The sequence below is a fragment of the Scylla paramamosain genome, chromosome 35 (genome assembly GCF_035594125.1).
Source record: "Scylla paramamosain isolate STU-SP2022 chromosome 35, ASM3559412v1, whole genome shotgun sequence".
NCBI lineage: Eukaryota > Metazoa > Arthropoda > Malacostraca > Decapoda > Portunidae > Scylla > Scylla paramamosain.
This window is the reverse complement of record NC_087185.1, coordinates 798,426-870,280: the sequence shown is the minus strand read 5'-3', so window position 1 is coordinate 870,280 and position 71,855 is coordinate 798,426. Positions and strand designations below refer to the sequence as shown.

General features: G+C 43.7%; 1 protein-coding gene across 2 annotated transcripts; it reads right to left on the bottom strand.

The window, feature by feature from the left end:
* Window positions 1-22,655: 22,655 nt before the first annotated feature.
* LOC135090485 (zwei Ig domain protein zig-8-like) lies at window positions 22,656-50,674 on the bottom strand. 2 transcript variants are annotated; one of them, XM_063987253.1, is made up of 6 exons: window positions 49,798-50,674; window positions 34,013-34,287; window positions 32,227-32,431; window positions 28,611-28,738; window positions 27,249-27,417; window positions 22,656-26,318 (listed from the first exon to the last, which is right to left on the bottom strand). In XM_063987253.1, the coding sequence occupies exons 1-6, from the start codon at window positions 49,820-49,822 to the stop codon at window positions 26,209-26,211; spliced, it is 912 nt and encodes a 303-aa protein (XP_063843323.1). In that variant the 5' UTR covers window positions 49,823-50,674; the 3' UTR covers window positions 22,656-26,208. The 2 variants fall into 2 exon arrangements, with proteins under 2 accessions (XP_063843323.1, XP_063843322.1); XM_063987252.1 differs by lacking the exon at window positions 49,798-50,674 and having other exon boundaries at window positions 34,013-34,663.
* Window positions 50,675-71,855: the final 21,181 nt, after the last annotated feature.

Sequence of the window (71,855 nt, the reverse complement as noted above, 5' to 3'; positions counted from 1 at the left end):
AGATCACTGCCACTAAAGCCACTAAAGGATCTTACAGTGAAATCGTACCTCATGATCTCAAGACTGACAAGACGTGTGGGATTTCTGCACACCATGTCTTTATAAATCTAGAGGTTATTATCAAGTGTTCTAAAAGGTCACTGGAAATCCTTTTGAACTGTACGGACAAGTGAACATCCTGGATTTAGCTTAGTAAGAGATGAGTAGCTCGTGGAAGGTTTAGCGTGGTTAAAAACGGCTTTGAAGATGACAAGAGACTAGCTGAAGCACAATTGTGAAAAAAACCTTTGGCCTCGTAGTTATCCTTCTATCATTGTAAGAGAGGTAATGGAAGTTCATCACAAAGACGCCTTTTAAGCCACAATTTCCATGAAGTAAACAGTGAAACAATATTTTCCTTTTCTTCATCCCGACATTCCTTTACCTTCCTCCTTCTCTTCCTCCTTTCCTTTCCCTCTCAGAACACATGGGTAGGAAAAGCCCTGTTCATTTGGGCGCATTCTGTTTCCTTCCTCTTACCTCTACCTTGATCACCTTTTCGACGGGTAATTAGAGGGTATAGATGGCTCTAATTATCAGCCCCGAGCAGGTGTGGCACGGATGTATTGGAGACCCGAGGGGTGAATGATGCGGGAGGCGGGGGGAGGAAGCAGCTGGTGGTAATGGGAGAGTAGAAGGGAGGGATGGAGGGGGTCATTAGAGAGAGAGAGAGAGAGAGAGAGAGAGAGAGAGAGAGAGAGAGAGAGAGAGAGAGAGAGAGAGAGAGAGAGAGAGAGAGAGAGAGAGAGAGAGAGTCATCAAAGAAGAGAAAGAGAGGGCGGCTTTCCTCTTTAAACTCAACGCCCTCTAATCTTAGTCTCAGGATTCTGCTTTGGCCACACTCAAATCCTCCCTCAGGATTTGGCTGCTGCTCTTGGAAGCCATTAAGGCGAGGTAATGGGCTAGTTAATGCCTCCTGTTTGCCTAATTACTCAAGTTTTACCAACCTATTACTCCCCGTGGAAGTGTAGCCTGACTTCCTCTCCTCGGCGTATGAGGAGAGGAGGGAGATTCACGTGTTTACAAGAGGGTTCCTTCGTTTGTCTTATATTTACTTATATTTAGTAACGCTGTTAACTACAGATAGTGTTTATTATAAGGATATCTTTGTAAATTACTCTCATTACTCATAACTTTTCGTTGCGCTGTTTTTTTTTTCATAACTTAGTCTCATATATTACTGCCTGCGCTCCATTTTTATATGATTTCGTCGCATTTATTCAAAATTATACTCGTTGCCGGCAAACTGAACCCGTAGTATATTTCTTAATTCGTAGGTCCGACGCTCGGAAAATATTACTTTTCATGGAGACTTCCTCGTCGTTAACAAATAATAAAATGTCATAGGAGAAAATGTAGGAAAAATGTTATTTACTCGTTCTGGTGAAGTATGTTAAAAGTTTGGAATTAGTGACTTAAATGAAGTGTGGGAGACGCCAAGAACTTGTGCAGGGAGATGTGTGTCAGAGATGTGTTGGGGAGATGAGGTAGAGGAGGAGACGGAAGGGAGGAGCGCATAAGGAAGAAGAGTGTGGGAGGGGGACTAATGCGTTAGTGAAGGATGGGAAGTGGAAGAGGTGAACAGATGATGTGAAGTGCTCTTGAAGTGGATCGTGATAAGATGCTGGAAAAGATTACTAATGAGACTGAGTGAGGAGGAGAGGAGAAAGAAGAACAGACAAGGGAGACAGAGATGGGAGGAGAGGAGCCAGGATGAGATGAGAGGAAAGGAAAGGAAATGAAAGGAGGAAAAATCTAAAAGCGAGGAAATGAGAAACAAGGTCGGAATGGCGTGGAAGAGAAGGAGAAAGAAGAAGAGGATAAGAAGGAGGAGGAAGAAAAAAATCTATCTAGAGAAAGGAGGAGAAAAAGGAAACGGATGCGATTAGTAGCCAAAGAAAAAAAGTTGCTTTCATAATAATTTTCCTAAGTGGGAATTATTTTTAATGAGAATTTGATGGCAGCGGTGGTAGTTAATCATTTTTTACGTGTTGCTTCTAGAGAGAGAGAGAGAGAGAGAGAGAGAGAGAGAGAGAGAGAGAGAGAGAGAGAGAGAGAGAGAGAGAGAGAGAGAAAAGCTTGTCATCAACTACCCATTACACGGAATCCATTACTTAATAAATGTATCACTCACCGCTGCGTCCATCATCACCACACCACCACCACCACCTCTACCACCACCACCACCACCACCACCACCACCACCACCACTACCATCACTGAAGGAGAAGGGAAAGGCACGAGATTAAAAATTCTTCACGCTGACAAGAAACTAAAAGTCTCCATATCGAAATTGAAATTGCCTTTACAGAATGCTTCGGCGATATCCAGAGTCACGGTAGCATCCACGGGACTTGTCGGGAAGGAAAATCTCTCGTGGAGGAAAACTTTGTCCTGAAAGCTTATCCATCTGGGAAATCATGCTTCCTTCGATAATATGAAATAATGAACTGTAAGATAAATTTCGTATATTTAAGCTTATGTTTGTACGTGGACAGACAGCCATTCCTGGATGATTGCTCGTCAGGCTTATATAGTTAGGGGAAAAAAGAGAAGAACTGGAAAGATATGTGTCCAATGTGTGTAGAAAGAGAGAGAGAGAAAAAAAAAATCTAATTCAGCAGATCGTCGTACGAATTTTTGTTATTTTCTAAAAGGAATGATACTCGGTCCATCTTGTTTCTGATACGCCATCTGGATTGGAGCCGAGGACGGGAAGGAAGAAAGGTCTGAGGCAAGATTGAGGGTTGATGAGAAGCGTCTGAATAGGAACAGTGAGTGTGGATTTGGAGGAAAAAGTTGGAGTGGATCTTAAGTTTTAGTCGAAGGGTTGATTAAGACTGTGTTTGAAAGAGATACTTATTTTGGAAACTAAATGAGAGAGAGAGAGAGAGAGAGAGAGAGAGAGAGAGAGAGAGAGAGAGAGAGAGAGAGAGAGAGAGAGAGAGAGAGAGAGAGAGAGAGAGAGAGAGAGAGAGAGAGAGAGAAGAAATTAAAAGATCATGTTACAGTGAAAGCAGGAATAAATCGCGATCCAAAATGAAAACAGTTCAGAAAAATTGTAAGATAAGTATACTGACAGGAAATTGTTGCCTGACGATGAGGGGAAATTCTCTCTCTCTCTCTCTCTCTCTCTCTCTCTCTCTCTCTCTCTCTCTCTCTCTCTCTCTCTCTCTCTCTCTCTCTCTCTCTCTCTCTCTCTCTCTCTCTCTCTCTCTCTCTCTCTCTCGATTACTCCTAAACGAGACTTGTTTCAAACGCTTTATTAAATTTACCTTATTGGGTGAGCCACTGACTTCCCTTATTCCCCTTTCCTCTTCCCTTTCCCATTCCTTTTTCCCTTTCCCCTCTGGCTCTCTCTCTCTCTCTCCCTCGGTGACCTCCCCTCCAGCCAAACGGTCCCCTTAATTCACTTCCCTGACCCAACCTTTCGTTCTGACTCTTCCCTTAACCTACCGTGTTCCCTTCACCATTTCCCTTTCACTATTTCCTCTCTAAAACTCCTCACCCTCCTTTGCAGTATTCCTTCCTTATCCTTCTTCCCTCCTTCCTTCTTTCTCCCCTTCCACCTCCTCCCTCTCTTCCTTCCTTCCTCTCCATTGCTTGCTCACTTTCCTCCCGACACATTCCTCTAAATCCACCTGACTTTCCCCCTTTCCCTTCGTCCTCTTCTCTTCTCTCTCTTCACCAGCATCTACTCCTCGTGCCATCTTCCTCTTCCTCCCTTGACCTCCCACTCCTCCTCCTATTACTTTCGCTACTATCTTTTTTTTTTTGTCTCTCTCTCTCTCTCTCTCTCTCTCTCTCTCTCTCTCTCTCTCTCTCTCTCTCTCTCTCTCTCTCTCTCTCTCTCTCTCTCTCTCTCTCTCTCTCATTCCCACGCTCTCTATCTTTTTTCAGTCTCTCCTGCTTTCGTCTTCCCCCGTTCCACGTTCCCCTTGCCCTCCATTCCCGACACCTTCCCCAGGGGCACCTTCCTCTCCCTGGGGCTGTTCTCCCTTCACCCTGCCGCCGTTCCCCACAAAATACCTTTAGAATAGCGGACTGTACTGTGTATCCCCGCAAAATGTGGCGCAGCATAGCACTGTCGCGCTAGGGGCAAAGGCACGGCAGGATTTTTTTGTTCTTTCTTTTACTGTATATTTTCATTCAGGTCATGCGTATTTTTCCATGTCTTATTTAAACATTTAGTTAGAATCTTCATAATGTAAGTGCAGTTTATGTTTCTGAAATGTTTCCCTGCGTGTCATTTTTTTTTCACTGTGAAAAAAAATTAATTTACATCACGCTGGCATAATTTTGAAAAAAGTATTACCTTTTGCAATTAATATTTTCTTATTTTAGGATTGTTAGCGTTAAAAGAATATGAAATAAAGACACTCGCTGTCTTTATAAGTTGTGCAGTGCTGAGAAAGGCCAGGAAAGGTTGCTTAAGGTAAAATAAAGATTTCATTCTTCATAGTCTGCTTTATTTTAGTGCATCGAGGCCGTCAGGGAGGGAGAGATGGCAGGGAGAGAGGGGGAGAGGGATGATATCGCTGGAGGCTGGAGAGGGCGAGGGAAGAAAAGAGAAAGGGGGATTTGGGAAGAGAAGAAAGGAGGATGACTGGAGAGCGGATCGCTGTGAAGAAAGGGGAAATGTCACCAAGGGGAGGGGAGTAAAGGGGAAGGAGGAAGGGAAGGGAGCAGAAGAGATGTCAGAGAAATGCTGCAGGGAGGGAGGGAGGGACTTCACGGGAAAGCGGAGGAACGGGGAGAGGAATAGAAGCTAATAGGAGAGACGTCAGGGAAGGGAAGGGATTGAAGCAGAGAGGAAGGGGAGAGGGGAATGACCTGGCTGGAAGAGTGCAGGTGAAAAAAACATGAAGGAATGTCACAAACATATTGGAGGAAAAAAGTTTGAATGTGAGTCATGAGAAAATAGGAAAATGTTACTTTGAAAGGACAAAATGGTCATAACGGCCCTACGTATTGACAAACCGCCATTAGTGGAGTGCCTCACAGGGGAAGACTGAGAGTGCGGGGATGGTGAGGCAGGAAACAAAACCTCTCTCATCATGCAGGGCTGGGTGGAGTGCGAGAGGGCCTCTCCGGGCGGAGCAGAACTAGGTGCCGCGGGGGCGAGAGACGAGGGTGCAAAAAATTTCGTCCGACAAGAGACAAATGGTTGCTTTCATCCATGCAGTGTGTGCTTGACAGCCGCCTATTTTTCATATCTTCAAGACTACTGGTCCTAGTATCTCTCTCTCTCTCTCTCTCTCTCTCTCTCTCTCTCTCTCTCTCTCTCTCTCTCTCTCTCTCTCTCTCTCTCTCTCTCTCTCTCTCTCTCTCTCTCTCTCTCTCTCTCTCTCTCTCTCTCTCTCTCTCTCTCTCTCTCTCTCTCTCTCTCTCTCTAAACATGTACGTACACAGAAACGAGTATGTTTTTTAGATCAACCGCGAAAGAGAGAGAGAGAGAGAGAGAGAGAGAGAGAGAGAGAGAGAGAGAGAGAGAGAGAGAGAGAGAGAGAGAGAGAGAGAGAGAGAGGTAGCGTGAGAGGGATAAGAGATAACCGGTGGAAGGAAAATAGAGTTCTTTAAGAGTAAGCCTGCTCTTACAGTGGAAAGTAAGAAAGAAAAGAAAAACAATATTGGAAATTAGAAGTGAAGGAAAGAGGGAACTTTTTGATGACTGTGGAGGAAGGACGCTGGAGATGAAAGGGTGAGGAACATAATGAAGATATAATTAAAGAGGAGGAAGAGGACGAGGGGAAGAAGAAGAATTGTAGGAAAAAAGAAGATAGAGCACGAGAGGAACTGGAGGCGGGTGGAGGAAAAAAGTGAGAGAGAGAGAGAGAGAGAGAGAGAGAGAGAGAGAGAGAGAGAGAGAGAGAGAGAGAGAGAGAGAGAGAGAGAGAGAGAGAGAGAGTTAACGGATGGAAGTGTCTCTGAGTAATTCACAACAGGTAAAGAGACACTACCTTTCTGACACCATGTCTTTCCTTCATCTCGTTTCCTTCCTTCCTTCTCTTCCTGTCTCTTTCTCTACCACCACCACCACCACCACCACCACCACCACCACCACCACTAATCCCTCATGCTGAACACACTCTCCTTTATATACTCGTATTTCTGTACATATTCGAGCTCAGGAGAAAGTGGCACGAATAGATTTTAAGAGCCGCTTTCATTTCTATTCTCTTCGTACCTTGCCATTTTTTTTTTCCAGCCATGCTTTGTTATAGAACCGCCTGAGGGCAAGGCAAATAGTTTTACTCGTCAAGGTTTAGGGCCCGAGGAAGGGAGGGGGTTTGGGTGAGGAGAGACAGGGAGGGAGGCGAGGGAGAATAAAAAGGGTATCAGTTTGCCTTTCTGTACATTCGTTTTTGATCGCCTGCCACTTCACTCAGACTGCTGAATTAAGCTTTCCATCCCAAGCTTACTGATACCCATTTTCTCTCTCTCTCTCTCTCTCTCTCTCTCTCTCTCTCTCTCTCTCTCTCTCTCTCTCTCTCTCTCTCTCTCTCTCTCTCTCTCTCTCTCTCTCTCTCTCTCTCTCTCTCTCTCTCTCTCTCTCACACACACACACACACACACACACACACACACACACACACACACACACACACACACACACACACACACACACACACACACACACACACACACACACACAGGTGTTCTAACTCAGGTGAGGATAAACTGGAAGGCAATACAGGTGTTCTTTATGGCCTGCGTGTTAGGTGCCGCGGCCGGAGTGTCGCTCTGTTGTCCCCTTGCTTCGTTGTACCTTGTGTTGATGTAACCTGTGGGAATCTTGCACCTGTCCTTCGTTTCCCATTACACGTATCCAGTGTGTCAATATTAGTCTTGACATCTTTCGTCCTCCTTTATGTTTATAGCTTCTTCTTACTGTGAAAATATCCTCCACTCATCCATCAATAATGTTTCTACTCCCTTCTCTACCTGTCACAAACATCTGGAATCACTAATACTTTCCTTCTCAGCCGTAAACTCCTTGCCGTCAATTTACAACTTTTTCTTACCACATCTATCATTAACCTTCTTACCGGACTTCAAGAATTCTTCATGTTAAGGGAATGCAGGAAAAAAAGTAAGCAACTGCAGCGTAATTTGAAAGAAAAACATGGTATTCCGAGTTATGTAATTTGTTCTTAAGTCCCTGAAGCCTTGCGCTTAGAGTAATCATGTGCTCCCGTGCTGGTGTGTTTGCCCTCAATTATACCTGAAAGTTCTTGTAGATAGTCTGAAAACACTTGAGTTTTCAATCTGCCGGTGGGTTGGCCAGAGAAGGACAGGACCAGGCTGTATTTAAAGATCGTGCATTATTTAAAAAGAAAGAAAAAATACAGTATTTAGTTTGTGTTCCTGGGTTTAGCACTATATAGTTGCTAGGGAGTTTCTGGGCTAGGTGTTTAAAATAAAAGGCGACTAGTCTGTCAAGCAAATTTCGGCTGCAAGCAAGTTTCGTTGATGAATCAAATTTGAGGTTAGGGAAGGGACATATAAAGTAAGAGAATACTGTTGCAGATGTAGGTTATCTTCCCTCCCTTTACATTTTACTCGGCATGGTATGTTTTCACCTAAAATGTGAAGCATACCACCTGAATATTGCTGTAACAGCTGCATTTCTTAAGAAATAAGAGAAACACGTAACATCTTTTGGCTGAGAAACGACGCCTCGTGCATTATATTTGTTTCAGCACTTCGGAGGCGGTTGTTGAGTCAGTTTGAGGCTTCCAGTCGTTTGGGAGAGTTGCTTGGGAGGGAGCGCTCCATTCGGGCTAATGGAACGTTGGCGAGGGTCACATTAACAAGCCGTCTGGTGCGCTGTATTTTTAGGCGAAAGTTGACGACCTCAGTATGGAGGTGTCTTGACAGAGGGCCGCAGGCAAGTGTGTGCATGTGTGTGTGTGTATGTGTGTGTGTGTGTGTGTGTGTGTGTGTGTGTGTGTGTGTGTGTGTGTGTGTGTGTGTGTGTGTGTGTGTGTGTGTGTGTGTGTGAGAGAGAGAGAGAGAGAGAGAGAGAGAGAGAGAGAGAGAGAGAGAGAGAGAGAGAGAGAGAGAGAGAGAGAGAGAGAGAGAGAGAGAGAGAGAGAGAGTATGAATAAAGAAAGGCATAGAAAGTTAAACGCGAGAACTAAACTTTAAGAGAACAGAAAAGTGGCCAGACGGAGGGAATGCAGACACACAAAACCAGACACAGGAAGACAACACTGTAACCGCAGAGGAAACACTGGGAACGAAAAAATTATTTGTATTTGTGTATAAAAGGAGAAAAAATTGAAGTCTCTCGTTTCCTTTTTGCATTCGTTTTTGTCGTGTCTTACTCCACTTTTTACTCTCTTTTCCTTTGCGTTCATCTAAATTGTTCTCTCTCTCTCTCTCTCTCTCTCTCTCTCTCTCTCTCTCTCTCTCTCTCTCTCTCTCTCTCTCTCTCTCTCTCTCTCTCTCTCTCTCTCTCTCTCTCTCTCTCTCTCTCTCTCTCTCTCTCACCCCTTTCATCGGTCTTCCCTGTACGGACATCACTCAAACTGCTGAAGCATGTTACACATTTTGGAAATAAAATCTGGAAGCTCAAAACAACGCAGGAAAGTGCAGTTCGTTAAAGGTTGGTGACCCGTTCTGTCTCGGATAATGGCGGGGTCGTGTCCTCCGCTAAAACAGGTGCCTAAGTCGTCGTTTTCTTGCTGAGGACCTCGTAAGGACGGTTGGTGCTCCCTGAAACTAGGCTGCCGCTTGTCCCTCTTTCTCTTTGCCTTATTCCCAAGCTGAGTGTGGTTGAAGAAGTTCCTTAGCGTTGTGTCCCGCCGCGAGGACCCCTCTGAAACACTTCCAATCACCATTTTGCAATACTGAAATGACACTGTGGGGTAATTATTTTGCTTTCTTGCTAATTCCCCCTTCCTCCTGTTTCCCAACCACGCTCCAGATATCCCGTTCATCCCCCACGCTCCCCCTGTCATTCTTCTCCCCTTTGCGCTGTGTCAGGTTAATTTTGTGATTTCGAGAGATATTTAAGTTGGTTGGTAGTGGTTTTCTTTCTGTCTGTTTATCCATAGCACTGATAAGAGCTTCAGCGGAAGACGAGAGAAGACCAGGAGGAAAAGGCATGACGGTAGATGGAGGGAGACGTCCTTTGAAACATTAATGCTATAAAAATGTATGGATGAAAGATTAATATGAGAGGGAGGAATGTAGGGAAGGTTACTGAGAGAGAGAGAGAGAGAGAGAGAGAGAGAGAGAGAGAGAGAGAGAGAGAGAGAGAGAGAGAGAGAGAGAGAGAGAGAGAGAGAGAGAGAGAGAGAGAGAGAGAACACTGGAAGTTTTCTCTTTTGGATTCACTGATGGAAGAGGAAAATTGTCTGAATTTGCTCATGTTGCCTCATCGCGCAAGCATGATGCAAATGTTTCCTTGTTTGCAGAATCCCCAATGCTCACACGCCCCAAGCTCTCCCCGCTCTGTCACATCAACGCCACACTTGTATCCTCACCTGCATCCCGCATTCTCAAATCCTTCCCACCCTTCATCTCTCCGTCCACTCCTCACAGTAAGTTTGGACATCCCATTTCTCACATTATTAATGCCCTTCACGCTCCTCCCCTTCTGGCTAATCCTTGCTTTGTATTAGTATTTAAATCATCTGCTTTTCCCTAAACTTTCGGAATTAATTTTTGTACAATTTGCGTTGCTTTTTACTTTATTTGTGGTTTTCTCTTGCCGATAACCTGATGTCGCTGGTTTTCCTCTGTTGTATATTCCATGTACATTTTAACATTCTTTTCGAAATACAGACACTTGTCTATACCAACAAAATAAAGTATTTTCGCACCTGTTGACACTGTCAATATTTACACAGCTGAATACTTGCTCGTAACACTTATTCTTTTATAGCTATCAGGTTTTCTGACGTCGACATCGTCTTTTTCTGCCTTGAAATAAACATGGAAACCCACATTTCTCTCAGGCACATCTGGAACTAACAGCTAATCTTCACACCTACAGGTCAGCAGTCGTAAACACACCTACCTCACCTTTGCTCTTTCCTCCCGGACAGGCCGTCGCAGGCTTGCCCGACCCGTGTAGATCATGCATTTTTGACGTGCTTCCATTTTTATGGCCTTATTTTATGCAGGTCGGTGGGTAATTTATGACCCTGCATAGAATTACTCGAAACCCAAGCCGAGAGGGTGACGGCGCCCCGAGAAGGCAGACTTTATCCTGATGAATAGTTCCTGACCTACAAAAGGCTTTTGAGCGACCCTTTCCCCTTCTCTCTCTCTCTCTCTCTCTCTCTCTCTCTCTCTCTCTCTCTCTCTCTCTCTCTCTCTCTCTCTCTCTCTCTCTCTCTCTCTCTCTCTCTCTCTCTCTCTCTTCTGTGACGTAACAGCATAAAAAATATAATGACGGGGATACTCAGGATAAAGATTTAGACTTTACCGGGAAGTGTCTATGGGAGCGGCAGGACTACTGGCTAATGACTGCCAGCGTGATCGAACAGACCAACTCTCTACTTATGGCTTGTACTAATGGCTCTAATACTTATGGCTAGTACTAATGATTCTAATACTGATTGACGTCAAACTTCCTGCTCCTCTTGCTCATTATCTCAACCTTTTTTCCCTCTCCTCTCCCTCTCCTCTCCCTCTTCGTTTAAAAATTGTACCATCATTAATTTCAGAAACTGTAATAGAATCCAGTCGATACTCGTTTTTCCCTAGCCTCGCCAACAAGCTAATGCCAGAGGCGGATTTATAATAAAGCTTCCACGAGCGAAGGTCTGAGCGCCGAGTAGTTTTAAGTTTTATCAGGCGAGTTGCAGCGTGTTGATTAGTTCTTTCGGGGATTGGAGCAAGTCTTGAAATATTAGTGTACACTTGGTTCCCGCTCGAGAGATTTTGTGTTTCCAGTGAATTTTATCAAGGAGTTTTAGTTGTACTTTTGTTGGTGCTGATAGTAGTTATGATGCTGCTGCTGGCAACATGGAATAGGATAAAATAATGAAAGCATGAATCCGTGAACTTTGTAGATGAAACTGCAACTATTACTTTTACAGGGAAGAAAAGGCATGGATGGTAATTACATTCAGGGGTTTACGGTCTATGCTTACTGAGTTGCTTGTGTTTGCATGCTTGATTACTAAGGATGAAGCCCGTTTTTAGCCCAGTTTCATCATGTACCGTACATTGTATATATCATTATTCGCCTACCGTCATCGCAACAATTTTGAAGCTTCTTTTTAACCCAGTTACATTATATTTCCTGCATTGCATATATCCGTCCACTTCTTTCATCTAAGTCGTATTAACCCATTTACTCACTCATATAAAATAAATCAACCTTCTTATCCCAAAGTGAAAGAGGACAGGATTCATCACCGCAATTTATCACAGTGTCTTACAGCCACGGCCACACAGCCTTGACGCACCTGCCATCCGCTCTCACTCTCCCTTCCATCGTCCGCCGCGGGAAAGAACCCACCTCATCGCAATACAAGATGCGCCGTCTTGTGGGAAAATGTTGTATTTAGGAGGGCGCGGCGGCCCGGCACACCTGTGAGGTAATAGGAAAAGGTAATTAAGTAGTGGACAGGTGGCAAGAGCGGCGTGAATATAGTGTCCGTGAAAATTGAGAGAGAGAGAGAGAGAGAGAGAGAGAGAGAGAGAGAGAGAGAGAGAGAGAGAGAGAGAGAGAGAGAGAGAGAGAGAGAGAGAGAGAGAGTAAATTTACAAGTTATGACTGCTGCAATATTGAAGCAACATCTTCGCAATATTCCGCAAGCTCCTATACCTCCATAATGGCCGTAACGATCGTGGCGGTGATGGTGGTGGTGGTGGTGGTGGTGGTGGTAGTAGTAGTAGTGGTGCTGATGATGACAGTGGCGGCGTGTAGGCGGCGGTAGTGGTGAGAAAATTGTCGTTTCGCTGCGCACAAGGCAAAGAAAACATTAATAAAAGGACAAAAAAGTTTCATCAGTGTCCTCCTCTCCCTCCTCCTCTTCCTCTTCCTCTTCCTCCAACCCCTCTTTTTTTTTTTATCATTTCTTTTTTTGTCAACTCTTGCTCGACCATCATATGTCGCCTCTCCCTCATTTCCTCCCGCCGTACCCTCCCTCTCTGGAGTTGAATGACGGCAAAACAAACTTTGGTATTCAGTAAAAAAGGCTCACGAGGAAACTGATAATGGGATGAACAGTGGGGTCCTTCTGCACCTCTGCCATCTTAGACCCCCCTGACACCGGTCCTCGTGGGGGTTTGAAGGGGTGAGGAGGGAGAGAGCGAAGGACGGCTGCAGGCCACGGGAAGGTAATGGAGGGAGAGGATCGTACGAGGAAGAAATATTGCTGGGCTTCGGGGCACTGTGGGGGAGGGAAGGTGGCAGAGAAGGAAGAAAGAAAGGAAGGAAGGAAGGAAAGAAGGAAGGAAAGAAAGAACGAAGAAAAAAGGAGTGATTTGTGTGTGTGTGTGTGTGTGTGTGTGTGTGTGTGTGTGTGTGTGTGTGTGTGTGTGTGTGTGTGTGTGTGTGTGTGTGTGTTTAATTTGTCACTATATCTACGCTTCATCTCTTCCCTGTTCTATTCCCTCATTCTCCTTGTCATCTTCTCTTCCTTCACTACCTCCCCCTTCCCCTCTTCCTCCTCCTTGGCAATATTTACGAAAACTGGGATGGACAAATACCTACCGACGTAATATGGCTCAGTTTCCAGAAAGCCTTCGACAACATCCCTCGCGAAAGTCTCCTAATCGAGCTGCGTTGAGCTGGAATAGGACATAATTGTGAGTGGATCAGGGACTGGCTTATCGGGGCAAGACACAAGGCTGTACTGAGTGGCCAGATGTCAGCGTGGGGCTGGCGAGTGGCGACCTCTCAGTAGTGGACGTCGCGCACTTGTGTAACGATTCTTACCTTCATTTTGGTATAGACATTGCGATCTGGAGATTAAAGTTCAGAGAGAGAGAGAGAGAGAGAGAGAGAGAGAGAGAGAGAGAGAGAGAGAGAGAGAGAGAGAGAGAGAGAGAGAGAGAGAGAGAGCAAGCATCCAGTGACAAGCCAACCTCTTTCTTTCTGTCTGTCTCGTACGCTCCTTAACTGGTCCTGTCTCTCCTTCCGTCTATATTAGTATGCAGCCCAGGGTGACCCGCAGACCGGGAAAATGGTCTGCTTGCCTCACGAGAAGTCTTTCAGGCAACGTTAAGTCCAGCAGGAAGGAGGGGTGGGGGTGGGCTGGGGGTGGATGGGGCAAGCTTCCCAACCTCGACAAGTAAACAGTGCCGAGGTGAAGCTTGGACTGTTTATTTTACGAACTCTCCTTTCCTCTCCCTCTCCCTCTCCCCCTCTCCCTTCTCCCTCAACACTCATTCCCTTTTGTTTCTTTTATTTCTCTCTCTCTCTCTCTCTCTCTCTCTCTCTCTCTCTCTCTCTCTCTCTCTCTCTCTCTCTCTCTCTCTCTCTCTCTCTCTCTCTCTCTCTCTCTCTCTCTCTCTCTTATCTTTCTTCGTTTTGTTGTACTCGTTTTTCTTTGGTAACTCGCGCTTATGTTCTCTTCCCTTAACTTTTTACTGGTGTTCGTCCTCTTTCTTGTTGTCTTGTGACCTTCATTGCCTTCCTCCTCCTCCTCCTGCTCCTCCTCTTCCCACTTTTTTGTATTTTTTTCCAAGTATTCGTCTTCGACTTCATTCCTTTTCTACTTTTTTTTTTAGATATCTTATCTCATTCAAGTTCCATTTTCACCTACACGTCCTGTTCACCCTTTCTTCATGGTCCTCTACCTCTGTCCTTTCATTATCTTGCAGTCTCACCGGTGTATTTCTTCCTTTCGTCTTTGATATTTCGCTTTCTTCTCGGGCCTTCCTGCTCCCTCTTTCCATCGGATATTGTCCATACCGTGAAATCCTCTTTACAACTCGAACCAATTTCCTTCTCTTTGTCTTCCCTACTTTCCCCTTTCCGCTCTCTCCTTCTCCTTGCCCTCCACACTCCCTCTGCGTCCAATACAGGCTGCTGGAGGAGGAAAAATTCTGTCGCGCCATATTACTGTCTTCAGTCAAAACACATCACCTTCAGCCCTTCACGGTATCTTTTGTGAACTCTGCGACCTCCCTTTATCCCCAAAGTCCTCCCTCATGCTGTTTATGACCGACGCGACCATCTTGCCGACGTCTCTGGTATTTTTTTATTTTTATTTTTTTATTTGTGATGAGAGCCACCTTCCAGTGTCTCTGTATCCTCTTTAAGCCTTCAGGAATTTTGATCTTCAACACCGATCCCTCGTAGAGTTCATCGCGAGACAATTTTGTGTGCTTCCTCCTCCTCCATAACGCCATGAAGTGTTTAGAACCTCATTATTCATGCTTAATTTGATGAAGAGTATGAGCGTCAGTATTTCTTCTGCTGCGCCACTGGCAGATAGAGGCAGCTAGTAAGATCCTCACGATATCCCCAGGTCATTAATCAGTCTTGAGTTATTATTTTCCCGTGAAGATGAGCGACGGTAGTTATGAGAGTGATGATGGCAGGGGTGTTATCTGTGTGACAAGCTCTTGCTGAGATAAGGTAGCTTTTATATATATATATATATATATATATATATATATATATATATATATATATATATATATATATATATATATATATATATATATATATATATATATAAAGTGCCTTAGTTGCCAGAAGAAGAGTCACATGATGAAGCCCATGTGCCGGCCGGCGGGCCTTTGTCCTGGCGCCCCGAATCTCAAGCGTGCCTTTGTCAGTGGCGCTCCGAATATCAAGCAAAGGAAAAGGTACACAGAGAGCCAGCTGTGTGTGAGGATGTATTTGGGGAACAAGTCGCTTAAGAAGTGGGGGAATATTAGCCACATACCTCGCAGTGCACATTTTTGCTGTGGCCCATACGGGTAGCTGATCTTGGCTGCTGTAGGGATCTTGAAAGGGCGAAATCTGTCCTTGGCCCCATTCATTGTATTGTTCGTGTGTTGGTGTCTTCCCAGGAGGTGGCGGGTGACCTCTCCCTGTGTCTGAATGTCTTGGTTGTCTAAATTTGACTGGTCCCTTGTTATGTTTTACTGCTTTTTACTGAGCGGGCGAAATCGGGGGATATTAGAGGGCTGTGTATATTAATTTTAGTGGGAAATTCTCAGGTGGTAGGCCCCATCATACCACTCATATTAAGCCCACAGGAGGTTGTCTGTGATTGCCGCTCAATCAGTTGGAGCTAGATCGGCACGAGAAAGAGACTTACTAAAGAGAATGGGCGAAATCGGGGGGATATTAGAAAGCCATCTATATTAATTTCAGTGGGATATTCTCTGGTAGTAAGCCCCCACCATAGTAATTAGGTTAAGCCCATGGGAGCCTGTCTGTGGTTGCCACTTTTAGTATATAATGCAGTAATCTGCCTCGGTCGCTCCGCTCGGTGCATCTTGTGTTTGTCCTGACGTATCGCGTATTGTGTCCGCATACGACCTGTGAGTCGGCCTTGGTTCAGGTGATAATTAGCCTTGCACTAGGCTACTGGATAATAGCCTAAGGAAGCTGACCCGGGGGAGTGGCAGCTGTGAGAGTGGCTGGATTTGGTGGTAAAAAAAAAAAAAAAAATATATATATATATATATATATATATATATATATATATATATATATATATATATATATATATATATATATATATATATATATATATATATATATAGTTAGGTTAGTGTGTCAGGCAGTGATATGAAATTCTGGTACTTTGTCTTTTACTTGGCCTTATTCCTTTTCGATCTTCTGCTGTTCTTTTATAGGCTATTTTTAAGAGCGCGTACATCTTGTCTGTCCCTTCGTACGTGAAGCGTTCTTTTGGTTAGTCTCTCAGTAACCCAATCGGTGAGCTTTCCTGCTTGTTGCTCTTTTTCTGCTTGTTCATAAGTGCCTCCACGATCTCTCTCTCTCTCTGTCTCTCTCTCTCTCTCTCTCTCTCTCTCTCTCTCTCTCTCTCTCTCTCTCTCTCTCTCTCTCTCTCTCTCTCTCTCTCTCTCTCTCTCTCTCTCTCTCTCTCTCTCTCTCTCTCTCTCTCTCTCTCTCTCTCTCTCTCTCTCTCTCTCTCTCTCTCTCTCTCTCTCTCTCTCCTTGATCCTTTGCCTTGATCTGGTCCGCCTTTCATCCTAAGCTCAAGTTTTCTAATGAGTGCTTTCCAATTGTGGGGAGGCGGGATTTCCCTCGATCATTTTCTCTCTGCATTTTCAGTGTGGGAATATTGAAGATGGCATCGGCTGGTGAACGCTTTCAGTCCCTTGTTTCGCGATGTTTTGCAAACGCTCAGAGAACAGGAAAGAAGTTCGTGTATAATTCATTCTGTGCAGTGATTCAAAACTACTCTTAATCAAAAATGTGGATATAAGAGTATAATGATTGCTTCCACACAATCATTATATAATTTTCTTCCAAAAGATTTTGGCAAAGTGGGAAGGCGTTTTGTCGTTAGCGTTTTAATTGTGATTTTTATTGGTGAAGGTTAAACGCAGCTCTTTTCTGTCCTTCGGCGAATTTCCTCGCATTGGGCAAGCGTTAAGTGTCCTTACCTCCTTCCGTCGCGAAAATGTTAAAATGTTTGCATCCATTTAGCGAAGAAGTTGTTTTCTTTAAGGAAAGTCGTTTTGATGCAGAGGTGTAACCTTTGTACCTATATTGCATGCTAAGGATAATAGGAAAAGTATCCTAGATGATACGGGTATCCTCAGGATGATGCATTGGTCTGACGGCTGACTCCCCACTATAAGCATATACAAGGTGTTCTGGCTGAGACTATCGGCAGCATTCACGCAGCGATGACAATTTGTGGTTGAGCGATGGCTTTACTTTCCTCAAAGACGGCGACATGCACATGAGGACAATGTCGATGTTTTGTTTGTGTGTGTGTGCTTTGCAGCCATAACCATTCACTGTAATATTAGGCCCAGGCGGATCATCGACATCCACGAAGTTCAAATGCAGCGCAGCTTTATTGTTAGATATTCGCCTTCTTCCTACTCAGTGTGCGCTTCCTCTGACAGCCAAGGAATGATGAGGGCGTGGATTAATGTTTTCCGCACTCTTCAGATTTGTCTCGGCTCTTCCTCTCCTATGCCCCTGCCTGCTGTACTGTCCCACAGCACTCAGAATCAGGAGCTTCATACGAGACATGGTAAGTGAAGGACAGATAATGGGAAATAGGTTGGAGAGTAACACTGCTTGGAGTTAAGTGCAAGGTTTGGCTGCTGCGTTGTCTTTCATGGCAGCAAAAGTATCTACAGTGCTAGAATGCGACAGTATATGTGGCAATGACCAAGCATGTGTACGGGAGGTGAGGGAGGACGGTGAAATGCTGGAGCTGCCATAGTTGTTTATTTGGTGAGGTGAGGCAGTGTCTTTCAATAAACCAGCTACCTATGCATCGCTATCTCCGTGTACGTATTAGTGTTTATTTTCAAGAATATAAGGCAAAGTAACAAAGACTTTACCCTGTCATTGCACGCTTGTCTCATGCCCAGATTAAAAAAAGTAGGGAAAGAATGGGGCCTGTAATTTGGGCTTACATACTGGCACCTGGGCCGCGTTCAGCCAGACACGAGCACCCACATAAATATTAGCCAGACCACTGCCGCCTCCGCAAAACAACCCTCGCATCCCCAACGGCCTTCAGTGGCAGATATGAAATTCTGCGTTTAGGCGTCGTCACCTCGGGGTGGCACGTGCCATTCTCGCTCTTATGGCGCTGCTCGGGTGTGGCTGGCGAGAGGCGTTAAGCACAAATGACTGAAAATAGGTGTTTAAGAGACATTCTAGCAGCAGAGCAGGTCATGAGCCCGCCATCCTACCTTCTTATAATGTTATTGTTATGTCTACAGAGCTGCGTTACGGGGAAGAGGAGGGAGAAGAGCTTTAGTACAATGGCCTGCTGAGGGTCGAGCTTCTGTGTTTTTAGTTTAATTTGCATATCTGCTTCTGCTGCAGCAATACTGGCTTTGTTCACGACCACAGTGACCCGTGACAGTCAGCTGTGCGGCTGTTACTGCCGTGTTACGACCAGATGCCGCCTGCGAGCCTGCTGAAGGTGCTGTTCTGTGTGTGCAGTACTGCTAAGGCAGACTGCTCTTCTTGTACTTACTGGGAGTTTACATTTTTGAGCTTGTTTCATTTTGCACGGATTATGTATCATCGTGTTTAGGTCCTCAATCTGTTTCACCTCTATTCAGTCCCTATCTCAAGCTCTACGTGTCTTCCTCTCTCTCTCTCTCTCTCTCTCTCTCTCTCTCTCTCTCTCTCTCTCTCTCTCTCTCTCTCTCTCTCTCTCTCTCTCTCTCTCTCTCTCTCTCTCTCTCTCTCTCTCTCTCTCTCTCTCTCTCATTCAATTCCTAGATCTTCCAACTTTCCTCCACCACAAATCTTCCCGAACCATTGTGAATTTCTTTTTCATTCCATTTTTCAGTCTGTATTGGTTCCCGTCATGTTCTTTTTCTATTTTTTCCTTCTTCCTCGTCACTCTCCGTCACTGTCTCTGGTTTTCCTTCTTCACCACCCGTCTTCTTCCTCCGCTTCTCCTTAACATTTCTTCCCAGAACTCTTATTCTTCGGTGGAAAGAAAGATTACTAAATGAAGGCAATCTTCATTACTGTGTGAAAGACTTACCTGGCATGTTAATGCTTAAACATACATAGATAAAATGCTATAAAAACATATATTCAAGACAGACAGAGAGAGAGAGAGAGAGAGAGAGAGAGAGAGAGAGAGAGAGAGAGAGAGAGAGAGAGAGAGAGAGAGAGAGAGAGAGAGAGAGAGAGAGAGAGAGGAACATGAACCATAACATCAAAGCTCCTTGCAGTAAAATCGTACCGCAAAACCACAAAATCGCATGAACGTGTAGCATTCTGCCCACCAGATTTCGCTATTAAGGTTAAGGTCCCTATAAATCTAGAGGTAATTATCAAGAAGAGAAGTATTCGAGGGGCTCAGCATTCTCCCCTTGATAAATAGTGACTCTTCCTTCCTGAATTCTCTGTTCCCCTACAGTCACAGACATAGCCATCTCCTCTAACTCTTCTTCTTCCTTTCCCTCCTATTCCTCTTCCTTTTCCTCTGTCATATCAGAAATTTCCTTACATAGACACACAAGTAAAATAGTCTGCTTACACTCATATCCGCAAGTTTCTTAACATTTATGCACTATGTTTTTAAATACATATTAGTATAGGAATAGTTACAGGCAAGGTTGCACGATATTCAACCGTGAATGTAATGCAGAAAGTCAGTTCGTATCCTTTGAAAGTTTCCTGATATATTCTCTCCCACTGATGCGGCGTTGGTCTCAATTTTTCTCGCCGGTGTTGCACGTGAGAGAAGATGAGAATCCGTTTCACTTTTATGTTCTGTTCTTCAGCGGTTTCTAACGATCAGCTGAACGAAACAGTAATCTCATTATAGGCCGGCAGGGTTTCTTTCATCAGCCATTTCTGTGTGCTTCCTCCTCCACTACTTTTTCCTCTCCCACTCTGACGTGTGGGTGGACCTCAGCTGGTGTTCTGGTGAGGTAGATGTGGTGCAGTGGGTGGAGATGTGTTACGTTTTAGTAAAATCTTCAGATACTTTGATCTTTTATTGGGAAGCTGAATGTGCAACGTCGAAAGCTCTTTGTTGTGTTGCCTTTTATTTTATTTTATTTTTAACTCACTCACTTTTTCCATTTCTTCCTCTTTTATTCTTTCAACTGTTCTGAGTTCATGTCATAAATGTTCCATCCCTCATCTGTTAGTGAGTCGATAATGAGAAGAGGAGGTCGCCGACACACTTAAAAATGAGAATGCTAATGTCACTATCGAGTTATTCTGCTGGCATTTCGTCATCTCTGTGTGTGTGTGTGTGTGTGTGTGTGTGTGTGTGTGTGTGTGTGTGTGTGTGTGTGTGTGTGTGTGTGTGTGTGTGTGTGTGTGTGTGTTTATTCATTCATATGTTCATGCATAAAGGGACTGACATAATAGGAGAGGACAGAAAAATGCATATGTTGGGAAAAATGGGTCACATGCTCTGCCATAAAGAATATGAAAAGCTGCGTCAAAATCATTAGCCTATTTGCTCGTAGGTGTGTGTGTGTGTGTGTGTGTGTGTGTGTGTGTGTGTGTGTGTGTGTGTGTGTGTGTGTGTGTGTGTGTGTGTGTGTGTGTGTGTGTGTGTGTGTGTGTGTGTGTGTGTGTGTGTGTGTGTGTGTGTGTGTGTGTGTGTGTGTGTGTGTGTGTGTGTGTGTGTGTGTGTCAGGGTAGGTAGGATATTCAGCCTTTTGTTTTATGGACATGAAAAATGCATAGATTTTATTTTTTCCCTGCCGGAGATCTGTGACAGTATGGAAAGGTGGTGTTGCATCCATTTCTTCCCCCTCCACCCTCGTGTTATTCCTCTTTCTTCCTCTATTCTGCCTTTCTCCTTCCCCCTTCTTCTTTTATAACAAAAAAAAAAAAAAGAAAGAAAATCTGAGTGTGAAGTGATCCACCCTCAAACCAGGCAGCACTTTGTGGGGGATGGTTGGAGAGAGAAGGGGAGGGAGGAAGAGAGGGAGGAAGAAAGCGCCTCCCCTAGTGAGTGAGAACACCTGTCTCACTCCCTCCACGGACCCTGGCAATTTTTTTTTTTTTTGAGCGCTGAAAACCTTTCTTTTATGATAAACTGTTATTTTTGTTTTAACCAGACTTAGTTTAGCTCATGGAAACAAACCGGTGGGCCGTATATTTTTTTCTTCATTAACCCTGCAGGAAGTTCCTCGTCAGCGCTCCAGCGGAAGGAGTTCAGGCAGGTGGTATCCACTCGCTGGCTTGTGTAAGATAGAGTCCATAAGCCCATGTCCCCTTCAGGGTATGGCGCAGCGCCTCGCGAGGGTTAGGGTTCCCTTAGAGAGCCATGGAGAGACTGGAAGTGGTTTTGGTGTGGTGGTGGCATTGAGTGCGTGTTGTGGAGGAGTGGTATGGTGTGGTGTGCCTGGCGTGCTGTGGGTGTGGTGCAGCAGCTCACGAGGGTTTGGGTTCTTTTAGGGAGCCGTAGAAAGATGGGTGGTGGTATGGTGTGTCAGATAGAGATGCAGGGACGTGAAACAATGAACAGAGAATATTCACGTTCCTTTCCCCCTTTATTCTTTGTTTCACTGTTTTATTCAATATTTTTCCTTTTTACAGCTCCTGTTCCCAAGTCTCTCTCTCTCTCTCTCTCTCTCTCTCTCTCTCTCTCTCTCTCTCTCTCTCTCTCTCTCTCTCTCTCTCTCTCTCTCTCTCTCTCTCTCTCTCTCTCTCTCTCTCTCTCTCTCTCTCTCTCTCTCTCTCTCTGAGTTCTTCCGATTTTTTTTTTCTCCCTTACCTCTGTCATGCACACTTCCGCCTCCTAATCCTGTGTTCCTGTGTCACGCCGTAAAGTTTCTGTCCTCACTTCATCATTAATTCCTCACTTTTCCTTTCCATTCTTTCTTCCATCCCTCCAAGCACCTTCCCTCTCCCTCCATTACCTTGGTACCCTCTTTCCTTTTCCTCTTCCTCATCCTCCTTTTGTTCCATGTTTTCACCGCCGTTTTCCGGCAGTCTCACCTGTTTTAAGCACATTTTCCTGCCAGAGCTCAATATAATATGTTAGTTTTTAAAATAGAAGATTTACATTTATTTCTTTCTCTTTTGAGATTAATTAATTATGAATCCTGCTTTCAGGGAGAATTTCATGAGTATGTACAAGGTAACGAGCTCACAGTATTATAATACATGTATAGTATATTGAAAATGAAAAATGGTATAATTATAACAGTGTATAGAAGTGCTGTGTGGAGAACGTTAGGGTGAGAAGAGGGTGATGGAAAGCTGATTGGGGAACGATCAAGATTGGACAGTAAGTATGAGTGGGAAGGGAGAGGATTTCCGAAGAAAAGGAGCTTGGGAAAAGTTAAGGCACTGAGGGGGAGACATGGAACAAGAGGCGTTAGGGGTGGGCTGTGTGGGGGACAAGCAAAGTGAAGAAAGGGTCGTGGAGGAGAGTAGAGAAGAAACCTTAGGATAAAGAGTAAGGCAGGGGAAAATGAAGATAAACTGAGATGTGAGGAGTAAGGAGGTTAGGAGGAAAAGCTTCCGAGTGAGCGAGCGTGAAGGAGAAAAAGTAAGAGTGTTAACAATAGTGAAGAATAAGATGGAGGCTAAGAGAGGCTGCGCAGCGTCGGGTGGAGGGTCATACAGCATACATGGATTTATGGCCCCGGGGCTGGCTGGTGCAGGCAACTTTTGGCCGGCGGGGAACACCACACACACACACACACACACACATTCCTTACCTGTGGAATCATTAGGGGCAACAATTGAAGTATGTGTCAATATTCCTTTTATTTTATTTCATATACAAATATATATTACATATTTACATATTTTACAAAGACACTCAAACCAACGTATACACAAATATTTACACGCATCAGTACACACACATGGATATCTTCAGGAGGAAACCAAGACAACTTCACTCCCTCGCACCGCACACACCTGAACACATTGTTTTGCACATGCGTACCAACCAGTATGTACAATGTATGCATATGATTACTCAGGAATGAATGAATGGTAATAATACCGTTGTACACACACACACACACACACACACACACACACACACACACACACACACACACACACACACACACACACACACACACACACACACACACACACACACACACACACACACACACACACACACACACACTCGGAAACATATATAAACACATGGGCATACAAGTTTACGAAAAAAAGTCCTCTCCAGAGAAAGCGAATTATATAAAAACTTTACGAATGCTCATATCATTGTCTATGGCTCAACACATAATCTCAACGATTCTGATTTACGTACATAGATAAACGCGTACACACACACACACACACACACACACACACACACACACACACACACACACACACACACACACACACACACACACACACACACACACACACACACACACACACACACACACACACTCATACATTTTTGGCCGCTGCTCTTGTCGCTGTTGGTATTGCAACTGCCAATGCTGCTGCTACTGCTGCTACTACTACTACTACTACTACTACTACTACTACTACTACTACTACTACTACTACTACTACTACTACTACTACTACTACTACTACTACTACTACTACTACTACTATTATTATTATTACTACTACTACTACTGCTACTGCTACTACTACTACTACTACTACTACTACTACTATCAACATATAACACCAGCACACCTAAGCACGGTGGCAGGTATATGGCCATTGTGTCAGACTTGCCAAATTGATACATAAAAAAAAAAAAATGAGGGTGAGATGAATGTGCTGCATTTAACAGCGATGACCATGAAATGAGAGGGTGAGTGAGTCCCATGGTAGGGAGATAAAGGGATAAATGGCACCTGAATGGGAGAATGTGAACGTAAAAGTACTGTGATGACAACATGAATATGCGATGATGTAAAAAATATATCAGAAGTGAGACATAAATGCTGATGATGCAAAGATGCACTGATGACAAAACAAATTACACCAGGATAAAAGAATTTATACATAAAAGTTACAGGTTCAGCAAACATAACGCATTCATATTCGCTCGAATAATGCGCATTAACTTGATTAATTTGCTGAAAAACACAAATTCATTTTTTTATTTTATGAAAAGAGAGCAAGCTAAATATATCCTGTAGTACAAAATGGCTGTGCATGATATTCCGCCGCGATGTGTATATAGAACGAAAAAATATAATCCGGTAATACCCTCCAACCGAGGAATTTCAAAAAGCAAAACGGAAACCCGGTCCAGAACTGCCAATAAAATTTATTCCCAAAAGAAGCATCCCTGGTTGATGTTTCCCAATCGTAATGGATGAAAGAACAAAGGCATAACCACTTCAAAAATGTCCGTGTGCGGCATTATACTGATTAACCCCGACCCGTGCATAGGCAGCAGGCAGTGATGTGGTTGTATTGTGCAGGGGGACGGCAGTGCGGCGTTAGCGAGGCTCTGTGACGTGGTGGCTGTGGTGGCTGTCAGTTTTGTGCGTGTGCTGGAGTGCAGTGACAATAGATAGTGTCCCGGGTGGTGTGGTGTGGTGTTTTGCGTTGGTTAGTTGGGTTAGTGGTGGTGCAGTTGCTAGTACTTTTTAGTGTCGTGTGGAGGTTGTTGTATCATGGTCACTGGTGATATACATCGTGTTTAAACCTGTGGTACTTGTATTTTGGGGAAGGTTACTGAGGTGTTTTCGAATTGCAAATATAATAGCGGATAGCAGGTAGCAGCGCAGGACAGGACAGGCCGGGGAATTGGTTGGCAGGAACTGAAATAAAGGATGGTACTGATTCTATGGGTGAATATGAGGAAAGAATGGTGCAAGTGTGACGTGTTGATGACCCATTGGGGTTCGCATTAGGGTGAACAAATGATTATGGGAAAACAGTTTTGGTTTCTCGTTGCGTGTGAAAGAAAAAAAGTAAATAAATGAACATGACAGAGCAGCGGCCGTGTGTTCTCTCTCTCTAGAAAAAAATAAAGAAAATTAAAATCTCACAAATCTCAACCAATGTGCCGATGACCTTAAAACATGATGAGCAATCCTGCGATAACCTTTCATGTTATTTTTCTCACTGTTGAACTCTGAATACTCTTTTTTTCAGTTTTTGTCGAAGAATAACTTTTGCGTGGGCTTGCAATTTCAAAAGGAAATGACAGTGGTTGAAGTTCGTGTGTGTGGAGGTGGAATAAGTCTCCACATGTCCTTGGAGGCGAGACAGGAGGTGGAGGACCTTAAATCTTTATTATTCATCTTGACATTAAGAGAGAGAGAGAGAGAGAGAGAGAGAGAGAGAGAGAGAGAGAGAGAGAGAGAGAGAGAGAGAGAGAGAGAGAGAGAGAGAGAGAGAGAGAGAGAGAGAGAGAGAGAGAGAGAATCGATAAACCACATGATAAGTTGATTTGCAGATAGACACGAGGAAATTCACAAAACACAAGACTGGAGGACACGGAAACACGCCATACACTTTGGTAGTCTTTGGGGGAGGGTGAAGGGGAGGGCCTAGGGGTCAGTGCCTCCCTCCCTCCCTCCCTCCCTTCGTTCTTTCGTCCCTTGTGGCCACTCCCCTCAAAGTAAATGTTACGTTTTCTCTCTGAAGTATTTTTGTATTGGTTCTGTGGGAAGCTTTGGTCTGGATTAATAATTTTTTTCCGTCCCTGTTCCAATCCACGTGTGATGTGTGACGTCAGGTCGGACCTTTGAATACCGTTCCCTGGTGGTGACTTGCTGATGTGATCTCTGCTTACATGTTCCTGTTATTGTCAGTCCAATTATCTCATTCATATGCATGTAGTTTTCCACAACTGATAATACGGGCTGATTTTCCATTATGTAAAAATCCCACCTCTGACTTTTCATCACTGACTGGTATTAATCTATTAGTGAGCGGAAATATAAAAAAAAAAATAGAACTAGGATTTTAGTGACCATTATGTTCATAATGTTTTTTTAAGGGGACAATCATAGAAAATAGGAACCAAATTATGAGAATGTATAAAATGAACAACCTACTTTGCATTTTACATTTTTTCCCATAATATTATTAGTCATTGAAAGCAAAAATGTTGTCCGGAAAAATAGTGCCTGATCGACCCCGCGGCCCGGCGGTTGAACGAGCTCATAATCTGCTCTTTTATAATTAACTGAGCATATGAACAGGTGACTCAATTTTTCCGCCTCCCCTACAAAAATAAGTAAAAATAATTAACTGTCCAGTAACTTCTTGCATTTGAGGGAATTTTACGCTGATGGGAAAACTTTTCAGCCTCTGCAGCACTTAGCATGTATTCAAGAATTACATAATGCACCGTTGCGATTGACCTTTCCCTTTTGTGCCTGTACGCAGAGAGGGTCAGGATGAGCCGTCCATTGCGTCCTTTATTGTAAAATGTCTCGTGGCGGCGGCGCCACATTTGGCTTCAGAAACAGCGGCGAGAAAGTCTTTGTGGCCATGAAACTTGTGACTCACGAACCACTTCCTTGTCCGGGCGCCTGGATGGCCTGCAGGAGGAAGCAGGGGCGCCAGGAGGGTGCCCTTGTGGTGCCTCCTGGATGCCTTTGCCCTTCCTTGTCCTCCCTGGGGCTTCACAACACCACACAACAGGTGACGATGAAGGCGGCCACCACGATGATAGTGGACAGCCGCGGCACGCACACGCAGCTGGAGTTGTGCTGCATGGCCGCCCGATGCTCCCCTGTCACATACACACACACACACACACACACACACACACACACACACACACACACACACACACACACACACACACACACACACACACACACACACACACACACACACACACACACACACACACACACACACACACACACACACACACACAGAGTCACGCACACACGCACACAAATAGACATTTGTTAGTTTGTTCTTTACAGCCAGCAGCGTGCATGCTATTTACACTTTTTCACAATACCTATTTTACGTGGTCGCATGCCGTTGTGACCTTTAATTACTGAATTGAAAGTTTTTATTTCCTTACTTATATTTTCACCTTTTTGTTTCTGTTGTGCCGCTCAGTGCTGCTTCTCGTAATTTTCGTATATTACATCGTAATGTAACATCCCACTCGTGGTTGTTTTTAATCACCCTCTGACACCATATTGCCTCTATATTTCCTTTATGACCTCGGCTCCCTTGGTAACGGCGCTGGCATCCTAATTACATCCCTTCCTCCTTTCCTTCCATCCTTTCCTTTTACTCCCTAATGTAAAATCATTAACTGAAGCCTTTTCTCATAATTCTCCAAAATTTCCTGCCCTAAGTTCTACCTTCTCCATCCCTTTCATCTACTCGACACAACCCTCAAACCAGGGCCCTCCATCTACCCTCCTCAAAGCCAGCCACTTACCACCTCGCGTCGACTACTGCTCTGCTCTTCATCTGCCTTTCGCTTACCGATATTCAAAAACCACTTACTCCCTAAATCAACTCTCACCAGTGTCCCTCTACATTTTTCTCTTTTATTCTCACTTACTTGCACTTCGTCCTTTCATCTCTTCCTTACTTAAAGTTTTCCACACTCCCTACCCTTCCCTAGCCTTTCCTTTCCTTCCCCACCATTCACCTTCACCTCTCCCGTCCCTTTCTCCCTCTTAAGACTTACCATCGAGAACGTGGAGGTTAGCGATCGCCGGCTCCATTCCATCAGGCTGGCAGGTGAAGGTGCCGGTGTCCGAGGCTCGGGCGTTCTGCAGCAGGAGGAAGCTGGTGGTGGTCTCGCCGCGCTCCTCTACCACACTGACTCCTCCTCGCGACGACGTGTAGCTGATGGTCTGGTGTAGAGGAAGGGGGAGAGGCATGAGAGGGTTATCTGTCTGTCTTTCTGTTGCTGGCGGCGTGGTTGTTATTCTACGGGAGGTGGTGGTGATGCAGACTGTGTTTAAAGTGGTTTGGCTGCTTGTGCTTCTCTTGTGTGTTATTCCTTGTCTGTTCTGTCTGCTTGTCGCTGCTTCCTCCTCCGTCTGCTTCTGTTTCTCTCTCTCCATCTCCCTCTTTGTCTCTCCCTTTATGTTCTTCTCCGTGTGTGTTCATGCATGTTCACTTCTTGTATACTCGTATGTATGTATGCATATGTTTGTGTGTGTACGTGAAATTGACTCCCTCTCCTCTCCTCTCTGTCTCTCTCTCTCTCTCTCTCTCTCTCTCTCTCTCTCTCTCTCTCTCTCTCTCTCTCTCTCTCTCTCTCTCTCTCTCTCTCTCTCTCTCTCTCTCTCTCTCTCTCTCTCTCTCTCTCTCTCTCTCTCTCTCTCTCTCTCTCTCTCTCTCCCCCCCCGTCTTTCTTTGTACATCCGTCTCTTGATGCTCTCTCTCTCTCTCTCTCTCTCTCTCTCTCTCTCTCTCTCTCTCTCTCTCTCTCTCTCTCTCTCTCTCTCTCTCTCTCTCTCTCTCTCTGTTCTTATGTCTCCATCTTCAGTTTTAGTGTTTGCTCTCCCAATCCGCTGAGCCTCAGCCACCTCTCTCTCTCTCTCTCTCTCTCTCTCTCTCTCTCTCTCTCTCTCTCTCTCTCTCTCTCTCTCTCTCTCTCTCTCTCTCTCTCTCTCTCTCTCTCCCCCCTTTTCTTGTATAAAAATTTCATCCATTTTTTTCTTTATTCGTGTCATACCATGTCCATATCGCTTTTTTTTCTTTTCTTTTTTCTCGGTGTTTCATTTATTTGCGCGCTTTTGTAATACAGGAAAATGTTTATTTCATGCCCTGGCAAATTTTACCTCCATAGTTACACTCTTGGATTTTATTATCAGATGAGACCTATAAATACATTGCGTGTGTGTGTGTGTGTGTGTGTGTGTGTGTGTGTGTGTGTGTGTGTGTGTGTGTGTGTGGGTGGGTGGATGTGAGTGTGTGCTAGTGTCTGTATTTTTCTGGTCAATAAAATCTAATGTTATCTAATAAGACTGAACGATCACCTCATTATCTGTGATCAGTAAATCTATCTATCTATGTATCTGTGTGTGCTCGCGCTCACCTCGTTGCCGTGGTACCACGTGATGGCCTCGGGCGGGTAGGGGGCGTGGTACACAACACAAGTGAGATTGATCATGCTGGCGCGGTTCACGTAGATGTCAGGTGCTCCAAGAACCTCGACCGTCGGTTCTGCGTCAGTAGGAAAGAAAAAGAGTTAGTCTCCTTTCATCCTCCTCCTCGTTCTTTATCCTCCTTCTCTTCCTCCTACTCCTCCGTCTCTTGTTCTTTCTCAATGTGTTTTTCTTTTCTTTCTTTTTTCCTTCGTGCTTCCATTTTCTCATACATTTCGTCCATCTCATTCTCTTTTATTTCTTGTCGTTCTCCTTGTCTTTTTTTCTCGCCTTTTCTCCATCTCCTTGTTTCCTTCTGTGTTTTGTCCGAGACTTCAAGTTATCGCGTTATCCACTTGTTAACACCGGGAGGCATTCTAGTTTCATATATGCCAGTGTACCATTTATTTCTTTCACTCTTTCTTTTCTCTCACTCTCACCCTCCGGTCTTTTTGCGTCAACTTACAATTTGTGTTATTCTAGCCAACATTATATCTATGCCGATGTCTGTTTATATATTCATCTGTCTAAAAACCATAAAAAAAAAGCATTAGAAAATAAGTGAAGCTGCAAGAAGCCGTTAGGTCTACACATGGCAGTCTTACACATGGCAGTCTCTACATAAAACTTACCTATTCACTTGTATCCTTATCTATATGTATTTAATCTGGGACATCCACCTCAAAAATACAGATAAAATCCTCTGTATCATCTTAGTTTTTTAATCCGTCTTCCCTTTGCATGGTCTCATAACAAACCCTCTTATTCGTCATATTGTACACGTATTATAACCCTGAAGACAACGTATAGTTTCATATTTTGGTCAGGTATACCCCCGCATCATTATTCTTATATCTTCTCCCTGCCTTCCTCTTTTCTATGTCCTCCGACCATTCCTCCTCTACTCGCCAGGGTCATTTTTCACGCCGCTGTGGTCGTCCCCGCGGCGCGCACCATCATGCCAACTGGGCCCTTGCGGCAAATGTTCAAGGCGAGTAAAGATCGCAATGTTACCTCCAGCCAGAGAGAGAGAGAGAGAGAGAGAGAGAGAGAGAGAGAGAGAGAGAGAGAGAGAGAGAGAGAGAGAGAAGTTTCATCAGACTCTCCTTATCTTTGATTAATCTTTACCGAGAAAAAAAAAAAAAGGGATAAGAAAGAGACATAAAAGAATGTACACTTAGGAAGATATAGGAAGAAAGGTGTGGCCAGGAGGAGGAGGAGGAGAAGGAGGAGGAGGAAATATAGTGATCTTTTTGGGTCTAATATTTCATTCGCATATCATTGGCCCGTATCTGTAGTTAAACTCTCTCTCTCTCTCTCTCTCTCTCTCTCTCTCTCTCTCTCTCTCTCTCTCTCTCTCTCTCTCTCTCTTTCTCTTTGAGTGGATGGTCACAAATTTATGATCCGAACATTCCCAAAGTGAAAACTCATTTTACTTTAAATCCAGAGAGAGAGAGAGAGAGAGAGAGAGAGAGAGAGAGAGAGAGAGAGAGAGAGAGAGAGAGAGAGAGAGAGAGAGAGAGCAGGCAACAGAGACCATAAGATAAAAAAAAAGCGAAAAAGAAGAAAGGTAAGAGAATTAGAGATGTGAGGAAAGAGAGAGAGAGAGAGAGAGAGAGAGAGAGAGAGAGAGAGAGAGAGAGAGAGAGAGAGAGAGAGAGAGAGAGAGAGAGAGAGAAGAGGGTTTGGTTAGGTGGCAGGAAATGGAGATAGGATGGATGCCGAATAAAGAAAAAGGGAGAAAAAGACGAAAAAAGGATTGTCCGCGCGGCAGGGGAGAGGCTAGGAGGAGAGAGAGGGGAAGAAAAGAGAGGAGAGGAGAGCGCGGGAGGGGAGATATGATAGTGTGCGAGAGAGAGAGAGAGAGAGAGAGAGAGAGAGAGAGAGAGAGAGAGAGAGAGAGAGAGAGAGAGAGAGAGAGAGAGAGAGAGAGAGAGAGAGAGAGAGAGAGAGAATGTGAGGCAAAAGCAGGGAGTGTAGGCCGTGTTTGATAGTTTTCCAGTTACAAAAGTATATATATACGGCCTTTTGATCCTGTGGTCTGCGCGCAGTTCGTGAATGGAACTGTTGTTTTGCATAGATAGATAAAATGGCACGCACGTGGCTTGATATATGGCTGAAAATTCCCAAAATTAATCGCACTCAGAGCTGTCGTAGAGTGAAGCATTTGTTGAATTTTCAGGAATTGAAAGAATAGCGTTTTATTTTTCCTTTTTTTGTATGTGATAGTGATAGTGTGTGTGTGTGTGTGTGTGTGTGTGTGTGTGTGTGTGTGTGTGTGTGTGTGTGTGTGTGTGTGTGTGTGTGTGTGTTTGTTTGTTTGTCGCATGGAATTATTTCCTCTTGACAGGAGAGAGAGAGAGAGAGAGAGAGAGAGAGAGAGAGAGAGAGAGAGAGAGAGAGAGAGAGAGAGAGAGAGAGAGAGAGAGAGAGAGAGAGAGAAAACGCAACAGGTACTTTAAATTGCCATCTGATTGACGAGCAAGTTTTATTTGTTTTGAAAAAGAGGAACACTAACAAGAAACACTGGAATCTCTGCCACTTCCTGGTGGTGGAGACCTTTAGTAGTCTGTGGGCGAGAGCGAGGGAGCTTAGAATGAAGGGCGTGGATATTGCAGGTGTTGGATATGTAAATTAAAGGTGAACGAGGGTGCTAGCAGATAAGGACTCGTGCCTGTGAAGGGTGATACTGGGCTAATGGTTGTGGTGGTAGTGGAAGTGGTAGTGTGTGGTAGTGGTGATGGTGGCGGTAGCTGAGGCGAGGGTCAGAGCAGCATATATGTTATTTACCAGAGTGACTCCTCCTGTGTGTCTGTCAGAATGAACTTAATCAATGATGAATGAAGGTGGGAGCCTCGCGCCACTTGAGGTCTCGAGGACAGAGGAAAGTTGTTGGTTAGGACACGCTGACGCTACCTCTGTTATGGCCAAAGTTACCGTAAAAGTATATTTCTCGAGAAGGAAGGCGAGGGGGACTTGTTCCTCGCATGTGTACTTGGACATTCTGAAAGTTCATGGGATTTACTACGTCTCTTGTCCTTCTTTTGATGTGCGTCGGGCGTGTAGGTGTTGTGGGAGTACTTATTTTTCTCAAGTTGGGTACACGCAGAGGGTGGAATAAATTCTCCGGTGATGGTATGGCTATTCTAATTTCATGTTATTCTCTCGATACTGTGAGTGTTTTTTCTTCAATATTATACGAAATATTACACATTGACATCTATTTTTCCCTCAAGAACCGCATCCACTATTGAGTTCTATGTAAATTTGGGATGCGTGTTACGAACCTTCATTTAACTTTCACCAACAAAACCCACCTTGATGCATTTTCCATCCTATCATCCAGAATTCATGCACATGTGCGACCCTCTCAACTCCTCAACTCCCGCCTGACACCTTGCTCATCCTCACTCGTCATCCCCTTCCTCGTCACTGCCCTCACTCTTCGCACCATCCAGACTTTATCTACTCGTTCGTCACCTGTCCGCACACAACTTCACCCTTCGCATAGGTTTTTCCCCTACGTCCCTTCGTCATGATCCCTTGTCTCCCCCAAAGGTGACTCACCTACGACCTTGAGGGAGACGGTGAAGGTCCTGATGGGCTTGGTAGTGATCTGGCACTCGTAATTCCCTTGGTCCCGCAGCTCAACTTGCTTCACTCGCAGCGTCCACTCAGTGCTGGATGGCTGGTGGATCGCCTCGAAGCGGAGGTCCGTCGTGTAGGTATAGCGGCCCACGGTCAGGATCCGCAGGTCTTTGATCCACGACACCTGGGGGAGGATGAGGCGAGGGAAGTGTTGCGTGTTGGCGATGGAGTGAGGAAGAGAAAGAGGAAGAGGCACGTGAAACTGTTCTTGTGAGAGGGAAGCCATGATGAATTCAAAGGCAATAATATTGCAGCGCGTACATAAAGAGACGCAGGCAAGGGAAAAACACAAAGACACACAAGAGAAGACATACAGGTCGAGGGATATCACAACACTGAAGAAACGCACGGAAAGACGAAGACATGGGAGGGAAGAGAGGACGTGGAAGGAGTTCAGAAGCAAAGGAAGATAAACAGAGAAACATAAATATCGCAGAATGGAAATGAAATTTATTCCATTTATAAACACACAAAAGAGACATAAATGAACTGGCAGACATGCATGGTAATATGAAACATCATGCACACTGAAACTGTATAACGCAAAATAAGAAAGTAAAAAATAATGTGCAAAGCCTAGATAAGTTCCCTCCCCATTACAAGAAAAATAATAATATTTTACGCTGAACACAATCTCTTTTCGCTTCATCACACTAAAATCTCGCCAAGCACAGGCACACAATGTTGCTGCTCCATTTACGGCTCAAAAAGATAACATCCTCGCCTCTGTGGTGAAGAGTCTTTGGGAGCTGGTGATCAAGGGTACCCATTGCCACATTCTAGGCACACTCCTGTCCATACTTCACTTCACCTATAAACTAATTACCTTTCTATTTTGTCTGTTATGTACCTGTAGACCTTTCCTTGTATCTCAAAGATTACTCAGTACTGGCGGATTGCCGGGTTTGTCTTATATAAATCATGTTTAATTTTATCTTAGCGTTTTTCATACACTTCCAATACTTTTGATCTAATTAGTATTCAAGTCTGTGCAGGTTTTATCTAGTCACGCTTTCCTTCTTGTCATAATTCATTCCGTTTTCCCGCTTGTATACCGCACGTCGGGTATGCTGGTGCTGCAGCACTGTGTGTTGTACATAAGTGTTGCCGCATCTCAGGATATGGATGTCCCTGCCCTGCATAGTCTCCCGCTACCTTGTGGGATAGGCTCTTGTGAGAATCAAAGGTTATGGGACCACACCCAGACAGAAAAGGCGCAAATGTAGAGTGGGAGAGGCGGGCAAGGATTGTAAACTTGACCCAGCAGAAACCTCAGTGCTTTCGCTGATCAGTTGTCTTGACGTTATCCTGCTGCCATTGTTCTGGGATGACTCCGAAAGATGGATTGGATGATTTATGGCAAATACCAATTTCTATATTCTTCTCTAGGTATACTCGGAAAGTTCTCAGTGTGATGGTAATTTGCAAAGTGAGACAATAACAGACATTCGGTCCTGCTGAAAATACCAAGCAGCACTATTTAGAGATGGCCTGCCTGCCGTGAATAAAAATAAAACAGTGTATCCTTATTGAATTCCTGGCCTTAGCGTACATAGAACTGCTTGCTGGAATGTTCGTCCTTTAGCTTCTGAATCCATCCTGCAGATCATGTTCTTCTACCTCTGTCCGTCATTACTCCCTTTTATTTTGTTCCTTTACCCCTCCCTCGCCTTCTCTTTCTCCCATCCCTTCGTGCAAATCTTACCGATTTGTCACTCTTGGCGGCGTGAACAATACAGGTGAGCGTTGCCGTCTTGCCCAGGTAGGCGGTATAGGTTGGGGACATGGAGGCGTCGAAATAAGGCTCCTCTTCAATGTCTTCGCCGTCCTCGTCCAATCGGCCATCCTCGTCCTCCTCTTCGTCTTCCGCCACGCCCGTAAGTCTGATGTAGGAGCTTGGCGTCCCCTCAGTAATCCCTGCGAGAGGGTAGGCAACTTCCACTTCCTCTGGTCCTCCGCTGGCACTCGCCGCTAGGGCTCCTGAGGAAGAGGGGAGATAAAACGCATGAGAACGGAATGAGGAAGAACACATAATGAATTAAAAAGATAGAAATATCTGAGACAACGGGGAAGGGAAGCATATAAAGCGAAAAACGAAAGGAAACGCCAGAAGGGACGGAAAGGGGGAGAGAAAACAACACAGTGAATAGGAAAGGGGAACTTCTGAGAAGAGGAAGAGAAACCAGTGAAAGGAAACAGACACGGGTTGTAAAGGGAAAACGCCTCAGGGGCCAGGTACAGGGAAACACCTGAGGGGAATGGGAAGAGGAAATTCGAGAATAAAAATTACTAGAGGGTAAAGCAAGATAACCTCCTGAGGGGAGAGTAAGCGGAAACAATTGAAGGGAGGCCAAACACCGGAGTAAGAAGGAAGGCAAAGCTGTTACTGAAAAGGTTTTAGCTCGCCACGCCTTCTTCCTCCTTCATCGGACATGTGGGTGAAGGAGGGAAGAGGGCGATGGGAGGGGGGAGAGGGGGAGAGAAGATGAAGTAGGAAAGGAGAGGAAATATCTAGATTATTGTTTGATTTCTGGTATTTTCTCCCGTTCCGGTCTGGAAAATGCGAGCAGTTTGTTTATGTGCTGGAAAAAGAGTAAGAAATAAAAAAAAAGGAGAATGAGGAGTAGGACGAAAAGGAGGCAGAGATGGAAAATGTGCGTCGTTTATCAAAGGTGGATTTGAAGTTCTTTCTTCTCTTTATTTCAAATGGTGGCTTGAAATGCGGGGAAGGACGAGATATACGGAGGTGTTGTAGAGCGTGTCTTTGTATAGAGTAGAGGAGAATGAGATGAGAGCGGGTAAGGCGGAGACAAAGGAAGAAGAGCTTAAGAGATAAAGAAAAAAAAATACTAGCACGTAGAAGTGAAAAATAAAGGAAATGAGAGTGCGTTGGGATTATTTGAGTAGGCTTGGATTCACGCCATTGATGAAAGGAAGAAAAAGAATGTGAAGCAGTACGTGGAGGTGAAGGAGAAAAAGGAAATGAATGTGGGCTGGGAGTATGACGTGGAACCAATCTCAGAACCACGCCATTGATGAATGGAAGGAAAAGAAACTAGTACGTGGTGAAGAGAATAAAAGAAATGACTGTGGGCTGGGAACATCACTTGAGTAGCCTTGGAATCGCGCCATTGATGAAGGGAAAGAGATTAGTACATGGAGGCGAAGGGGAAAAAAAAAAGGAAATGAATGCGCTGGGAACATCATTTTGAGTAGCTTTGGAGTGACGCCCTTGATAGAAGGAAGGAAAAGAAACTTGTGCGTGGAGATGAGGGAGATTAAAGGAGATGAGTGCGTACTGGGAACATCACCTGAGAAATGGTCTTGGATTCATGTCATTCCCAGGTAATAATAGTTCAGGGGTCATTGGGTTCATTGTCTCAATTTGGGCTTGAAAGGTGTCAAGGGCAAGACTCCTTAAAGAAGAGGACAGGATGCGATGGCTCTTAGATTTTCAAGTAGTATATTTGTGTGTCAGGGGTAAAACTCCTTAAACAAGAGGACAAGATGCGATGGCTCTTAGATTTTCAAGTAGTATATTTGTATTTGCATCTAGTCAACTTTAGCATCACGAATCAATATTCTAAAGCGGAGTTGTTGATACAATGTATTTTTTTCTATTTGAAGTAGCAAAATGTGTCAAGAGAAATAGCCTTGATATGGCAAAATTGTTATGAATTATTGTTATTGTCGTTGTCATAGTTTGTGTGTTAGTTTTCTGTTTGTTTTTCTCATTGTTTTTGTTGCTGTCGCTGGTTATGTTTTCACTTTCCTGTCACAGTCCCTGGTCTTACTATTTCGAGTTCCCAATCTGTTCGTTTCTTGCAGTCTGCTCTTTGAAGGCAATGCGGAATATTTGAAAACTCGCCATTGTGTTCCTCTCACTTCTCTCCTCGCCTTCATTCACTACCAAACTCTCTCCCTCTCTGCCTGTAAAGTTTCCACCGGTCTTGGGAAACCATTCAGCATTTTTAGATGGGGGGTATCCAGGGAAATAGTAAAATCCAGCTGAATGGTTTGTGTTAAGGCAAAATAGTAGGAGCAATGTTACGTGGAAATTTACATACAGCAGAGTAAAATGTTGAATGCTGCGCTGTTACTGTAAAAAGGAAATAAATGTTTTTATACATTGATCACTGTAAAATGGATGGCAGAAAGGATAAATAGCTGGAATAATTATTCGTGAGGATAAATAGAGGAACATACAGAACAAGTAACAAGATGAACCACTGAGGGAACACGTCCATCGAACAACAGGGAAAGAGAAGAGACAAAAAGTAGCATGACGTATGTAGCCTGGAGGGGAAATAAAAGAGTGCAGCACGACTCTGCCAGATCTACTGTATCGGAGGAAAAAAGCAGTTTATGGGGATGTTTGTGACGTCCATCACAGGTGCCATTTTTGAGGGGCTCTGCCAGGACGGCCGCAGCGCCATGAACCACAAAACCTGGAATCTGGACCCTGGATGTCTCAAGCCCTCGGCGAACCAACGGATCAAATTTTATCTTGCACCGGAATCCCTCACCGCCACGCTACCTCCCCATCTCCATTCCCCTTCCATGCACAACGTAAATATACTTCACCATTTTCTTCTCTCATATCTTCGACGTTGCGCTACGCTCGCCAGTATAAACCAGATCTGCAAATCCTCGACAGATGCCAGGCCGAGGTGAAAGGAAGAAAAATCCTCCAAAGATTTTGCACGAATACTCCGCTAGAGGATCGGCATGCGAGGCGGGAGGAGAACCATACCTGACGCTGGCCTAGACGAGGTGAAAAGTCTGGTGCTGCTGCTGCTGCTGCTGCTGCCGCTGGTCAGTAGGCATTTACGAGCCTTGCCAGATCGATATTCTCTCAAGAAGATCGTATTATAGTAAAACTATGATAATATTTGGTCTTTCTCTTTTTATTTAATTTTATCATGTAATTTTCAATAATGTCCTCTTATCCTCCTCTCCATCTCTTTCCTCACATCCGGTACTCTCCGCTTTCCTGCTTCCTTTTCTCTGTCTGTGCTACACCCTTCCAACCTCTACACTAAAACACTGTGGCAGCTTGTGTTAGGTTGCCCTGACAGCAAAACAGAGCAAGATTGCGTGCCTTCAAGTTGGCTACGAGGCAGTGCTTGCAGTGGCTAAGGAAAGGCGGAAATAGGAAAACCAGAGACCCTCCAGATGAGGAAGGAGGCGATGACGGAAGAAGGACGAGACGAAAGGCTGAGTGCGATAAGGATGATGGTGGAGAGAGAGAGAGAGAGAGAGAGAGAGAGAGAGAGAGAGAGAGAGAGAGAGAGAGAGAGAGAGAGAGAGAGAGAGAGAGAGAGAGAGAGAGAGAGAGAGAGAGAGAGAGTGTGTGTGTGTGTTTTAAAGAAACGTCTAAACACAACACAAATACAAAGGATTAAGCGCAGAAAATATGTAGATTTTTTCTTAGCTATAAAACTACGAAATTTTTTCTCTCTCTCTCTCTCTCTCTCTCTCTCTCTCTCTCTCTCTCTCTCTCTCTCTCTCTCTCTCTCTCTCTCTCTCTCTCTCTCTCTCTCTCTCTCTCTCTCTCTCTCTCTCTCTCTCTCTCTCTCTCTCTCTCTCTCTCTCTCTCGCACACAAACATGTCACCCAGACCTTCTAGCAGCAACACACACATCGCGCCCTCCCTCGCAGTATCTTCACACCACCGCGGGCGAGAGCGAACTGAACTAGGGCAGCGCATGGGGCGGAACTGGAGCCGCCCACGGTAATGGAAAGCAGTCACGAGGGGACAATAATGATAAGGCGGAGATATATGTGGTCGCATTAGAGATAACGTTGTGCATTAATGAGGGAAAATACGGTATGGTCTAGATAAGCACCGTCAGTATATAGCGAATCTATTGATAAGAGAAATGTTCTTAGTTTTTTTTTTTTTTGCTTTAGTATTTCTTGTATTTTTTTTTAAGTCGAGGTGATGAAATGTAATTGGAGGAAAGGATGAAGAATGGGTTTGGAGGTGAGATAAATGACCAGAGAGAAGGAAATAGCAGGAGGGAGAGGAAGGTGCTGACTGATGTGTTTGATCATGAGAGAGAGAGAGAGAGAGAGAGAGAGAGAGAGAGAGAGAGAGAGAGAGAGAGAGAGACAGAGAGAGAGAGAGAGAGAGAGAAAATTCTTCATGATGGGACCTTGGGAAGTCTGCCCTCAGTCTTTGGGGAATACAAAATAACCTAATCTCTCTCTTCATTACAGGGTTTCCGGTTTGAATAAATCACAATTAGGCAGTCAGGACTAACACTAATACCGTAATGGATCTTTTACGGAACGCACCCACATGGCGCCTTAAAATCCCCGGGAATCTTTGGCTAAAAGGGAATGCCAAGTACTGGTAGGCAGATACTGGTTGTGTAATTGTAAAGGGTGATTTTTGTCAATAAATCGAGAAATGTTGGCGATAACTGGTCAAATATTAAAAGGTAAACAGCAAGTATTAATGTGTAAAGTGTCTAGGAATTGGTAAATATTGGTTATGTAATTGTAAAGGATGAATTTTATGAAATGACTATTGACAATCTAATATAAACGACAAGTAATAATTTATAAGCAGCAGATGGAGAGGAGCTGGTGAGGAACAGTGACTAAAGTGATTTGTGAAGTGACTAGGAGGCAGTGCATGATGAACTGACTCGGTGCTTTTGAAGGAAGGTGGTTACGCCCAGGTAAAGCCTCGGATTGTATACAGACCAAGGTTTAGTTCGTGCCTTTCTCTAACATACGCGTGGGTGCTTGCCTGTGTTAGCCTACTGGTGCCGCTTTGTTAGAGGAACACGGAGGCGGCCTTGCCTGGCTTCCTATAGAGATCAATGTAAAGGCACCATCTGGCCGCAGCTCCACAGGTCAGATCCTTAATGGCACAACACAGCGGCGCTAACAATAACCAATAAGGGTTCACTGTTTCTTTCCCTAACTCGCTTTGTTTGCCTGCAAGCTTCGGACAGGTAATGTTGTTATTGTACCTGCAGTGAATTTTGTTTGTTATAAACTCGAATAGTATTTCTGTAGTGTTCCATGTAACGTATGTTTCTGGTATTTATTATTCAATGGAAACCAATGAAAATATTTTCTGCCTTTTTAGCTTGCTGAATCATCAGTCAGTCGCGCTGACCTATGAATCTGACCCATAAAGTCTTTTCTCTGATGTACTAAGTCCCCACGAGGAAATATAACTTAAATTCAGAGGAAAATTGAGGGAAGAAAAAAGAAAAATGGAGCGTGGGAGACACGTCTTGCCACAGACTTACTCCCTCATGTTTAACTTCGGGGAAATTAAACAGAAAATTTTACTAAATCTCAGTATTAATGAAGTTCGCCTTTACGTAAGGAACAGACCAGAACCTTTCTTTCCTTTCCATGTTGTCAGTAGTGGGGGAGTGTTTGTCACTGTTACATGTATTGCTAGTGCATCGTAAACATTTATGTGATGTATTTGTTTGGTCGATGTATTGTTTATTATCCAGTTTGAGTGGTGACTGGCTTTGTGAAGCAATTATTACCGAACAGTACTGTGTGTGTGTGTGTGTGTATGTGTGTGTGTGTGTGTGTGTGTGTTTGCACGTGTGCGTGTCTGTTAAGCTTCAAAAGGAGCGGACGAATTTCCTTCAGAATGTGTGTCAATTATTCATCGTATTGGCGTGTGGGTCTAATTGCTGAAACATCGTTTGGTTGGCCGTTGTTGATAACCCTTAACTTACTGGTAGATGAAAGAGAGGAGCCTTTGTTTTGCTTCACTCCCCCAATGTGTCGTGTGATAGTAGACAATTTATCCACTGAGACGTGCTGGTGTGTGTAGTGTTTTTGGATTGAAGCTTGGTACAGTAACGGAGCACACAACTTAAAACAAAAATCAGAATTATATTAAAGATATATAAAATGCCTCAAAATTTATTCAAGAAATTGCAGCGAATACTTTTCCCGGCGTGGATTCTTGAAGGTTTACTTTGTGTGAATTTATTCCTTCACAAATGCAGAACTCTTATGGAATCCTGCCTTCATCATACATCCCATTCCCCGGCCAGTCGTGTGCGCCATGGCAGGACAACAAAACATTTTCATTGAAACTCACGGCGGCACAAAATCAGGAAATTCGTTTGGCTGCTGGAGGTTGTGTGTCGGACGATGGTCTCGCAAACGTGTGGGAGAGGGAGGGACGGAAGGCAGATGGCTGGGATGGGAATAGCAACGCATTTTAAACCCTGTAGAAGGGGTGGAGGGGACGGGGCATGGGGAGGAGAGTAGCAAAGCATTTTAGTCCACGTAGGAGAGGAGGAGGGAGGGACATTTTTGAGTGGGCCTACATCTCTGGTGCCGGAGTGGGTAGAGTGGGTGTGTGTCGCGCCACAAAGGTAAAGTGGGAGGAGGCAGAAACACAATTAGTGGACAGCTTTGATCTACGTGAGGCTCAGGAGTGTACTAGGGCGGCTCGTGTGTCATCGAGTCCCTGTCAGGAGATGAGCACTTTTCGTGGAGAGACGTGACTTATGTGACCCTACTCAGGCTGGCGAGTTGCTTCGTTATTTACACTCTGAGCGTTTGAATCATCGCATTTGCTCTCCACTCCCTTTTATCAGTAGGATTTAACGATGATTGTGTTTGGAAAGCGGGAGACTCTATCGGGGCCGAGCTTACAGGACAGGTCACTGAGGAAAACAAGTGCAAAAAAAGTAAATCGGGTCAGGTGACACTCTCCTTGCAAATATGCTGTTTTTAGCTAAGTATATAATAATGGTAATAGATAATTGTAACAGTTATAAGATAAATAACAATACACATGCAGTAGTATTAGCCGGAGCTTGTCGCATTGACCCCTCGCCGCGAAATCCATGAAGTCGTCTACGTTTGCTGAGTACGTTGTTATTATTATTACTATTATTTATGTATATTTCTAATTTGAAAGTGAGATCGTTTCAATTTAGTGATAATTGTATGTGTCATATATTTTCTCCTAATTGCTACTTTTGTGTATGTGTGTGGCGGGGAGGAGGAGAGGGAGCGGCATGCTTTCCATAGTACCTTGTAAATTTCTGCTACCTGTTAACTTCGCTTTCTACTTAACCCTAACCCAAACTTAGGGTGGAAGGGTAATTGTTGTAAAGGTATGAGATGGAGTTAATTCACGCGATGGTAGCAGCTAGATAAGGGAGAGAGAGAGAGAGAGAGAGAGAGAGAGAGAGAGAGAGAGAGAGAGAGAGAGAGAGAGAGAGAGAGAGAGAGAGAGAGAGAGAGAGAGAGAGAGAGGGAATGACCTTTGTGATCACCGCTTCCTAATCCCAGTTACTCGGATAGAAGCTTTCATACTGATTTATTGAAACACATCTTCCATCACCACTGCCATGTACTCCTTACTATCATTTTCTTCACCACACTCATTTCCTTACCCGCGGTGTGCCAACTTCTCTGTCTTTACAGCGCATATCCATCTTTATGAATACTCCCTTACTTTCCATTCAGTTCCATTCACCTTCTAGCTTTAAGTGAACCAGGTGGAGTGAGGATTAAGGCCAGGAAAAGGTGGTGGGAGGCGAGACGGGCGGAGAGTGTGTCTTGAGGGGGTTAGGCTGAGAGTGAGCGTGGAGGGAGTGGATGGGAGTGGAAAGGAGGCAGAGAGGAGCCATGGAGAGAGCCAGACGGTGAGGAATGGGTGAAAAATTATGTCACTTTTTTATATATATATTTTTTTTATTTCTTCACTGGTCTGAATTATCTAAAGACGATAATATACGTTATGGGAGGGGAGCAGAAGGAGAGAAGGAAGGTAAGGAGGGGGAGAAGAGGAAAAATTCAATATGAATGGTCAAGGAACAAAGTAAAAGAAATTAAAGAATTGAATGAAACGCATGATTACACTAATGGAAGACTGAAATAAATTCTGAAACCGGAGAATATCAAGAAATTGCAGTTGGACGTAATGCTGCAATATAATAGTAAATGAATTTGAACTGAAATTGGATATAAATTGATAAAAAAAATATGAGAGAAATAAGAAAAAAATAGAAAGGAGGGACATTATGAAGACAGGGCACTGGAAGAGAAGGATCAAACAGAAATCTCTTCTACCATTAGGAAAAGTTAATTTGCTAAGAGGATGGAAGATAGCACAGGAATAAAAACTATTGAGGAAAGGAAGAGAGGAATAAACCTTGCTGGAGGACAGGAGAGAGAGGGTAAGAAACTGGAGAGAAAGGAGGGAAGGAGGGAGGGAAAGGGAGGAAAGTGAAGCCTCCCCTTTAAAAGTTTCTCTCCTGGAGGCCGCGTGTGCAAGACCCATGAGACTTACTCCCTGCAGCATCTGTTACCTGACCCAGGTGTTGACCTTCGCTCAGGACGTCACCTCTCACACCACCCACTGCTTCTTGCCCAGGCTACTAGTCAACGTGGTGACCTTCCCTCAGGACGCCACCTCTCACACCACCCGCTGCTTCTTGGCCAGGCCACTAATTATTGTGTTGACCCTCGCTCAGGCCGTCACCTCTCATACCACCCGCCGCTTCTTGGCCAGGCCACTAATCATTGTGTTGACCCTCGCTCAGGACGTTCGTCACCTCTCACACCACCCTCTGCTTCTTGGTCGAGCTACTAATTAGTGTGGGAAAGTTGTTCACAATATGATCATTCAACCATATTGATATTATAAAATGTTGTTGGTATGCAAGATAGACGACACACGTTCACAACACATCCCTATCCGGACTGGAGTTTTATCTGACAGCTGTGAGCAACGTGCGTTGCACGCTTGTCACGTGTGTGCGGTTTTCACCGTTGAAAAGTCAACGTTCATTGCCACTTTGAGTCAAGAATGAAGCATAATGCAATCCTTTTCGTGTTATTTAATGCTATTTGCTACTACAAAACTCTGAGTTTGTCTGATATAGTATTTACTCAAGTGACAAACATAGTATTCTGTATGTAGGAAAGGGTCATATCTAATGGATGGAGGTAACCCTTTTTGTCACCCTGGACAGCCATGGAGGAGAGCCTCCCCCCACACACACTCAACACGTATTTTTGTTATTGGTTGAGACAGGAGACTGGAGAGCTGATGGGCAATAGTCATGACAGCCTTATTCATCCTTGTTTACTATTCTCCATTGAGAGAGAGAGAGAGAGAGAGAGAGAGAGAGAGAGAGAGAGAGAGAGAGAGAGAGAGAGAGAGAGAGAGAGAGAGAGAGAGAGAGAGAGAGAGAGAGAGAGAGAGAGAGAGAGAGAGAGAGAGAGAGAGGATCCCAAAAGCAGGTGAATACGAAAAAAAAACTTCTCAAGCCCTCCAAAACACCAACGTTGTTCTACGCATCCAAATTTTCCTAGACTTCCAAAACTTGGTCGTGTTTCTCCCCATTTGGAGTTTGTGTCCTGTCCTTGTTGCACTTTATTGAGAGTTTCGCCACTTCTGCGAGGAACGAAACGGTAAATTTGCGTCGGCCTGGGAGAAGAAGGTTGGGGAGACGGTCGACAGGGGAGGAGAAAGAGAAAGGGAAGGAAAATAGGCCGCTGGAAGTAGTCGGGTGAGGGGATAAAAGACAGAATTAGGAGGAGAAGAGATTTCGGAATGAGGTTGAGTTGAGGCGAGGTAATCAATTGTGTTGGAAGCGAAAAGAAAGGGTCTCTCTCTCTCTCTCTCTCTCTCTCTCTCTCTCTCTCTCTCTCTCTCTCTCTCTCTCTCTCTCTCTCTCTCTCTCTCTCTCTCTCTCTCTCTCTCTCTCTCTCTCTCTCTCTCTCCCCGCATTGCTGTACGTAAATACAAGTTGCAAATGAAGTTAACCGGCTAAGCACGGTTCTGATGTTGGTGGTGTGCGAATGAGGGTCAGTTGTAATGCCGGTGGTAGTGATGGTAGTAGTGGGAGCTGGGCCACTGTTGCTGGGAGTTACAGGCGTTAAACTGTGGTGCTTGTAATGTTGTTGACGCTTGTGATGGAAGGCAAGACAAGGGACAATGGCGTGAAAACAGTGGGTGCAGGGCAGTAATGGCGGCGCTGATGATACGTTCCTCGGAATTTGCATGAGGAACAGCCAAAACAAAAAAACAAAAAATGTCTGTCCGTCTGCCTGCATGCGTCTCTCTCTCTCTCTCTCTCTCTCTCTCTCTCTCTCTCTCTCTCTCTCTCTCTCTCTCTCTCTCTCTCTCTCTCTCTCTCGCGATAAATAAATCCAATTAGGTTCCAAGCTTGTGAGGGCGGGAGCAAGGAGTCTGAGATCGCCTGTACTGGAGTCAGGGCGGGGGAGCATTAACGAGAGAAATGTATGAATAGTGGAACAGGATACGGGTGTTGCTTTGTTCGAGGGTTCCTAATATTTGAGGTTCGGTGAATTTCCAGACAGCCTTTAACCATACGTCAATAACAGCCCTCGGATAAGCAGAAAAGAAGGAAAAATGGATAGGTTCTGGTTACGAAAATATATTCTGACTTGGTTTTATGTTCCTAAAGTCAACTTCTGTAGCTACTCTTATGAAATACCGCTATGGTCGTGCCTTGAAGTGGTTACGAGTAGGGTTTGCGTGCGTTTACTATCGCTGAGAGAAATGATAACGTTCTGTAAACTGTTCCGTTTAAGGAGAAATATTTGGTGTCTGGTATGCGACCTGCTTTGGACACGCACTTGGCTGTTGATCTCCAGTGAAGCAGTGCACTAAGTATTGCTTTCACTATTTCATATTATAATTATTGTGGACGGAGAGTACAGATTGGTGTCACTGAATAATGTATATTCAATTAGAGATGAAAAGCATTAATTCTCTTATATGAATGACAGTATTTGCACCACACACACACACACACACACACACACACACACACACACACACACACACACACACACACACACACACACACACACACACACACACATCCGTGCACCCTACTGACATTCCAAAACGTGATCGACGGACCGAGCGACCCACCAGCTAGTGAGAGAGAGAGAGAGAGAGAGAGAGAGAGAGAGAGAGAGAGAGAGAGAGAGAGAGAGAGAGAGAGAGAGAGAGAGAGAGAGAGAGAGAGAGTGAGTCCACTATGAGCATCTAAACTTTGTGGAAAAGAAGTCCAGAGGGGAAGAAACGTAGATCTTTAAGTCGTGGTGGATTCTACTCATTGTAGGGGAGGGAAGAAATTTAGAAAGTTCTCAATTAATGGCATTCACTTAGACCAGGGGAACTTGGGAATCTTTATGGAAATAACATTGAAAGATATTCCTCGTATTCCGCAAGTCCCTTAACGAGAAGTGTGTTGTGTGTGTGTGTGTGTGTGTGTGTGTGTGTGTGTGTGTGTGTGTGTGTGTGTGTGTGTGTTGGCAAGAGCACAAATTTGCTGCGTCCATTATACGTATGTGGACGGAAATGTATGTAAATGTGCCTATGTATTTGTATCCTTTTGTGTCTGTCTACAATCCATGTATGTTTTTCATACGTACACATATGAAAGAATGTATGTGATGCTGCCACAGGCCACATTTTCCTATGTATTTGACCATGAGGACAAACAAACCCATTATTGTGGATCCTGGCCTTCATCCCCCTCTCTCCAGCAAAGTCTATGCTCCCGTCTTCCCTACCGGGCTCTCACCTGTATCCTCTCTCCTTCTCTCTCCCTTCATCATCCTCTCACTCCCTGCTATACAGTTCTATTGACTCTCCACATTATATTATCCCTCTTTCTGTCCTTGTTTCATTCTTTTCCACTTGCAGCTTCCCCTCTCTTCTGTTACTGGGCTCACTGTCGCCTCTGTCGCTCTTCCTTTTCTCATTATTGCTAATTTCAATAAACAGCGCAAATTGGCTTGATAAACACGCTTGAACGGATATAATCGCAACGTGAAGTTAGTAATTGGTCCTGACTCGTGTTTTTTTCCTCTGCCAGGGAGTGTTGGTAGTGAGGTTCAGTAGGCCGTCAGGATGAAAACAGCCCTGATACCTGATCTGAATCATTTGCTAACTAATTTAGGGAGAGAGGTGGGGGGAGGATAGTGTATGATGAAGTTAAGGTAGAGGAAGGCAAATACAAAGGAGGGGAGGAGGGAAGAGTAAAGAATCGAAAGAATGAAGGTAAACGAATGAAGGAGAGAGAGAGAAATGGAGACTAGTAAATATGTTCTTTTTTCGTTTTGTCTTGTGGTGCTTTCTTTTTATAGTTCAGTATTAAAATTTGGCGGAGAAGGATCAGTATTTATTTATTTTCTTTTTATTTTATTTTATTTATCATTATTATTTTTTTTAATGTAGGAGGGACACCGACCAAGGGCAACAAAAATCCGATAAAAAGAAAGCCCCCCTAAGATTCCGGGCCCGAATAGGGTCCGAAGCGGTAGTCAAAAAATTGAAGGCTAAGTGTCTTGAAACCTCCCTCTAAAGGAATTCAAGTCATAGGAAGGTGGAAATGCAGAAGCAGGCAGGGAGTTCCAGGGAGTTGTTTATTAATAGGATTTACTAACAGAAGGGAAGGTAAGGGTTGTGTGTGTGTGTGTGTGTGTGTGTGTGTGTGTGTGTGTGTGTGTGTGTGTGTGTGTGTGTGTGTGTGTGTATCAAAGGCGTTTGTAGTTTTGGGCCAGCAAGTCAAAGAAAGACCAGGATGTCGGCATTGTCATATTCAGTGTGGGATTACCCTCGACACGCTGGCCGGGAATGTTTTGAAAAATTTTAAAGGAGAGACACCTTCTTGCTTCGGGAGACTCGCTTTTTGTGTATATATTGTATACGTGTATTTTTGAGTTAAGCTTTTGTTTTTTCTTTCTTTCTTTTGTTGATTCATCTTATGAGTTTTCTTCCCCTCTCGTTGGTCATGCTTCCTTTTGTTTCGTTTTCTTTTGTCTTAGGCGGTGTTATATTAGATTACCTTGTTTTGTTTTCTCAGATTTTTTTCCATGCTCTCTCTTTTTTTTTGCGTCTCGTGTTTAGTTTGTCTCGTTTTGCCTCGCGTTGCGTTTCGTTCCGTTGCGTGTTATGATATGTCTTACTTGCGTCTTGTCATGCAAGGTGTTCTTGCTTCGTTTCCCTTGATGGGGTGTTATCATCCTCTGCATATGTATCGCTATATTTTAGTATTCCACGTAGCTAACTCATATTTTCTGTTTGCCATATTCATTTTGTTTGTGAAGTCCACGACTGCGACACGAGACGAACGAGCAATTTAGATGAATTAAGTTTTTAAAAAATCTTGACGTATAACAAAACCTATAAGCTACTGCTGAAAGAGAAGCGTTGGTGTTGAGTAAGACAGAAAACTGTGTAAGTGTAAATGGAAATATAGAGACCAACAAAGACACTGACTTGAGAGAGTATGGAGAGACGAGAAATTCATTTAATACCCAACACTAAAGCAAGGAGGAGGAGCTCGGGAGGATGGAAAGGAGAGTTGACCTTAGGATGTTGAAATAATCTGGAGTTAGGGTTGAATATATTAATGCTCTTACATGAACTTACTTGATAATACTTGAAAGTTATGTTGTGGAGAGCGAGTCCTTTCATAATGGTAGGGAAGACTGTGATGATGTTGTTGTTGCTTGTATTGTTATTATTATTATTATTATTATTATTATTATTATTATTATTATTATTATTATTATTATTATTATTATTATTATTATCATTATCTTTATCATCATCAGCAGCAGCAGCATCAGCATATATGGCAGAGAGAGAGAGAGAGAGAGAGAGAGAGAGAGAGAGAGAGAGAGAGAGAGAGAGAGAGAGAGAGAGAGAGAGAGAGAGAGAGAGAGAGAGCAATTAAATTATTAATGTTCATCTTATTCGGGTGGAGTGTCTGTTCGGATGTCACACTGTAGATGAAGATATGGTGCCAACGTATTCATATTCACTGCTCCTTATCCCTAGCGTATAATAGTTCTTCATCTAGTCGTTTATAGAGAGGTAACACATTTAGGCAGGGTGGGTGAGAGGAGGAATGTCATTGTCCTAAGTGAGGGGTGGCGCTAAGAGAAGGAGAACGGTGCAGGAATCTAAAGGGTGGTGGTAAAAGGGGAAGATGCGGGACAGAAAAGTAAGAGGAATGTGAGGAATTACAAATGTAAGAGGAAGAATGAAGGTGTAAGATAAGGGTGATGAGGGGAAGGGAGGGGAAAATATGAGAGGGTGAGACTAAATGGAGGGAAGAATGTAGGAATGCAGGGGGTGAGTGAGGAGAATGAAGATGAAGGAGGGAAAGTGAAAGGAATATGAAGGGAAGGGGAAGAAAAAGGGAGATAAAAGAGCGAGGGGAACACGGAGATATGAGAATGAGAGATATAAATACGAAAAAAAAAGAAAACCTAAAGAAAAGTGGGTGGAAGTTAAGGGAATACGAAGGTGGAAAGTGGAAAAGTAGGGGGAAGATGAGGGAGAGATTAGGGTAGGATGGGTAAGGGCAAAGTCGTAGGTAAAGTTTGTGATGTGGCAGGATATGGGTGAAGCCTAAAAGATAGCCCAGGAGATGGACCAGATTAGGGACAGAGCAGACACGGGAAGGCCATCCACACACCCTGAAAGAAAAACACCATTGCGCAGTACACTTTTTTTTCCCCTAATGGTTATTTTTCGCAGCAGCATCACCATTGCAGTTACCATTACGTAAAGCTCCTCCTTCATTTTCTTCACGTTGCCTCCCTCCTCTTCTCCTCGAGGCATTCATCTAAAAAATAAACTAATTAACCTGTTTTCTTGTCACCAGTGGCCCTTCATGTTGCGTCCCACCCAAAAAAATATGATATTATTTCGTTCCACTTTTCTAACGCAGCAACACATTGCAAGCCTCCGCGTCAGGGTTCCTCGGATTCTTTTGCTACCTATTGTTCGGAAAGAAAATCTGGAAATTAATTTAATCTCATAACGTGAATTCTTGGACAAGGCACTGTAATCACATTTCCAATTTTGTTGATTTTAGAACACAAAACTTAAATGAGAGATAAATGTTCTATCATATGTTTTAAACTAAAATCCTGAAAGGATATTGGTGCAGTAACCTGATCCGTCTAACTTTCCGTAAATGGAGTCTTGAATTTATCTAACTTGACAATTTGATCTAACCCAATCCTGCCCTCGTGGAGGCGCGCAAGACATTCAGGAAACGAAGTGGCGCAGAGATGGTTCTTGGATAAGGCCAGAGTAGACCTTTGGAGTAAGACCAGGCAGGAATAAGCAGCAGGTGGAGAGCGTAACGACGTACTCTGCAAAGGTTTTCGATAATTGCCGAAGGTTGGGATAAGTGACAGAATATTGAGACGGAAAAAAGAGGCACGACACGTTGAAGGGAAGCCAGTCAGTAACGAAGTCCCGCAGAAGCCAAAGACATAAAGCCGAGATCCGACGGCGGTAATTTTGGGTGAAAACTACTGGACGTCTACCATGATCCCCTCTTATAGATTATTGGGAAAGCATTAAGTCTGGATGATATCATTAATCCCCACATGATTGCAGCCCTCCGTGCATCAAAGGACTAATAAAAGAAAGATGAAGGAGAAGGAGGAGAGGAAGCCATTACTCACCTATTACACACAATGAGAGAAGCATGATGGTATTGTCGCGATGGGTAATGAGTGTGAGATATTGATTCACAGTGATGCTTGCTTCTCGATCCTCAGCAACCTTCAACCTCACCTTAGCTCACTACCCAGGTGTCTTCGGGGTCAATACAGTGCCAGAGCACGTGACACCAAGGTGGGAATCACACGCACGCGAGACACTAGTAAAATGATATATATAACAGTTGATAAATACAACAATGTTTGTGATCATGTGGTTGTTCTGGCAAACACAACCTTTGCCATGGAGTCAGAGAAAACAAATGTTCCGAATTATTCCTTGTCTTGGAAGCAACATTTCTAAGCTATTATAAATTATTCCTTGGTCTGAAGTAAGCAGAAGAGAGGGCCGGCGCAGGCGGGGCCGAGAAGGCGTTTGTGGTTCTTGAAAACACTCACTTGTCTTTTGTTCTCTCGGCCTCGTTAAGTATTGCAGCCGGCCGCCACGAGCCGCCGAGCATAGGCCATAGAGGCGTGAATCTCCCTTATTACTTACTTAACTTTTTCATCTCCACACTCTATTCTTGTTAGGTGGCACTTACAAGCGTCCCGTTACACACACTCGACAGGGAAAACAGTACGTGCAGGTGTCATGATCGCACTGCTAATGTACCGCGTAGGTTGCGAGAGTATCATGATGCTGGAGTGAACGATATTCCTCGGTAGTCGGGATTCAGACGCGGAGGAGACCCAGTTGTCTGCGTGCAGAGGGCGGCGAGAGAGTGTCGCGAGTACGTCCTTCCTCCACGCTTGCCGGAGCTACACTGCCTCTGACCTGCCCACCAGACACAGTGCCTCGCCTCGCCTCGCCTCGCCTGGCTCTCTCGACGGTCCGCCTCCCACTTCCCACCGACCGACCCTGTGCCTACGAGTTCAGTTGCTACACTTGGTTGAGTTTACATTCAATTAATACTGGAAGTTAGTGTAGTAATGGGATTCTCTCTTCATCGCTTCGAGTTTTTTGTACAACACATTTCTACACCCTCTCTCTCTCTCTCTCTCTCTCTCTCTCTCTCTCTCTCTCTCTCTCTCTCTCTCTCTCTCTCTCTCTCTCTCTCTCTCTCTCTCTCTCTCTCTCTCTCTCTCTCGTTCCCCTCCTCTACGCTTTTTCGAAAATCCTTCTTTTCTTTCTATTCTTCCTTCCTGCCTACTCACACCTCATTTATCTCCTGGACTTCCTCTCCATTACTCACTTTTTTCTGTGTCTCTTCTTGTCACTCAGCGGAGGGGACTCAGTCATAAATTGTCATTATAGGCAGGAAGGATATGGCCTATTATAATTTTTCCTTGAACCCTTTAGTGGTTTGTGGGATGATGATGGAGAAAGAGAGAGAACAACATTTAAGCATATCGTAAATTTCTAGTTGGTTACCAAGGCTTAGTGACGCCGTTTACGCAGCACTGAAGAGAGTCAAATGTGTGAGAGAAGGTTAAGTAAAAGTAGATTTTATAGTGCCAAGCGTGTCACTGGTCTGTGATTTGTGGCAGTGGTGAAAGGCAGTGGTGTACAGCTGCGTAGGAGAGAACTAATGGCGAGAGTGGAGGCTACATCGAGGAAATAAAATGATAGAGTTGCTTCAAACTGAACACTCAACACTTTCAATTCCTCCTAGAGAAAATTTGACTTCACTTGACCCGAACTGGTGCTGCGAATTGAAAGGCAGTGATGAAAAAGCCGCGTAGAAAAGCATCGACGGCGAGGCAGGAGAGAAAACAGAGGAAATAAAAATGTTACTCGTACTTTAAGCCAGACACACAACACACTTGTAATTCCCCCTAGAGAAAATTTGACCTAACCTGACCCGACCCTGGGGCTGGCATGGTATCGAGGCTCGTAATTCAAAGCGTGTATCTTTTCCTGGAACCGGCGCGGCGGGGCTGACACCATCTGGGGGCGTCGCGCGGCCCTGCCTCGTCACCCAGAGGAAAGGAAGCGAGACATTCTTTCCGTTGTCATAATTTTTCTGCACGGTCTTGTTGTTTGCCTTGTCCTATTTTTCCTTGTCGATTTGCTTTGTTAGCTGCGTTTTTCATAGAGAGAGAGAGAGAGAGAGAGAGAGAGAGAGAGAGAGAGAGAGAGAGAGAGAGAGAGAGAGAGAGAGAGAGAGAGAGAGAGAGAGAGAGAGAGTCCACATGGTTGACCTGAGATAGAAAAACTCCACATTGAGAGCGTCGTGTCATGCAAGTAATATCTCGAACTGGAGAACGAGAAAGATTAGGAAAGCGTTAAGAGATACTGCAGAAAATATTAAATACACACTCACGTTTCATGCATAAGCTTGAAATGCTCGTGCCCGTTTTTATATAAAGGTATGAGCGTGTTCATCGCAGATATGCAGTGTAGTTGGGAGTAAATTGAACATCGCTTTTATAGAATTTATCTAAAAAAATATTATATATATATATATATAGATAGATAGATAGATAGATAGATAGATAGATAGATATAGATAGATAGATAGATAGATAGATAGATAATGAGAGTAAAAGAGTTTTCCATTATTTTCTCGTTTTCGTTCATTCCGTCCGTTCCTTTATGTCTCAGCGTTAGTCTTGTAGTATTGTTTCATATTTTTCTTCCCTGCCTCACGTCATTTGTCATTTTCGTCTTATTTTTCTTCTGTCCTTGCGTTCTTTCTCCCTCGCTGCCGCCCGTGCTGCCTCGGGGAGGCTCTCTTGTAATCTAAAGCTGAATGCCATTTAATTCTCAAAGTCAAAGAACATAATGTTGATATTGTAAATTAATCATTTTTTGTGTTTTCATTATTATTATTATTTTTTTTTTTTCTGAGCGTTTCCATTTCCGTATGACTGTTTTGTATTTTATGATGATTCAGGTATGCTTCATATGTATCTTCTTTTGGCAGTTCCCTCTTCCGTGTGTGTGTGTGTGTGTGTGTGTGTGTGTAGATATAAATGTGTGTTTGCACGCTCTTCCAACCTTCTACCGCCACCTCCTCCACGCCGCCTCAGGACTTATACAAATACCACTTATTCACACAAGCGTCTCTCTGATCTCAGCCTTCACACACAGCCTCGCATTTCCTCCTTCCTTTCACTTCTTTCCTCTTTTAGTCTACATTTCTTTCTTCTTTCCTGTTTCCTTTTTTCCTCACATTTTCTTTCTGTCAATTCTTTCTTCTTGTACTTACCTTTTTTTTTCCTTCCTTCCCATCTTCCTTTCTTCTTTCCTTCCTTTCTTTCACCTTTCTTTTTCAGTGTTCCTGTTTTTTGTTCGGGTCATCTACCTTGTTTCTCTCCACACTTTTCACTTTATTTCCTCTCCTTCGCCCTGTCCCTCCCACGTTTCTCTAATCTTTCTGCCGTTCCTCACTTCTTTTCGTCAGTCTTTTCGTTTCTCTCACTTTTTTCTTTCCATTGTTTCTTCTCCCACTTAATATTTTATACTTTACATGTTTCTCTCTCTGTTTTCTTTGTTTTCCTTTGTTTTTCTTTTTCTTCTTGTCTTCTGTTTTCCTATTTTTCATGTTTTTTTTTCATTTTTTGCTCCTTTTTTTACTTTCCTTGTTACTTTTGTTTTTTTTTACTAATTTTCCTTCTTTACGCTTATTTATCAGATTTTTCCCTCCTTTGTCGCTATTTACTTTCACCTTTTTAATCATTTCATTTGTTTGTTTATTTATTTATTACATATTCGTTGATTTATGTATTCACTTATTAATTTATTTGGTTATTCATTTGAACTTATTTCTTTGTCCATAGCTCATAATGTTTACCCTAAAATACTTTTGTCTCGGTTTTTTAGCAAGTCTCCTTTCTTCATTTCTGTCGATTTTTACTTTAGAATTCATTTATTTTATCGTAGTTTCCAATAATCACGTCTGTTCTTCGCCAGGTCGCTCTTTGCCGCCTCTTTCTCCTCTTCCAGTCCTTCCACTTGCGTCCCTTCAACTATTCGCTAATTCTCAACCTTCCACAGGCTCTGATCCTTACCAGGTTTAGCTCTTCACTATTTCATGTTTACATCGTGCGTCTGGGGATTAGATGACCCCTCTCAGGCGTTAAGTCAAAGGTCGCGTGGTCCAAATTCAGAGATACGGCCATAATTCTGCTGTGGAGTTTGATGGCCTCGTTCCTGAGGGTCACTAGAGGGAAACGAGTACACTGAGACTTCGGTTCACGTTGATTTACAGCGATTTAGAGGGTAAGAGAGAGGACTTACAAGGATGTATAGGATAGGATGGCATTACGTGGAATCTTTCTCTTTGTTTCATTGTTTTCTTTTGTTCTGCCGTCTCACACACACACACACACACACACACACACACACACACACACACACACACACACACACACACACACACACACACACACACACACACACACACACACACACACACACACACACACACACACACACACACACACACACACACACACACACACACACACACACACACACACACACACACACACACACACACACACACACACACACACTAAAGACCCACTTACCTATGCATGAGAAGATTGGGGGTACACACACTTATCTGTTCAATCCTAAACTCTCATTTTTCCTTCATCCTCTCACCATCATTTCTAGCTCTTGCCTTCGTCTTCATTCCCACTCCAAACCCCTCTTTCCTTCCCTCCTCCCTCCCTTGGTAATCCTAACATAGTGGTAACATTGTGCCTTTATCTATTGCAAATTTCCCTCTTGTGTCGGCATTTTGTTGTCACCGAGGCAGTGTCCTCAGGGATTAACAGGGAGGTGGAAGGGGCACTGATGAGGCGGCGAGACACCACAGGAAGAGGAGGAGGAGGAAGAGAAGGAGGAGGAGGAGGAGAAGGAGGAGGAGGAGGAGAAGGAGGAGGAGGAGGAGGAGGAGAGTGGGAACGACAACGGGGACGAGACACCAATCCTTGACGAACATAAAGCTAAATCCATGAAACTATCTCCAGTGTCCTTGTAATGCGAGTAGAGGCAAGATAAGCCGATATGACGCCTGTGTGATCTGAAGGACTTTAGAGAGGAGTGATGCACGGCCTGTTTTCCTGAGCATTTAATCTTCCTTCACTAACCTCCGTAAACATCCTATATCCTGTTTTGGTGAATATAAAGCTTTGGTATGATGTAGGATGCCAAAAGATGATTCAGCTTAGGTGTGTGTTCCTTGCCTTTGCTGGTGTCAAGATGTTCCTTTACACTGCTCACTTAAATGTTATTGCATTTGTACCTATTCGTTAATATATTGCTCTTACTTCTTGCCTGTATAAATCCCATTGTAATAGTTTGTCTTCCTCTCCCTATTCTACTGACTTTTATTTATTTTTCTTTATTTTATATCCCTCTCCAACTTTTTACCTGTGTGAGCAACATTCTCCTATTTTACCTCAGCATCTCCACTTGGCCAGAATCGCGTGGCTCCCTGCACCATCCATCCTCCACTTACCTCGAGGCATCATTCTCCCTCGCGTACTCCATCCCAAGAGCCCCTCCCTTCTCTCCCCCATCTTTCTCATACAAGTCCTCCTATTTTTCTGCAACTCACCTCCTCATCCTCCTCTACCATACCAACACTGCGCCCCTCCCGCCCAGCCCAGCACATATATTCACCCATTAAGGTACTTTCATCTCATTACTCCTGGTTATTACTACAACGACTTTACTACTACTACTACTACTACTACTACTACTACTACTACTACTACTACTACTACTACTACTGCCATTGTATTATTGCATCCTCCTGGACATAGCATAGCGAGATTTGCAGCAGGAATTTAATGAGGACGAGTAGAAGTATGTGTCCAAGGGAGCGTAAGAGAAAATGAGATAGGAAAAAAAGCCAGAAGAGAAAAATGTGGAAAAAAAAAAAAGCCAGAAGAGAAAAATGTGGACTCAGATCTCTCATCCAAGGTAACAGGAAGATGACAGATGGAAAAAATTCTGAGTTTGGTGGTAGCCATTAATCCGCGGGTTAGAAATAGTAAAACATGCAGGCTGAGAAATACTGGAGGAATGATATATCGAACCAGAGAGAGAGAGAGAGAGAGAGAGAGAGAGAGAGAGAGAGAGAGAGAGAGACCAGTAGGAAATTCTTGAGAATGAGGAAGTGTTGGTAATAATGCTGAGCCTCATCTTCGTCCCCAATCTTTCTCCCTCCCATCCTCCCGCTGATAATTAAATTAGAGAGTAATTAATGGCCATGTGTTGTCGCTAACCATAATGCTGTCCTCGTTGTGCCTGATGATGAAGGAGGTCTAGACGGTGTTTCAGAGCAGCACAGGCCTCAGGTACACGGAGACAGACTGGGGAGGATGTTGCTGGCGAGGCTGTAACCTGACTCAAGGTGTGTTTGGAGCTGAGGCAGACAGAACAATAAAGCGAGGCAGGAGTGAAGAACAGCGAGGTGGGCAGGAGGAGGAGTCACCATCACTGCTCTCAAAGGCACTAGATCTTGTCTCTCCTATTCCTGCTGGCTCTTCCTGACGCGTGCTTTTAGATATGAAAACAAGACTCGTGCTTTTAGATAGGAAAACAACCCCACTCGCTACCACGCCCACTATGCCAGCGGCGCCCAGAACTCCAAGTGAGCCGAACCGCGAGTAATAAGAGGAAAGTGCCTTAATGGGTGAAAATATGATGCCTCGCCGGTGTTTATTGCGGTGGGAATGTGTGCATGGCTAAGGCTTAGCGGGAGGGGCGCAGACTGGGTGTGGTAGAGGAGAATGAGGAGGTAAGGTGCAGAAAAAATAGGAGGACTTGGATGAGAAAGATGGGGGAGAGAAGGGAGGGGCTCTTGGGATGGAGTACGCGAGGGAGAATGATGCCTCGAGGTAAGTGGAGGATGGATGGTGCAGGGAGCCACGCGATTCTGGCCAAGTGGAGATGCTGAGGGAAAATAGGAGAATGTTGCTCACACGGGTGAAAAGTTAGAGAAGGAAATATTACCAGAAGTGAAAAGAAAATGTGTATAGTAGGGAGAAAAAGATAAACTGATACAATAGAATCAAACAGGCAAGAGGTAACAACAATACATTAATGAATACGTAAAGATGCATTAACATTTGAGCGAGTACTGTTAAGGAACACGTTGACATTAGCGATGGCAAGGGAAACATATCCAGCCTGAATCTCCCTTTGGCATCCTAAATCATATCAAAACATTGTATTCGGCAGAAATGTGGATTTTAAATTATTTACGAAATTCTGCCATCTGAATAACATCAAAAAGCAGGTGAGTAAGGCGAGTAAAGTCACGACTGCACTCCAGGCAGAAACTGAGAGCATAAACAGATAGAATGCAAAGTTATTTTACATATTTACTGCCATTCCTCTCGCCTGGACGATGAGACACATGTTTATTCTTGTTCTTAATTAGAATCAGCCAGTGGCGAGAAAAAAAACTGAATTGCTCCTTGATGGCTGTAACAAAGGAAGTTATTAAGCTTTTTGCGGCGTGTTTGTGCAGAAATATAGCGCCACTAAGTTCTTTTCTGTTTCATGTTTTCGTCTTGCTTGCCCCGCAGGGCGCCTCTTACACGTTGTTGTCATGAGGCATTTTTGACGCTAATAGTTGTAGTGCTTGCAATGACCTTACTAAAGCGTCTTTTTCTTATAATAGTTTTACCTACTCTCTGTCATCATGTCATATTTATTTTCCTAACTTAACCCGAGCTGTCTCTTTCTTCCATTTTCCTAACCTTTTCTGTTACCCACTGACCCTCACAGCACTGGATGACCTTTCCTTACATAATGCTGACATTGTATATTTTCTCTCGTCATAATTTGATAACGTTCCCAGTGTATTTGTATCTAATCTCGCGCGGGTCGTGTCCGTTTCCGTGTCCGTGTGTGTGTGTGTGTGTGTGTGTGTGTGTGTGTGTGTGTGTGTGTGTGTGTGTAGGTAGGCTGGGAGGCAGTAGGTGGGTAGGTAGTATAGATTGGTGAAATGGACGGCAGAAACTCATTACAAGTAAATCTAATTCACGTGGAAGATTAATGTTGGACTTGATTTGATTAAGTTCAGATAAACGAAAGAGGGTGAAACAACAAAGGAACGACCGGTCACACACTCACACACACACACACACACACACACACACACACACACACACACACACACACACACACACACACACACACACACACACACACACACACACACACACACACACACACACACACACACACATACACAAAAAAGAAAAAAAGAAAATAGATAAATGTATATAAATAAAAATAAATAAATAAATAATAAATAAATAAATAATAAATAAATAAATAGAATAAATAAATATGATAATAAATAAATAAATAAATTTAAATAAATAAATAAACAAAATGAAATAGATAAAATAAATAAATAAATAAATAAAATAAAAAAAATAAATGAATAAATAAACAACATCTCTGCCAGTTAGACTGGTAAGGTAGGAGTGCGGATGTTCCTTGCAGGTACAAAGGCACGTGGGGACTGATGTAGCCTGTATTCTTCTCTACTGTTGTGTTTTTGCCTTCATTAATCATCTAAACTCATGGCAATGTATGTATCAGTTTTATATTTCATTTTAGTTAATCCAGTTGCACTCGTGAAATTATCCATTATTTTGGTAATCATTTAACTAGAATAACGCACAGCTTAATTTTCTTCAGGATATTGTAATCTTCATCGGTCTTGAGAATAATTGCGTGGCGTGGTGAACCATTCATCTGGCGGCAGTGTGCGGCGCCGAGATAATGCAGCGGGTTTTTTCTCTGTCCCGTTTCCTGATTATCTCCGTTCCAGGTTGCGTTCCGGGCGGGAGGTGAGCAGTGCACTGGACCGGACACGTAATGAGGTGCGAGTGCTTTACTAGCCTCCGGGAGTTTTGTGTTTGCAAATTTCCAGTAAAAGATCCCAATGCAGCTGGTGCATTCACCGTGTCGTGATTTACAAGTATGCTTCGTGCGTGTCGTTAGAGCGTGACTCGCACGTTCTGTTGCCTAAACTTGCAGCATCACATTCCCGTGCGTTTCCTAATGACGATGAGTATGCTTGCCTCTGAGTGCAGGAGTGCAACGCTCTTGCTGCCTTTCTGAACAGTCATGTAATGGGCCCAACCTTTACTTTAGTAAATGGTTCATCTTTTAACTTTCTGGCCTTGAAAACTGAGCCTAAGAACCAAGTAATTACGTAATGTGGCAATGCACTAAGAGCGTGTCCTAATAACGCACCCTGCTGGCCTCTGCCATAGTTTGTTTGGATGAGTTAAGTGTTAATACGCATTGGAAAAACTGTCTGCATTGCTTGCCCCTGCATATGTAATTTGCTTCATAATCAAAACCAGAAACACTATTGAAGATATTATTGCAGACCATAGTTGTTGTTATGAAACAATTAGTAGAATATTGGTTCGAAATCACAGCTAAATGTAATCATGCTTGTTGGCATCAAAGAGGAGGCCTTTGATCTCATAATAGGTTTTCCACGCGTGAATCTCATAATACGGTGTCATTTCGGGACACGAGTTTTTCCTTTCTATATTAACGGGATGTTTGTCCTCTGTTTCGTTGACTCGATAGTTCACCTTCATTGTTCTGCGCCGTCAAGGTGACTAGTAACAACTACAGCAGCAGCAGCAGCAGCAGCCCTCCACCTCTGCGCGCCGGCACATTTAGCGAGTGAAAACGACATTGTTCTTCCTTATTGCGCTTTAATACTTGGTGCATTATAATTGTTGCGTATACATAACATAGTTTACCGTATAATGTATGCTTGAGCTCTTTAGCTTTTGAGGGGCAGGAACGGAACATTGTGTGTTGACCCATGCATACATTCCAGCGTAATGACTTCATTGAAAGTTTTGATTGCTGCAGAACCAGTTCCTTTGTTGCCAGTTTGTCTGCCCTCTTTGTTTACTCGCGTATTGTGCTTCCACGAGGGGCGAAGGATGCATTGCCCTGCGTGAAGGAAATACAGTTGTAATGTGTGAGGCGGCGCTACACAAGGGAGGACATATGTAGGTGACAGGTAAGGGTGTGATCGCTAATTGCTCGCAGGTGAGAGAGAGCACAGCTAGGGGCAGTTTTTTTTTTCTTTTTTTAACAATACTAGGTTATGCGCTGTGTTGCTTCTATGGGAGAAAAAATAACGAGAGGGAAATAATGAGATGCTTGTTAATTAAAGGAGAGCCATTGGAAAGACACAGGGAGAAAACCGAAGAGTTCAGCCAAGGAAGCTGTACATAATATAATTTACGATGCTCATGAATACGTGTATCTGCAAGAATTAGTGTTTCCTTTAGTTCCATTACATTAATTAAGTTGTTTTGCAGAACAGGAAAGCCGAGACAGTGTGTGTGTGTGTGTGTGTGTGTGTGCGCGAAGGTAATAGAAAACGATGTATAGCGAGAGAGAGAGAGAGAGAGAGAGAGAGAGAGAGAGAGAGAGAGAGAGTGAGAGAGAGGAGAGAGAGAGAGGAGAGAGAGAGAGAGAGAGAGAGAGAGAGAGATTGAGTTGGAGAGGGAATGTTAGCGAGACTGGTTTTGGAGGTTAGGGAAAGAGGAAGAAGAGAGTGAGACAGAAGGGCTGTTGGAGGCAGGAGGTCTGGAAGGAGAGACAGAGTCGGAGATGGGAGAGGGGAAGTTGTGTGAGCCGATGTTGTCATCAGAGTGTCCATTAATGAGACTACCTGCCCTTGTTGTTGTCGGGATGGGCATTAGGAACAGTCAGTGAAGTGTGACTCATTAGCCAGATCAGGACGCCACACTGTGCGGACACCAAATGATCAAGTTGGTAGAAAATCAAGTATTCTTATTCTATACTTATGACAGTTTACAATGTTTTCAAATTACGTTTTATATTAGCGAATTAGAAGAATACGTATATTCAAGAAATTCCTTTGCGCTTGTAACGTTTCACAAATAGAAACCCAGTTCATTATTATTAATTTATTTTTTACCTCCTCGTACTTCAGTCTCTTGTCTCCCTCTCTCCCTGTCCCTCTTTCCTATCAATGAATATATTTATTTTTCCCACTCCCAATGGTCCGTCCTTGCTGGCTGCTGTATATTGATCCTTAAAATCTAATAAAACGTGTTGCCAAATAGTTTCACATCGCCAGTCACTGAAATTAGTTCCAAGTGTCGTAATACCGGCGGCGTCTGGCCTGGTTGGAGGCAAGACACTGCTGGCTGGTGTGCCGAATGCCTGCTGCTGACGCCTGAACGAGGGCCAGTGGAGTGTGTGGGCAGAAGACACGTTCACTTACGGCAGGCGACTGGTGCGAGGAAACGGTGCGGGGAAGGTGCTAGGGGATATAGAAGTCAATGCTGCATAGATGTAAGTATTAGATTTTACTGCAGATAGATTGGTCTGCTTGCTCCTTTTGCTTTATTTGCCTGTTTTCTCTAGAGTCACACACACACACACACACACACACACACACACACACACACACACACACACACACACACACACACACACACACACACACACACACACACACACACACACACACACACACACACACACACACACACACACACACACACACACACACACACACACACACACACACACACACACACACGTAAGGAAGGGGAGAATTCAGCCGGCGTTTACCAAGTTGAATACTTGTTGACACTATGACAGCGTTGAAAGTTAGCTCAAGTTGTAAGGTGTCTGGGAGTGTGTCCTGCATCTTTATTCTCGTATTGCTCTGATGCGCTTAAGCCAGTGATCGAACATGCGTGGAAAATATTTGCTGCCTGTTTGTTTCCTTTAGAATAACATCTGCAATGCCTGTGTAGGAAGATAACAAAGACCAAGACTCCTTTGATTGTATACACTACTTCGGTACAGTTCCTCGTCTATTGTTATGCTGTTTCTTCTTTCTTTGACATTTTTTTTCGTTTCCTTTTTTTCACAGACTGTCTTGTTCTGCAGCCTTCCTCCCCTTCACTTAAGTTGCTGCCTGTCTCTTGACTCCACCTTTTGCTTCCTTGCCGGGTTTTCTTCCTCCTTGTCTTGGTGTTCGTTCTCCTTCACCCACGTCTCCCTTAATTAAAATCGTCTTTCTCGTCCACGTTGGCCTCGCTCTCGTTGTTCTTTCAGTTAAATTTTTGCCTTCGTTGTCGTTCTACACCTTCTACACTCTACCGCCTCTTCATCCTTCACAAGATTTTTCTCTTCGTTCTCGTTCTACACGTTCTCGTATTCTACCGCCTCTTCATCCTTCACATCCTCTGCCAAGTATTTCTTTCCTTCCTGGGCACCGCATGCTGCTGGTTGCCCCGCGGGTTTGGAGTCTTAACAGTATGTATATAGTAGAAGGTTATCAAAATGCTACTGGGATTCTTTTCTTCCTTCCCTTTACTTCACCAAACTACTTCGCTGCTTCAAAGAGGTTCATAATTGCCGATAGCGCCTCGCCCTCACCTCAGAAAAGCACCTTTCCCTCCAATGTGGTTATCTGGCTTTTGTCGGGGAGTCGTTGCCGCCAAGCTACGGCTCAGAGGGAGTCTTCATTTGCCAAATCATTATCTCATTCTTGTGATGAAATGTACCATCGACCACATCAGAACTACTCATTTATTCCTCGCTTGGCTTACTGTTAGCTTGTCTTCTTTAATACCTCTAGCCTTTATTTGCAACTGTAGCTGCGTCTCTCTCTCTCTCTCTCTCTCTCTCTCTCTCTCTCTCTCTCTCTCTCTCTCTCTCTCTCTCTCTCTCTCTCTCTCTCTCTCTCTCTCTCTCTCTCTCTCTCTCTCTCTCTCTCTCTCTCTCTCTCTCTCTCTCTCTCTCTCTCACATGGCGTACGGAACGCAGGTTTGGTAAAGAAACGGTGGGTGGTTACAGTGAGCAGGATGGGAGGTGAAGGGAGAATCTTTCTTTTAATTTTTTTCGTGCCCCTTTTTCTCCCTCCACCTTCCCCAGCGTGGAGAAGTATTTATGGCAGGACGTAATGGTACTCCTGGTGGCGTGAGTTTTATGTTTAACCAGGATGTATGAGTCTTTATGGACCTTGCAGTTTTTAATATATATATATATATATATATATATATATATATATATATATATATATATATATATATATATATATATATATATATATATATATATATATATATATATATATATATATATATATATATATATATATATATATATATATATATATATATATATATTTTTTTTTTTTTTTTCCCCTTTAGCATGTCCGTCAGTTTTTGGTGGATACGTACGTCATATTTACCTTTTCTGCTTCAATTTAGCTTCTGTTCCAGTTGTGTTTAGTTTTATTTTAATTTATGTCTAGGTTTTCCTCGCTTTCAAAATAATTACTTTTTTTTGTATTATCCTTCCTAGAAATACTTCATCTGCGTCTGGAGCAGAAGGTGCCGCAGGCGACACATAGGCCAGATAAACTATATATCTCACTGTTTTCAGACTCAAAAAAATACTGCATAGAGAAAGAAAACATGCTGCATTTGTTTTAACACTTCTCTGTATAGGTCTCTCTCTCTCTCTCTCTCTCTCTCTCTCTCTCTCTCTCTCTCTCTCTCTCTCTCTCTCTCTCTCTCTCTCTCTCTCTCTCTCTCTCTCTCTCTCTCTCTCTCTCTCTCTCTCTCTCTCTCTCTCTCTCTCTCTCTCTCTCTCTCTGTGTGTGTGTGTGTGTGTGTGTGTGTGTGTGTGTGTGTGTGTGTGTGTGTGTGTGTGTGTAGTGTATATGAACGCTGAACACAGACGAGTCATAAATTCCGACTACCTGCACATAACACTTTGTTGGGCGTGAATGTAACGCGACGCACGTTCCGTTATTAATCGCAATGATGTGTCCCGCATTTCGCGAGTGTCCTGAGTGTTCCAGGAGGCGTGATGAAGGACAGCCAGACCTCGGCAATAGCTGACGCTCGGAAAGAGACGTAATGTGTCATGTTACTCTTGACCGGAAACACACAAGTTCCGGTGGAGCTTCAACGACAGTAACATTTTGAAGTGCTAGATGAGTTGTGTCTCGCGTGTCAGTGTATCTACTTGTAGTTATGTTTCTGACATCGCTCTAAAACCTATAAATGGAAGATTGCTGTAGTAAAATTTAAATATTCATGCATCATAGCAAAGGAAACTGCATAATTTGGAACCTTGAAGGCGTGAAGGTTAGGGAAGAACACCACAATTTTTCATAAATTTAAAAAATGGAAAGAACACTCCTTAAGTACGAGAGAAAACATAGAAATGCAGAGGAGTGTTTGCAGAAGCGTCAAGGAGGTGAGAGACAGAGAGAGAGAGGAACTGCTGTGTGTAAGGAGAGTCTCTTGTTGCGATAAAGGTTATTGGCATGTGATAATTGTTGTTTGTATTCGAAGCTGGAATTTAATTACAACATAATTGGATGCAGTAAATGGTTAGGTTAAGTGTGTGTGTGTGTGTGTGTGTGTGTGTGTGTGTGTGTGTGTGTGTGTGTGTGTGTGCATGGTAAGGGTAGTGAGTTCAGAGCCAGAGAACAGAAAAATGTTGGTGTGTTTAAAGTGCGTTGCGCCAAACAGAGACGAAAGTTACAGTAGATTGTTCCCAGCGTTGCTTCTTTCTTACTTCCTTCTCCTCTTCCTCCTCCTCCCGCCTTCATATCTCCCTGCCCTCCCCTTTCTCTCTCTCTCTCTCTCTCTCTCTCTCTCTCTCTCTCTCTCTCTCTCTCTCTCTCTCTCTCTCTCTCTCTCTTCTTCTTCTTCTTCTTCTTCTTCTTCTTCTTCTTCTTCTTCTTCTTCTTCTTCTTCTTCTTCTTCTCCTTCTCCTTTTTCTTTTTCTCCCTCTTTTCTTCTTCTTTTTTCTTCTTCTTCTTCTGTAGTATATTTTGCTTTCAACTGTCATCACGTAAATCTGTGTTATGGTTCGGTTTTCCTCTTTTTATCTCTTCCTTCACTTATTTCTCCTCCCTGCCTCTCTCCTCCCCCTCGTTCTTCTGCTCGCTACAAGGTTTCTCCCTTAACGCTGTCTCTCCTCAATCTCTCGTATTTCAGAACGTTCATTTTTCCTCTCTTTCGCTGCTGCTCCTCTTTGCTTGCATTTTACTTTTACATTCTGTATGTTTGTTTTATCTTCTACGATCCGTCATTTCATCATCTTCTTTTACCAAATAATTCGCTGCATTTTCCATAACATGACGTAATTATGAATTCCAAACGCCGCAATTGTAATGTTTTACATCTCAGTGTTCAGCGATACGTTTAAAACAAGTGGCGATGAATGCGTAGTCACCGCCTGGATATTTAATGATCTGTGTATATTATTTTTATTTCTTGCGCGTAATTGTTCAATATATAAAATGAATATCTGCTATGTACGAGCAAATTATAATTTACAATTAACCAGGAATATTAATAAATAAATAACGGTTCATATTTCAAAGAAAAGAAAAATAATGTATAAATATGAAGGAGTATCCATGGAGAATAAGAGTCGTTTACTTTTCTGCAGCACAGAATTGTTGAAGCGTGTATTTGAAATTATGGCTGGTAAAAGTGATCCAACCAATAGCTCTTTTGTAGGATGAAATATTAATGAAAATAATGCAAAGGGAGATGTGTAGTAATGCGCAAAGCACCGTAAGTGAGATATAAATCCTCTGCAATCCTCGAGATTACTTACGTAAAGAGAGAGAGAGAGAGAGAGAGAGAGAGAGAGAGAGAGAGAGAGAGAGAGAGAGAGAGAGAGAGAGAGAGAGAGAGAGAGAGAGAGAGAGAGAGAGAGCATTAAATCATATACAGCATAGAGCAACTAAGTAAAAACCAAGATAAAATAAATAACGTTCACATGTATGATTCAAAGAGCCTGTTGTCGCAGGAAGGGAGTGATAGAGAGACTCGTGGAATATCTGTGAGGTGTTGAGATGAGCAATACTGAGGTAGGAGTGAGTTTGGACATGACGTGGGATAGATGGGGACAGATGGCATAACATGAGTGAGCTACAACACGAAGGTCAGTCTGAAGGGATCTTGTTGGGCTAGATGACGGTGCAAGATTGAAATGATGCTGGCTGAGAGTGGAGCAGGATCCGGGTAGGAGGAGGCTGAGGGAAGGTGGAGGAGGAACAGGAGGAGTATATGTCTTCTGCGTAGCCGTGTGTTTCATGTTTTTAGGCAAGGTATCACTTTCATAATTCTTGTTCAGAGTTTTTGACATTGCATATAAAAGTGAATGCAATAGTTACATTTGTCACAGTAATTAACGAAAGAATGCTTTGTATTTTTACAAAGCGGCATTTTTTGTCGTTCGTCTTGTCTGTGTTTGTTTGTCAGAGAGAGAGAGAGAGAGAGAGAGAGAGAGAGAGAGAGAGAGAGAGAGAGAGAGAGAGAGAGAGAGAGAGAGAGAGAGAGAGAACAGTGACACAAGAAAGAGTGGGAAACGAGAGTGGAAAAAAAAAAAGACTAGCATTGAAGGTAGCTGGCGCGTGGGAGAATTTGTTGGTGAATAAAGTCAACTAGAACCTAAGCAGAGACGAAATAACTGGGAGAGTGGAGAGAGGCGAGTAAGTGAAAATACGGTGCTTTAGAGTCAGTGTGACCGCCGGTACGAAGACTGCTATGTATTGGTGTGTGTGTATGTGTGTGTGTGTGTGTGTGTGTGTGTGTGTGTGTGTGTGTGTGTGTGTGTGTGTGGCCGTGCATAAAGTAACGGTGTTGCGCAGTTCAGTATTGGTGCCATTGATTTAAGCGTGAGTAGCAGTTGCATAAGCGGAGGAAGGAAAGGACAGAAGTATACGCCCACAGGAGGACGTGGGATTAAGGTGAAGAACACAGCGAGGAACCGGATGTGCCGGTAAGAAATATTGAGCAGAGCAACGAGGTGGCTGTGGCAGGCAACGAGGCCGTCCCACACAGAAACCTGGTGTTAAATGTCCTGCAGCGCTACCTTGTAAAGACTTTTGATGAGATGGCTACATACATACTGCTGATGATGAACCTTTGAGTGTGTGTGTGTGTGTGTGTGTGTGTGTGTGTGTGTGTGTGTGTGTGTGTGTGTGTGTGTTATGGTCTATGTTTGAGATAAAATGTTTTCACGTGAAGTTCATTCGGCAAGGAAATTATCTCGTGTATGCTTTGTATCACTAGATCGCCGACTTCGATTTATTATTTATTTCATTGAAAATTAAATGCTAACGTTGTAGAGAAAAGCCATATATGTTAATTATATAGTATTATGATGGAGAGTAATGAAATAAAGTTATGAAAAGCCTTCCTGGAAAAATATATTTGAATATGTGGAAGGAAAAATATATTTGAATTTCTGAGAGAAAAATGAGGAGTCGAGGCCCGGTAGCTTGATATGTGTGGGTCTGAATAGTGGAGGGCGAGGGAGAAAAGGCAGACCGGGGAGGGCGATGGCTGAGTGTTGACAAGAAGCTCGGCAGAAGATGACGTTTAAAATGCGTTTCGAGGAAAGAACATTTACATTTCATTTTCCACTGATCACTGAATTTGATCTTGGACAACGGAGCTATGAAGTAGATGAAGCGGCCTTTCACTCTTCAGGTTTCGAGATAACAGAAGGCAGAATTTGTGTCCTTGCGTGTAATGCTGCGACATGAGAAGCGCAGAGTGGCGGCAGAAAAGGTAAAGACTCGGCGAACAGGAACTGAGAGGAAAAGGAGTAAGAGGAGGAAGGGAACGAGACGACAAGAAGAAAAGACACTAGTTGAGGCGAGGGGAAAGATAAGGAGATGAGAAGAGATGAGTGTGACGGAGAGAAAGAGCTGGAGGAGGAGGTGAAGTAGGGCAAAGAAAATGGAGAGGTGGTGAGCAAAGCGTCTTGCATCACAGTTCGTGGAATAGAGCAGACGCAGACGCAGGGCGAGTAATCGTTTGTCGTCACACTGACATAATTTATCAACCAATGTTCCGTGGGTAGCGAACATCCATCCAATAATACTAAAGCTGTCGGGACCTCGCTGATAACCTACTGTAAATGTTTACTGATTTAGACACTCCCTTTATGCAAACATATATTTCTGCATATATAAATAGGTAAATTAGTTTTACAGTTCATTATAGCGAATTTATATTCTGTTTTTCATAACAGTGTAAAAAATCGTGCACCGTTGCTCATAAAGAATTGTCTCCGGACACCTGCAGCTTTTCACTCCTATTCACTCAGTACCGGCTGTGCACGAGGGCTTTGTCCCGGCAGTCAGCGCCGTGCCTCACACGGACGTCAGGGTCTCACAAAGGTCGAGGCAACACTCATTTTGCAGAGTTCTTCTCGGCATGTCTCATCATTATTTTCAGTCATTTCCACCTAGCCTTTAATATATCTTTGTGTGTTTGTATATAACCATGTCTTTTTAACGAAAACTTTTGCTCAGCTGCCAACGTGCCCATCCACGTGCTCCCTTCATACCGCTGCGTGTGTGAGCACCCATCCGTGCAAGTGATGACCCCGCACCCGCTCCCAGAGTAATCACTCTGGATGTGTTTCTTCTGCATCGTTACATCTCATTTGTCGTGACGCTTCAGCTCGAATGGCGTTGATGCGCACGTTTCGGTCGTAATTGTGGCTCCGCGACTTGGAGCGGCACTGAAGGTTCCGCAAAGTGTCGAGCACCGCTGCCACAAAGTGGGTACGGAAGACGCCACCACTGGCGCGAGGTCCCTCCGCTGGAGTCTTTATTCCCTGGCTAAGTGCCGGTCGCATGTCACTCGCCCTCTCGCAACACCCCTGCATCGACAGTCGCGATGTTCGAGGATGATTGCTGAAACAGTTGTGTGAGTAATTATTCCATTACGTCCTTTGTTAAAGAATCATTATTGCATATTAGTTTTCATTTCCCAACACTCGCAGCTTTGTTTAGTTTTGAGGAATATGAGCGACACGCCATTAGAGGAGCGTGCTTGAAGGGAAGGAAGGAGACCAGCACATCATTCCGCGACTCTCTGAACTTGTAAATGTTGATTCTTATTATCAACATCGCTCTCTGGAGGAAGAGACAAATCCGTGGGTTTTATTTTCTAAAGTGAACTGAACAAACATTTTCCTCGGTTATCACAATCCACCGAGAAACGTTACCGCACAGTCGTCTTCTCTTACGTCTCTCCGCGGCTGCTGTCAGGTAGGGGAAAGAACGCCATTAAGCGCATAAGAAGGGAGAGGAAACCCCACATCAGTTTTCCATTTATTTCTTCTGTTGTTCTTAGTGGCAGGAAATATGTAGCGGTGTGTGTGTGTGTGTGTGTGTGTGTGTGTGTGTGTGTGTGTGTGTGTGTGTGTGTGTGTGTGTGTGTGTGAGAGTGTGTGTGTGTGTGCCGGGAGACTAATGAAAAGATGGAGAGATTAAAAGATGAAGAAAGACGGATACAGAGAAGAGAAGGGTTGGGAGAAGACAAGACAAGAGCTGGGGATTATTTAGAATAAAGAATGATGCAAAAGAGAACAATGCATTTTTTCTCCTTTCATCAGCCTTAGCTCTTGCGTTGTCTTGTGCTCGGGTCTTCAGTCCTCTAAATCCATCTCGCTCTCCTTCTTAATCTCTCCCTCTATTTCTCCTCGGCCACTCACGTAATCTGCTGGCAATCTTATCTCCCAAGCCTGGCTCCTCACGTCCTCAGGAGCCCCATTTCTCTCCCTCCCTCGGCCGCCATGACTGCACCCTCATTTGACTCCGAATAGAATATGGAATTAACGAAGACCCTTCATTAGCCTCCTTAACCACGCGTAATTAATGGATCATCGGGGACATAATTACTTTCAGTGGGAGGAGGAAGAGGTGGGTTAAGTCACCCGACAAGTCAAGGTCGGTGAGGGGCGACGCTCTGGGTTACATTGTGGCACGGACGTTATATCCGGGTCGCGTCCTTGATGCTTCTATATATTATGTGAAAAAAGAAAAAAAATGTTATGTTTTAGTGAAAGTTTCTACGTCTTTTCACATTTAGCTAGTTTTTCTCTGCGTATTTTTATATTTCTTAACTATTTTTTAGTTCAAGCTCGTATGTTGAAGTATTCTTTTGACGTATTTAATGTTCATTCGTATTCGTTTTTTTTTTTTTTTTATTATCATTATTGTATGAGTGTTATCACTCGCTGGCTTGCTTTCTTCAGGGTGATAACGGCGCGTATTCTTCTCCGTATGAGGCTTTGCTTGGCTTGATCTATTTGAATGCATGTGTAGCCGAACTTTTCCGTGCATGTTTCCGTACCATTGTTGAATGTTTCTCGATTGTGATGCGGAAGCATCCTTAGGAGGCTGTACTTTTCCTCTTCTTTAGCCCGTGCTTAGGAATCGGTGTTGAAAACAATTGTATTTGGAAGTTATAATCCTGCATTTTCTCGTCTTCATCACACGGTGACTATTCAGCCTTGAATACAATTATATTAAGGAATCATAATATACCGAAAAGGCCATAGCTGAATTACTGGAATAACCGTCCAATATAAATGATGAAATGACCTGGATTCTAACGCAATTCTCATTTTTCCCCGTATATGTTAAAAGTGAGTGGCAGCTGCCCCTCTATAAAAATATATTCCATCGCTAACTGTCCGTAGTGTAATTGTTATCTGTATGTAACCTGCCAATAGCATATCAGTGTTATTACTGCGTCGCTTGTAGCCAATCACGATGGGAACCTGTAATAATGATGCAAGAATTTGCTTCAGCCGTGTAAAGGTGAAGCTTTCCCTGGACGTTCACAGGCTTCTTGACGTGTAATTGTGAATAGCGTTATCACGAATTATGTGTGAAACGTTGCCCAATACTCAGCCAAGCCACCATCACTACTGCCGTAAATATTTCACCTATTATTTGGATAATCATTTTAACTTCATTCTTTAGGGACTGGCACCTTCACTGGGCCTTCTTTGTTGTTCACAGCCAGATCTCTTAAGTGAAAAACTCCTTAGCAGCTTCACACAGTACCATGTTATCAAATCTACATTATATTTTCAGTCCTTGCTCCTCACACCATTAGATCACAACACTGTAATGTCATCACCACACTACCATCGCGTACTACTCACCACCACTCAACACCACAGTAACACATCAGCGAACGGACGCGTTTAATTAGCGTTCCTTAATTCGCGAGTTTATTTTCTTAGATAAAGCAGGTGGCAACACAAAGGAGACAAAGGAGCAAATATTTTATCTCCTATCCCTGCAGTGTATTAATAGGCGAATATCAGTAACGCAGGAGAGATGAGGTGAGGGAGGAACAAAGAGAAAGAGAGTTGAAAAAAATGCTATTGATTACTTTTAATTGCTTTTCATTTGACAATCATGCATTTTTTCTTTTTTTCGTGTGCGTGGTGATGGTGGTGATGACGGACGTGATTTTTGGTGATAATTGGCGTGGATGGTGATGGTGGTGGATATGAAAGTGTAGCAGGAAAAGGTGTGTATGTGTGTGTTTGTGTGTGTGCATATCCGTACACACCTGTGCCCTCTTAAAATAAAGACAGGGAAGGAGACAAGATAACATTATTTGTACAGCCGCGCTCTAACGTTAATGAAACTATAAAATCCAGTTTAATGAAAGCCTTTTATTGCACGTCACCTGATATTGGCATCTGTTCCAGAAGTGATGGCATTTTGGAGTACAATTACCCGCAGAAAACATCATGAATTTTAAAACGTACCTTCATTATTGTCTTTTTTTTCACGGGTATTTATTGCTAACTTCCTTAATGACTTTGCCATTTCCAAGAGTAAAAGTACACACTATATTTTCTTGCATATGTTCCAACAAAATGTAAAAGATTGTGTACAAAGTGTATAGATTTTTTACTCCTCCATTTCCATTAATTTCAGGCTATTTATTCTTATTTTTAACATTATTTTCACAGTTTCTAGATAGAGTCACGTAACTCACTGATTGTGTATGTAAACTGTAAATAAGCAAATCTGATGCAATATATACTGCATTAGTGTGAAACGATAAGCATTTGACGCATTTATGTTTCCTCCCATCAAGGAAAACTCGCATATTTGTTTTAATTAAGTACTTACCAGGTGCCTAATTCAGTCACGTCTTTAGTGCAGGTGAAATTGCTCTGCCTCTCACGCCTCCTCAGGCTGAGAGTA

What these genes read in the sequence shown, in the direction of transcription:
- LOC135090485 (XM_063987252.1), bottom strand. Translation starts at nt 34,339, where the DNA reads ATGTGTTCTTCCTCATTCCGTTCTCATGCGTTTTATCTCCCCTCTTCC. An exon ending in CCGCCAAGAGTGACAAATCG is followed by an intron (nt 32,432 to 34,012) that starts GTAAGATTTGCA and finishes ATCCTCCCCCAG; the next exon opens with GTGTCGTGGATCAAAGACCT. An exon ending in CGTCTCCCTCAAGGTCGTAG is followed by an intron (nt 28,739 to 32,226) that starts GTGAGTCACCTT and finishes CTACTGACGCAG; the next exon opens with AACCGACGGTCGAGGTTCTT.